Source organism: Phalacrocorax carbo, chromosome 1 (assembly GCF_963921805.1).
Source record: "Phalacrocorax carbo chromosome 1, bPhaCar2.1, whole genome shotgun sequence".
Lineage (NCBI taxonomy): Eukaryota > Metazoa > Chordata > Aves > Suliformes > Phalacrocoracidae > Phalacrocorax > Phalacrocorax carbo.
Window position 1 is genome coordinate 28,294,892 of NC_087513.1, and position 56,856 is coordinate 28,351,747.

At 42.7% G+C, this 56,856-nt stretch overlaps 2 protein-coding genes and 1 long non-coding RNA gene across 4 annotated transcripts; 1 reads left to right on the top strand and 2 right to left on the bottom strand.

Annotated features, from left to right (window-relative positions):
- Positions 1-7,466: 7,466 nt before the first annotated feature.
- CAV1 (caveolin 1) lies at positions 7,467-26,454 on the bottom strand. Its single transcript, XM_064446987.1, has 3 exons — positions 26,410-26,454; positions 25,373-25,537; positions 7,467-9,841 (listed from the first exon to the last, which is right to left on the bottom strand). The coding sequence occupies exons 1-3, from the start codon at positions 26,437-26,439 to the stop codon at positions 9,500-9,502; spliced, it is 537 nt and encodes a 178-aa protein (XP_064303057.1). The 5' UTR covers positions 26,440-26,454; the 3' UTR covers positions 7,467-9,499.
- On the top strand, positions 25,530-43,050 carry LOC135312565 (uncharacterized). Its single transcript, XR_010372173.1, has 3 exons — positions 25,530-26,338; positions 40,373-40,502; positions 41,425-43,050. It is a non-coding gene; the product is annotated as an uncharacterized LOC135312565 (long non-coding RNA).
- On the bottom strand, positions 35,074-44,387 carry CAV2 (caveolin 2). Of its 2 annotated transcripts, XM_064447008.1 has the most exons (4): positions 44,147-44,387; positions 43,801-43,988; positions 41,365-41,435; positions 36,501-36,622 (listed from the first exon to the last, which is right to left on the bottom strand). In XM_064447008.1, exons 1-3 carry the CDS (start codon positions 44,294-44,296, stop codon positions 41,372-41,374), a joined length of 402 nt encoding a protein of 133 aa, XP_064303078.1. In that variant the 5' UTR covers positions 44,297-44,387; the 3' UTR covers positions 36,501-36,622; positions 41,365-41,371. The 2 variants fall into 2 exon arrangements, with proteins under 2 accessions (XP_064303069.1, XP_064303078.1); XM_064446999.1 differs by lacking the exon at positions 41,365-41,435 and having other exon boundaries at positions 35,074-36,622; positions 44,147-44,374.
- Positions 44,388-56,856: the final 12,469 nt, after the last annotated feature.

Consider the following 56,856-nt stretch of genomic DNA (forward strand, 5'->3'; position numbering starts at 1 on the left):
TGAGGGTGTTCAGCCCCTGCATGGGACCGGTCAACACGTGTGGCTGTGGAAAAGCAGTTGTCAACACAAATTACTGGGGTCTGCCAGCTGTGCACCTCTCTGACACAGCAGCCCAGCTCTCAGCGAGGCGCTGGCTCTCTTCCCATCAGGTCTCCCGGGGAGCCCTCGTTCCCTCCTCAGGCACCTTACAGAGCTGTGTGGGAGTAGCAGGGGGCCTGATCTCATACTCTGGGCTCAGCTTTGACTTTCTCAAGAGGTCTGTGATCTCCATTCGTCACAAAGCTATTCGGTGCCGCCTGGAGACACGAACCTCAAGGCATCCACCAGTGGAGAGGGGTCATTTGCTCTGGTCCCGGTTTCCACCTTCATCCTCCACGCAGAATTCATTACAGAATGGTAATGGCACCATGACCAAAGATTTCTACAAATCAGGCCCATTTTCAGCCAGGCTTTTACATAGTGTCAAAAGCATCAGTTTTCCCAGCAAATTATATGAGACCATACTTGATTAAGACAGACTTATGTCCAGGCTGGATTACCATTTTGGTTGGGAGATAAATTGTTAGCTGATTATTTATTCTTGCATTGTACAATCTCCATGTGACTTTATGGCTTGCTGAAATATTTCTGTTAGAAACCAAACCCAAGTCTTTTATACAATAGCTATACAATATATGTGGATTAGCAGCCTTGAACGAAAAGTATCTTAATTAGCAGCCTTGAACTAGAAATATCTTATACAAATTTTTCAATCAAGCTGTTTAGATGACACTTATTCTTTCCTGCAATTTTTGTGTTTAACTGCAAATAAGTTGCCAGTAAGAGATATGCAAAATAAATCAATCTAACTTTAATTACTAGATAAAGAGAGCTTATTACTGTGAGAAGTGCCACACACTAGAGAACCACAGAGTACAGAGTTCAAATTCACATCGGATTCACTGTGATTGTATCACTGCTGTCTGGCTGTGGAAGGGCTTGCATGGCAGAAGTGGTTGCAGTTTCAGTCCTAGGTCCACACAACACAGAAATTAACAGAACGATGGTATTGGTGTTGGAAGAGGTAAGAACTAAAAAATCCTGCAGCTTATTTCTTTACTACGAGAACTAGACTTTTGCAGAGACATGGGATAGACATTTTTACAGGGCAATATGAAAGTCTTTTTACTTCTGTTGTGTGTACCAATAGTCATTCTGGAAACAGACAACTTTTTTTGTGAGAACTATTCCATTTCATGCCCTTTTCCAAGATTATTGAACTGTCTTTAGAAATAGTCAGACACCCCTTTTGCCAACTATTTGCACCTGTTACATTCTTCATGCAGAATTAAGTCACTGACTGTAAAGCTCCTAAGGGACTTATGCTTTGCCTCAGAAAATCGTTTGGTGTTTATACATGCTGAAATTTGATAGTTCGTGCCATGAAAAGGGATCAACGTGGCTGCCCATCTGGACTGCAACTACCCACGTATCCTTGGTTGACAGGTAAACTGTTACTTCTTAAGATAAAAGCATCATTTCTTAATGGACTTTCATCAGTAGCGGTGTTTGGTAACCCAGCAGGACAGCTTAGCTGTGGGGAGCAATTTAAAATTTGCGTTTGACATACTGAGTGTTCATGGCAAGTAGCATCAGATACTGAAAGAACTGGATCTAAGGCATCAGTGTTATCTGATGACATTGGTCATTATCTGATGGGCATTTGGAAATATAGTTCTAGGACTCAACAGAGAGCAATAAAATGGTTAGCTAGTAGTTTTTAGCCACTTTCAGTGTGGTTTCCTTAAAGGAATAAAGCCTTTTTGCTTCTAGCTGGTGTTTGTAAACAGAAACAAAAAAAAGAATGTAAGCTCCACAGAGGAGAGGTTCTGAAATGCTACTGAACAGGAAGAAGGGCAGCTAAAGAGTGATTTTATTTGCATAAGCTTTCTGTCCAGAATCATCTACCTAACTGCTGGAAGTTCATGCTGAAATGGAGGCAGAATAGAACAGAGATCAGAACAGAAACGGCAAGGACTTTGAGACTCCTGCAAGTTGTAGACCTTCTGCAGACACTGTGATGAGCTAATATGGAGGTGGCTTTGGAGGGAAAGAAATACCTTGAGCTGAAGCTGCTGGGAGCAGTGGGACCCTGAATTCCCTGTAAGTCTCTTGAAACAAGTGAGGTAGGTCTGAGCATCTCTGTGAGCTAGCGACATGTCTGTGTGAATGAAGGAATTCCTGGATATTACGGTGATGTAACCACTGATGGTGAAACAGGGAGAAGGGCTAGCTGAAACGATAGTAGTGACCACAAAAGGGCAATAGCTGAGGCAAATATCATCATTGTGGCTGTGAAACTGAGTAAAAAGTTTAGTGCAAAGAAGTATAGCATGCGCCCTGAATTGTTGCTAATACAAATATAAGATTAAGTCAGCATTGTTAGCTCTTCCCAAGTTTATTTTACTTTCCCTGTCTCTGTACAGGCTTCATCTTTTAAATGAGAAATATTGCTTATCAAGAGAGTCAAGGTTCAATATCCCCAGGACTCAAGGTGAGGGTTCAAACTGGAGGCTTTTGCTAGTGCTAAGAGGAATCCCTCTGCATTTAAGCCCAGTTCTTGTTGCTTTGAGTTTCAGTCCTAATTAATCCATGATTCAACAGGTCATAGACAGTTAAGACTTTTTGTTCTTATTTTGGATGACTATTCACCAACAGGATAGTTTCAACTGCAAAATTTTTAGTCTCTCGGCCAGGAAGGAGGAGAGGTCCAAGTTTTTTTTTGAGAACACTGCAACAGAAAGGCTTTCCCCACTCCACTGAAGAGCTGGGTAGTGCTGGCTTTAACCTCTCTGTGCTGAATACTGGTATTTGGGCATACAATTCTGCAGCCTAGAGGAGTAAATCTGTGTGTTCAGTGGCCTTCCTCAAAGGGTGCTTGTTAGAGATACAGAAAGGAATTTTTTTAACTATAGAAATGATGCTTGAAGGACGCTCCAATTCAGACCAAAAGATCAAGTCCTGCTAAAATCTGACAAAACCAGCTCCACCTTTTTGCCCCCAAGCATCTTTGTTTCACAGGATTCTTTGGACCATTTCAGAAACTCAGCGCAGATGAAACGGGCAGAATTTTAGCTGCTTCCAAATGTAGCTGAATCATTGTCTAATAGGGACACCTGCTCTTGTTAAGAGAAGATAGCTGAATTGACAGATGTCTGTGACTGTTGAATTGGAATCTACACATCATGAAATAAAGAGATAAAATGCTGTACAAGCCAGAAGATTAAAAGTTAGGAGATGACAAAGTATGAAAAAATGTCAGGGGCACTTGTCTAAACCTACAGGAACTCATATGCTCTATTCAGTTCTCAGTTCCTATTATTGGGGTATTTACTGTCCTACAAGGAATCTAGACTACAACGGAGGATTCCTGTCAGTGAGATAGATCGTATCTATAAAATGAGTAGTCTGGCAAGGTGTCATATGCTTATCTCAGGGAACACAGACTGTTGCATTGCCCACCTACAGATTTGGGCTGGGCTTCGGGATTGCATGCAGAGAGATGCCCTCTGGGAGTCTGACTGCTGCTTGCAGCACAGGGTGATTCCCCAGCCTGTTTCTCAGTGTGCTTCTCCAGGACGGGAAGCAGCTTCCAGGGCCAGTTTTCTGCCCAGCCAGGCTTCTGTTGTGTGAATCTGATCATACATACCATGTCCAAGGTAAGTTCTGAGCTGGCTTGTCAGTGCATTTAAACCTAGCTCTATTTGACCAAACCTATGGTCATTCCCCTTGAAGGCAAGCCATGCTTAAGTAGGAATTTGCATATAGCGATGATACTTTAATGCCTTGCTTGTTGCTGCCTCTATTGGTGCCTATCACTGCACTTTTCATATTTGCTCTCCTGTAGGATTCCCTTTTGGTTAAGAATTTACCTGCAAAATGCTACAGGTAAGAACTGAAGAAAGGTATGAAGAGTCATCCCTCTCCTTTTTTTCCTTCCAAAAGTCTCCATCTATCACTGCTAGACGGAAATGCGCCAGCTGTGCACAGCTTCTCCTCATTCCTTGAGTATGCAAAGCAGACCCCTGAGAGTCTGTCATCCCATCATTCTACCTATAGAATGTAGCCGTTCTTCTTGATGTACTTTTTTTTTTCTCTTAGCACTAACTATTTAGTTTCCATGTCACTTTTTTCACCTTGGATTTTCTGCCAGTACGATTTCTGGCAGCGTGCACCTCTGGCAAGCTACATCTGGAGCTCTGGTTGCTGGAGATGAGCAGGCTGAATGTTTTGATGAGTAATGTCACAGATGAACGCCTGTATTCTCATAGTTGCCAAAAAGTTACACAACTACACATCCCTTGGTCCTTTAAGGTTCCTCTGAGCTGATCCTCTGGTGTAAAGCATTTTGTAGCTCAGAATAACTAGACAGGAAAAGATTGTCAGTACCTAGATGCCCTGTAGGGGTATTCCATATCATGGATAAAGGTTCAGATATGTGATCAACTGAGAAGGTCACAGCTACTACTGCCTTAGGTTTAGGTTAATTCCTGTGTGCCAAAACAACCTGAGAGCTTCTGTCAGTCTGCAGAAAACAGAACAGCCTTCAGCCTAGGTCCCTAGTCTTTCAAGATAGAAAATAGAATTATCTCTACACGTGCTAGAACAGGAGACCATAATGCCTTTATTCCACTCTGCACTGAGGACCGCTTGATGGAAAAGAAATCTGAGTTCTGAAGCTTTTAGGCCAATAAAGGTGTCACAAAGCTCAGGTAGTGTCTTTAAGGCAACCTGGCACCTCCTGGAAGTCATCATGCCACATCAGGGGTCTATGGTTAGTTCCTGCACAGCACGTAAGGACAATTGGCCTTATAAAAATTGTGTCCCTAGTAGTCAGCACACTGAGCAGTGAGCAGCTTAAGTTAACACCTGGGAGTGCAGTGAGATGAGTTTAAGTCTCCTCTATCTCAAGGAGTGAGATGCTAGACTACAAGACTCAGAGGAGCATCATTTCCTAGCTCTTGTTAGCAATCCCTCAGTGATCACCTCCAGCTCCTGCAGGAGAAGGTGGCTGACAGAGGAACATCTCAGTTGTGGAGCCCAGCAGTGCGTAGGTGTGACCTGGGCACCCTTACGGTGAGTTTTACTGACAATTATGTGCCAAGGAAATTCAGGTACCTTCAGGGTTATGTAAATTCACAGTTTTGAGAACAAAACAAAAGCAAATTACCTACTGGCATCGAGCCTAGGGTGTTTTGTGGATTGTCTTGAATCAACACTAAAATGTGCCTTGACTATGAGGGAGGGCACAGGCTTGTATTGGGTCTAATCACTCTTCCCACTTTCGCATCCTTAGTAAAAGCAGTTACAAATCTAGTGAGAATACTGTGCATTTGTATGTTGTCATAGTTATCAAATGTACATTTTTACCACTGTGCCTCTGGAAGGCCATAACAGAGAGAAGTGTCTCGAAGACAGGATGTGCTAGTTGTACTATACAATTGAAATTTTAATTAAAAACTCCACAGAAGAAAGTAAGACAGGAATAACCCTGTATCACATAGAGTCCCAGTGTCAGATAACAGACAGTGAAAGATCTAAGGTGTGTAAGACATAAACGAAGATAGCAAAGGTATCTAGCCCAGCAGACTTTTATTCTGTGCCTCTTTCCCCCTACTCGGGACATGAGGAAGAAAAGGAGGACGATGCAGCAGATGTACAAGGCAATGATAGCAAAAAAATGAACAGAGAACAGTTCTAGTTTAACCTAAGAGAGGGTCAACAGGTAGCTTGGGTGCAGCTATGGGAATTCTTCATCATTAATAAAAGCCTACGGTTTGTCATTATATCTTGTTGCAACTTTATTCCAATAAATATATTTTTAAAAAAACATTTAGTTTGTTCTTAAACAAATTCAGAGGGATCACCCACACAGCCAAGCAGTTCACACTCTCTCGTTCCTCAAAACTCGTGTGCTCCAGCTGGTTTTAACTGGAGTGTCCAGCTACCCCATACATTGTCTCAGGATATGCAAAGGAAAACAGGCCAAGCTACATGGCACAGTTTAAGAACTGGTGACTCAAGAGGATGAGAAGAGTGACTAGTGTCAGCCAAGAAAGTTTCCTGGTAGGAGGAAAAGGTGGTTTTGAGCCCATCTGAACCCATAGGTCCTGGGGCAGCTTATGACATTGACTTTCGTATCTAGTAGCGTAAGACTGTCTACACAACATTGACAGCCACGACAGGAGATTGCCTGATGCCTTTATCTAACAGCTAGTATTTAGTCCCCTAGTAGATGATCCTGGATCTTGCTATGGGGTGTATCGTGACTGGGGTATTGATGATGAGTGTTATTGCATTGAGAGCCTGGCAGGAGCACGGGTGTGAGATTCACCCACAGCACAGCCCTGCAACCGCTGCCCAGTGAAGCATAAGGGACAGTGCAATCATAGGGGAGATCTGCACACCTCTCCAATGAAGAGTCTTGGAGATGTGACATTATGAATGGTTAAGATGAATAGATGTGTCTGTCCTGAATCTATCAGGCTCTTTGCAAAAGCAATATGTTTTTGAAAACTGGAAGGCTTGTTTGCTTTACTTTCACATTACAAGCTCCCTTTTACCTTTTAAAATATTTTAAATTTTCTCACATAGTCCAATTCAACGTACTACTTGCTACTATTGGATTATTAACTACTATTAAATACACTATTCTGCTATTTCAAAACATAAGACAGACTGCCTTAGATGGTATCTGCCATTTGAACATTAAAATATGGGTAACAGATTTGTAGGCCAAAATGTCTGTTTTGTTGGACTTTTGTGTATTAGTTTAACGGTGTGACAGGTATTGTGTGATAAGCCCATAGAAAAGAACTGTCCTGTCACAAGTTAGGTCTATACACTGCTAGATGAAAGCTGTCATTCCCCTATTACCATACATTAAATGCTTAGGCTAATGAGCTTTTATTAGGAACAAACCTGTTTCCACTGGACTGATAAAGAAAGCTTTAAACAAATTTAACTGAAGAGCTATCATTAGGACAATCCAGGACTGAATTTTGGATGGTCAAAGTTTTTCACGTAAAAAGAACCATAATCAACTCATTATACCATATCATTATTTTATTGATATTAAAATTGTCTAAAAGTAAACATCATTATCCTCATTTGAGATGTAGGGAAACTGAGGAACACCAAGCATTTAAACAAGCTTAGGCTCCTAGTCAATGCTGTATTCGCTAGTCCTACTGCCTACTTATTTAGCTGCATAAAATATTTACTTGGGGAAAAATGTCATTTTTTTGTTGGGAAGAACCTTTCTGAGTCACATCCTGAACCACAAATGGAGATGGTTTTCCATGTTCTTTCTTGAGAAACAAATGATGCCACTTTCTGTTTCTTTATCAAGAAATACCAGGCTTTTCTCCCTAATCACATGAGATTTCTTCACATGACTTTCAAGGAAAAAGAAGTCAGACAGGAGCTACCATTAAACATCTTTTTATTGTAGTCTTTAATGTATGTGCAGAATTTAAAAAAAAAGTGTCAGTTATATCTATAAGCATATAACAACAATGTAAATGTCTTAGATCAGCACAGTATTTGGATTAGGGACTAATAACTCTAAGTGAACAGACATCTTTCAGGATATACAGTTTATATGGTAAATTAAGAAGGTTTTCTTCAGAGTGATTTTCCTCATAAAAAGATAAAATATTTCTTGGTTACAATCTTGCTTGTTTTTAATACTGAAAAAAAATCTATAATAGTACACTCTTCATTATGTACATAGAAGAACATAAAACTATCTATATCCATACCAGTGTCTGTTTTAAATGCAAACAATAGTAGTTAATAGCTTTGTAATTTTTTTTGTGCACCCTCTCCCCTCTTCCCTCGTCCCCCACCCCCATTAAAAAATGCAGCATTTCCTAAAGTTTTCAATGCTTTGGCAGAAATTGAACCGAAGGCACTCCCGTGTTAGGTAAAGCTATATGTGAAATATCAGCGCTAAATAAAAAAAAGCTGTAGGTGTACCAGACAGCTCCGTGCTCATCTCAAGGGTCAAATCTTGCACTCTCCGAGGTCAAGAACTGGTTTGCTGGAGAATCCAACTGGAGCAGGCTCAGGCCCCAGGCTGGTTTACAGTAAAGCCGATTAGCCTCACAACTATTTTTACAAATGCTTCACGCAAACTGTACAAGGATGCAGAGGGCGTCTCTGAACACAGTACAATCACAAGGGCAAAAAGCTCCTGCAGGTCACAGCATCAGAACACGTTGCAGAGGCCTTTGCTCTCTAAGCCTTGCAACATGGTAGTTTCACACAACACCCTCCGTTTAAGACTTCTTGATGTTGCAGCTCAGCTAGAACTGAACAAACCAACCCACAAGTGTGAAGTTTCTAAACCATCTCTTGTGATGGATTAGTTTAGACTCAGCAAAACGTCAGTTCTCCTGAAAATAACCTGCGTGCTAGTGGCATGCCGACTTCAGCTGAGAGGGAAGCTTTGAAAGCTGATAGAAAAGTTTATCTCAGGGGCAGCTCTTCCTTGGCCTCGTGTGGCTTGTGTTTGGCACACCTTCATTTTCCTTGTAACTCAGGGTTATCTCTGGCATACCTGCGATATGTATTTATATGAATACTTTGCAAAAAAAAAAAAAAAAGCAGCCTATGACATAAGCGCCTAAACGCTTGCTGAGGGACGTAGCGTAAGTCACAGTCAGGAAAACATTTCCATAATGACCGGTTTTAGTTCTCAACTGCAGTTTGCTTCTGCAAGCCTAGCAAAGGTTGAGAAACGACTGGATGCAAACTTCCAAGAGAGAATGAGACAGAAAGCCACCGACCGAAGCTTTTTATACACATGAAAAGCTTTCACGTGTCAATGTCTCCAACCTGATAAAGCGTTAGATTTTCAGGACGTATATTAGTTCAGTAAATTGTTTACTTAACTAATTTATTCATAGTGCACCATATCTGACCATGACTGTAAATAGCTGCAGTCAACTGACAATCCAATTGAAAAAGAACATTCTGCTAAAACCTGCCAACTGGACACGTTCATTCTGCTGCAACAGCTCTGCGCTCTTTGGCCACAATAAAATGAATGGCTTTATAGTGTTGGAAAGCATTTTTGTCATTCTTCAGTATCACTGTGGATTTATCTCACAAGGAATGAAGGGTGAGATTAAAAGGCATCCAACAACACTTCAATCTCTGAATTGAACAGCCAGCGAAATGATATGCAGCTGGCGTGGAAGAATAGCCATTTAAGGTTAGTTTGAAATGCAGACTGAAGGGAAAAAAAAAAAAAAAGAGAGAGAGAAGCAAGTAGTCCAGTAAGAATAAACAGTAGAAAAAGAAATGAAGCAAGTGATTCTTAGTTTTGGGCCAGTATATCCACCACCAGTTGCTGTATGTTGCTTTGGGAAACACAAAACTGGCACCAAAACACTCCAAACAACACAAAACCCTCACCCCCTTCCTAGGCTGATGGCTCTCCTTGAAACGTCCCTCAAATCTCTTTCTGTACTGTGGCTCGGATGCTGCTGAACATTTTGCCTATGGCCTCAAACAGTGGGTCGCAGAACGTGTGGATGCAGATCGAATAGACGCGGCTAATACACTGGATCTCAATCAGGTAGCTCCTTATGCACGGCACCACCGCCCAGATGTGCAGGAATGACAAAATGGCAAAGTAGATGCCCCAGATGAGAGCCATAGGAATGCCAAAGAGAGCTGAGAGTAAACGATAAAACCAGTATTTTGTTACAGTGAAGGTGGTAAAACTGGCCTTCCAAATCCCATCAAAGCTGTGCGTTCCCTCTGGCTCAGCAATCACATCTTCAAAATCAATCTGCAGCAAAGAACACAAAGTCAGGTCAGTCAGACATTTGCATCAAGGGTGGTTTCCAGAAACTGCTTTCATGGAGAACAATGGTCCCCTCCAACAAAATTCTGAAGCACGTACTTCCTACATCCCAACATGATTCAACCTGTTTTAACACATCATTTAAGCCTTGAATCTTTTCAGGGACTATCTTTTTACAGTAACTACTGGGGGGCCTTGATGATTAGTTCAAAATTAGGCATCTAACTTCTAGATGGAGATGAACTGTCCACAATGTATTTTCCTCATCTCCTGCAGCCCTAAGGGTATGGAGTACCCTTGAAGTCTATTTAAGGGATGAACCAGGTGAACAGAATCATCATGCTTTCATTGCCTAACTTAACTGTTTCACATTTGCAGATGGTATAAATGCAGTCACTACTTTGAATTTTTACACACCACAAGCATGCATCAATAAAATGTCTTTTATTAATCTGAATTATCCCATCTTTCCTTGCACAGCATTGCTAAATTTTGACAGTGAATAAGTAGTGAGGCTAGCTATTTAAAGACATATTTTGAAACAGACATAGATAGTTGTTAGTAGACCGAAAAATAAAACGCTGGATTCAGATCTGCATCAGGTGGAGTTCCTCCTTTGTCTGAAAGGGTTAGGGAGCTCCTCCATCCTATTAAACATAAGGAGGCTGTTTTGTTCTAGCCTATCCTGTTTATGTGATGACACTCTGTTCATGAATGACATGGACAGGCTAACATATTAATACTTAGAAGGAATACACTCTTCCACATATTTCATAGTTTGACTATTCAGAAATCGTTCAAAAAGTCACCTAAGGAAGCAGTACATTCCAACAGGCATATTTTACTGCTGTCTGTTGAAATACTGAGCTATTCAGGAAGCGTAATTGTCATAACATTTCTATTAGAAAATTAACAGAATTGGTATGATGGTTCAGCTCCATGTCACCCAAATATGTGTTTGATACAACCCACAATACAGGATATTTAATTTAGTTAGCACAACCAATTTTATAGGTACTGCATTCAACAGGAAAGAGAACAACACAACACTATTCCTCTGCAAGAAACTAAACGACAGCTTAAATCAGATTAAAGAAAAACCAGAAATTGCATTCCTGGGACTGGATCCCAAAGTGAGATGATGATGCTGCCATAAGTGAAGATTTACAAGGGCAGGGTAAGTATGCTATGGGCCAGCAGCCTCAGAAATTCATGCAAAGTACCTTAGCATGCTGGAAGGAGGTGAATATAGATAAACTCAATAGAAGTATTGCTTACATATTGTAGGAAAATGCTCACAATCACTTCTTTTAATCTAAAATATATATAAAAATTGGAAAAAACTCCTCCCTCTCTCCTGTTGAGTCTTCAGTCACCTCCAAACAGAAATTACCAACTCTCCACAAAGGGAAAAATACTACAAAACCACTAGACTTTCCAGTTCCTTCAACAACAACAACAAAAGATAATTCTGAAATTTCTGAATCAGCTGTGACATCAAATATCTTGAAAGCCTAACATCTAGCTGGCTTAACTGAACATAGTGCTGGGCCTTAACACCACTCTCTGACTGCTCCGTGCCATGTCACTATCACTCTTTGCCAGTGCTTCTCTCTAGATATCATAAAATGCAAACTGTAAACCTACTCCTCTTTATCTGCTACTCTAAACTAGGCTCTAGTGATCTGAAAGTGATCTGTGCTTTGGGTTGGGAATTCATCATCATCACCACCATCACATCTAAAGGTAGCATTTGAGTTGAAATTCTGTCTCCACAGAAACCAATGGGAGAATCTGCACTGGCTACACACCCAGCGAACACACCTCAGCGCTCTGCACTTGTCCGTAAAGACGTGCGAAGCCAAAAGTCTGTCTGGACTTTCTGAACCTGAAGAGCATGATTTTAAATAATGGCTAAAAAGAGAAAATTAAAGAGTTTGAGTCACAGCTCTCTTCGGCAATAGCTCTATGGGTATAAAATAACCTCTGCTTCTGTAGGTCGTGCACATGAATTTTTGGTACAAACCTTAGAAAACAGTTTCCTTGCAATCAGTGTCTAAAGACAGCATAGAAAGCACATGACATTCACTGCTGAGTTCACAGGAAACTGGAAATTATTTGGGCTCTATAATTTCAGCAGGTGCAACACTGAAGCTCTGGTGGACTAATTCTAGGAAAGGCACCACAGGCAACAATATGCTGCCTATGTTCATTATGGAGCTATAAGATAGAAAAGTTCATGTTTGGGGACTAAACAACTGACAAAAAATTAGCTTTATGAAGTAGATTGGCCACAAAATAATTACATCAATCAGTCATTAAAGGTTAGCTTCAGTCTAGTAAGACAGAGTAAGAAACTCTCCTGGTTGTACTGTGATCTTTTTACCAAATGAAGCAATCAGATGTCCTTGTATCAGTCATTGGATTTTAGGACTGCGTGATGAGAAAAAGAAGAAAAGGTTGTAGATATATACATTGGGAAGTCAGTATCTCCTGATGATGGCATCTAATCAACTTATAACCATTCACACACACAAAAATATTAAGATGAGTTCAAGATCTGCTTATTGTTCACTGAAATCAATCTTATTCAACTGACTACACAGGTTGGAAAAGGGCATGCCTGAGTTTATGGGGCGAGTATAATTTTTTATTTTTTGAATACACAAGCAAGCGTGCTTATCTGTTTCTGCAGCTTCTCAAAAGCAAGCTTCTCCTCGTAGCCCACATCCCATGATAGCTCATTTTCAAAGCGAATAGGTATTCTTGGCTTATTATCAACATTTGCCTCAAAATCAGATAATAAAGATAAGCAGATGATGGCATATCCCAAAATGATTACAGCAAAAAAAAAAAAAGGGTTGCTTCTCAAAAAATGATCCTACACGAAGAGTACATGGTTGAGCACAGCCTTCTTATCCTAAAACTTCTGGCAATTTATTGCAGTTGGTGTTGTGATCCTTGGCAGAGCCAGTTTGTGCACACAGCAGTTCTGTACGCTGAGGACTATTCAGGGTCATCCCTGAAGTATTTTTATTCAGTTCAGCTGTGGCAGAGTCTATCTTGTATTTTTTTCAACTGGCTGATAAGGGAAATATTAAATCTCAGCAGGAAAGCAAGTTTGCACTGAGGTCCATCAGCCTTTTCATGGTTACCTCTTTAATTTAGCTAATAGTATGACTGGCCTATAATTTTATTCCTTTCAAAATAATTCATTATAAGGAATGCTTTACTGAAAACTGGAAGCCAGTAAACTCATTGGTTTTCAAATCAAATAGTGAACTTTCTGTAATCGCGATTCTCAGTAACTAATGTGTTTAGCCTGTCGTGTGCTCCAAGATGTCCACGGAGTTCCATCAGCTCCATGGGGAGCTGACAGAAGAATCGTGCCATATAACATTTCCAGATGGACAGCCCTGTCCTCATTCCAGGAGATTATGCTAATATTAGAACATTTATCATATATCTTTGTCCAGGATTTCCCAGCTCAAGTCATACACAGTTGCCCTAAAAGTACTCAGAAATCAATCTGTCTGTGAGATGATCATAGTGGTGTATTCATGTCATCAACAGTTGTTGAGAGGTTACTTTCTTGGAATAATTTAACAGCTCTTGGAATGTTTCTACCAATGCACAGAAGCTGAATAGATGGTGCTATACGAACCACAGCGGATGTCTCACTACCGTATCTTTCCCACTTCATTAGTCCTCAACTCCCACGTTCCACATTACTCTACGTTGAGTAAGGGAGATACCAAACTGAGTTTGAGAGTGAAAAGACAGAAAACCATCCTGGCAACTCTAAAAGCTCTCAGATGAATACAGAGTTAAAATGAAGATGTTATCTCCCTAAAAGTCATAAGAACATTATGAAATTATGTACATGCCAAAGAGAGTCCAGCTACAACTGGAATATGACATCTGCTGTGCTGTCCAAAACTAGAGTTACCCACAGCGGTGCATAGTTTAAATATAGACAGGCAAAGCGTTGAGGTAATCTGGATTCTTCTACTTCTCGGCTGCTAACAGATCACGTACAGATCCACTGGCTGGGAAATGCTCTATTTATTTCACTGTTCAGGCAGTAGAGATAAGTCCTTATGCTGCAGGAACTGAGATATCACCCAGATTCTTCCTGCACTGAACCACTCCCATGAAAGATCCTGTTTTTCACTCACAGGGATCAGTCCTCCACAGGCAGCAGGAGGAATAGGTGACTGGATGTATTTTGCCTTGCACTGGGTTACATTTACATCACTTGGATTACTCGCTCCTCAGTCTCTCCTATTACTCTGCTCTGGCTTTTAGTTCAGTAGCACTCAGTGACGGTGAATGTCATCAGACTGATAATGGGTGTCCAATTGAACTAAGTAAAGTAAAAATAGGACTGATGGGAGAAAGGGAAGCGGCAAGAAATATGACCCTAAGGAATTAAAACACTCTTAATTGCTGGAAAAGAACCGAACTGGCTTGCAAGGATAAGATACCTTTTTTTTAGGGTATTGTTCTCAAGGCCACTTTTGCCAGAGCATCATGTGAATGTACATCTGTGAAGAACTCTCTTCTATCTACATAAAGGCATGCTTAGGTTAGGCACAGGTCTTGTTCAGTAGATTGCATGTTCAGCGTGCAGTTTGTTCCTCTAGAGCTGTCAGGGTGTCCTCTGAAATCCCGGCAAGTTATTTGCCAGGCTCATGAAAATACACGCACATTCACTTGTGACAAGGAGAGAAGTAAAGGAAATTTGTGTTGACCCTCTAAAGGATGCTAATAACTCGCTACAGCCTTCTGTTTCAGCCAAAGCTATTAAACACTATCAACTCCTGTTCCATGCCTACAATACACTTCCTGGCTTCAGCTATTCTTTATTTCCTACTATTCAGTTTGGTAAAGCCAGTTTTTACATTGCTCAAAGCTTTTGTCTGATTCTGCTGAGAATTACCGCACCTTCTTTTGCTCTGCATATGTTTATTAAACTTTTATCAGGAAATCAAGGAACCTGCTTTGATTCTAAAAGAGATTTATTTACAAGAACAGGAAATGGCATGGGAAATTTGTCTTCTTTTTTCAAAAATCTGTTTAAATAAAAAAAAACCCTATGAATTAAAAAAGCTTAACAGTGTGAAGTTAGTTTTTCTTAAAAAACCCCAGCTGACTCCAGAATGTAAGCTTTATATATGGAAATAGTTGACCTGTTGACCTTACAACTTTAGTCCCTATGTATTAAAACATGGCAGGCTGGAAAGGTGTGTTAAATGCCAACTTCAAATTGCCTACTTGGCAGTTGTGCTTCTCCCCAAAAGTTTGTTCTTTGAGGTACATAATATCGATTACATAGAAAAATTTACTGTACTGGGTCTACCAGAAAAAAAATTATTAAGGCCATCAGCATTTTTGGGGGGCTTTGACCTAATCTACATTTCTGTGATAGTAACTATAATTATTAAAATCTTCATGTGGGGTAGCTGTGTGCTGCTACTGTGCTCACAGCATGCCATTTGCATAGACAGGCACCACTACTCCACTGAGGAGGAACCCAAACAAGCGTTGAAGGTGCCTACATTTTTGAGTGCCATCAATACCTTTTGGAGTGAGTGAAAAGATGCCCAGATCCGTACTGGATCTCTCTTGACCGATCACTAATATCTCCAATCAAGCAAACAACTTAAATATGCACACTACCTGAAAAACGTGAACTGTCCCACTGATGTCAATATGCTTACATGCTCTGCCAGACCAGGCTATAGTCAAGTCTGAATGTCTATTTATTCGAGAAGGAGTCACAAGGCAGTTTTCTTCGCATTTTTAGCACAGATTATGGGAATTGTCTTTACTGCTTACCCAGTGCTGTTTTTAAACAGGTTTTTCCCTGATATCGTGACTAAGTAGAATATTGTTTCACCAGATTGTATTGCGTCCCTATAAGACTTGAAACAGACATATAGAAAAAAGAAATTATCTTTTTTTCTGTTGTGATAAATGAACTTGTAAAATTTCCCAATGCATTCAATCTCCTTTAAAGAAACATTCATCAAAAGAAAATGTATAAAAGATCACAGGAGTCACATTTGGCAGGTGATGTTCAGGAGGGGTGCAGCACTACCAACTTTGCAGAAGGCTGTGGCATATGTTATTAAAAATTAGAAAATGTATGAGCATATGAGAGGATTAGTAGTTTTTTTACTTCCACATACTATTTGAAACTTAAAAATTGTCAGTTACAGTGCTTGGAAAACAAAGGCATCATAGCAGAAGCAAAAAAACTTAAGCAATAAGCTTACAACCATTCTGTTAAATCAGTGATATCAGCTAAACATCTAATGTTTCCTTGACCCTTTGAAATATCATGTTTCCATATCTGCTGGTGCTTGTCTTCCTGACCACTACCAGAGTTGATGAGAAAATAATGAAAAAGTGTATTAGGATGTTTCTACTGAATCCAAGGGAAAGAGCATGGGAGGTGCTGGGTCTCATAGGGGTAAAGCTGCTCTTCTCCTTTCCCTCACCTCCCAGTCACCAGGAGACTTCACTATTTTGCAAGCGTAGAGTGCAGCACATGTAACGCTTCATGGCTGCAAGGCTACACAAAAGAGGAACAGGAGGATTCTTGGCTGCCAGCTTTGCAAAGGGGTCCAACGCTCTCTCTGAGGATGCACATCCACGCCTTAGTTGCATGGGATTACAGGAACTTGAGCAGTGTCTTCGCTTGTTTGTACTCTAAAAAATTGTTCTCCACCTGGCAAACATTCACCTGCAGTTATGTAAAGAAGCTGGTACTTTGTTACCGAAATATACAGCTTCGCGATGCCTAGATGTCCTACTTCCTCGCTAATCATTGTTTTCAACAAACAAACATAAGGTGCTGTCAGGTGTGTTATAAAGGCAAAACTCATTTTGTTCCAGAGTATTTATATGAGCCTCAGGCTATAGCATGGGTGACTGCAGAACATGAACATCCAGCAGTGTCCAGAGATAAGTTCCATCACAAGACGAGAAAACACCTTTAACTCTTGGTACGGTGGCAAGCACCTAACAAGGGAACCCCAAGAGCCTCTCCACACAGGGTGGGTTCCTCTGGCTGCCCCGCAGCAAGATTAGGCTCTGCCTGTCAACCTTGAACTCTGTCTTCAGAGCACAATGCTGTTGTGGGGACTGGCCAGAGCAGCAGGCACAACACTCATTCCTCTGCACAAAAACAGATGCCATGAGCGCATATGGCTGGGACTAGAGTTTTTGTGTAAAGCTGCTGAAATGCAGAAAAATGACAAACAAATAATTCCAAAGTGAATGAAATCCTGAACAAACAAGCAGAACTGTTCCACCCCAGTTACTGAGTCAAACCGATCAATGAATTTGCCTTACACTCCCCATCTCCCTGTGCCTGGTTTCCATAATATGGCAAGAAAAGAGTGTTTTGCAGGCAGATATCATGATGGAAAGAGTGACTCTTTCCTGAATACTAAGGAGTATGACAGAAAACCAAACAATGCTTTAACAAACAAGGATATTAATTAATGTTGGAAAACTGAGTTGAAGGGCTACACTCTTCTAGTCAGAGAAGAAAACCAGTCAAGTCAGGAGTGACCCCTACCGCACGAATAACAAATATTCAAAAGGATTGTGAACAATTGAAATATTGTCATGAATTAGAAAAAAAGGCCATGCTTGCAGAGCACCACAAACTGAAAATCAATGAAAATAGCAAAAAACTAATTTGCTACTAATTACTGAGAGAACAACCTCCTGCTCCCTGCCCATGCTGAATTACCGATTACATACCAGAAGAGCCTTGGTGATGGGCTTTGTTTTATCAGATGGGCAGGCTCATCAAAATCTGCGGAAGTACTCGTGAGAAAAATGCGACTTGTGCCAATGGGTCAGCACTGTAGCAATCAGGCACTCTCCAGAGATCTCTTCCTGAAGCACTTGCTTGTCCTGTCTCAATGAAGTCCAGCAGAAGGAAAGACTAGCAGCTTCAAGGAGACATCTGCCCTCCTCTGAAACACAGCTAAACTTCCTGTGCAGGTGGGGATATCATGTCAGCCAGCTCCTTCGAAAATACGTTGATGTTGTTCGAGAAAGCAGTCAGAAAACGAAGTGGCTGTTTTCCTCCTTGGAAGCTGGGCTGCTGGGACGTTATTGCAGTTTTCCCAGAGAGAAACTCTGAAGAAGCTTTCTTAATTTTATTATTTGTTTCATGTTCCACAGTTCCTTGTTTGATACAGCTATTTTAGCAAAGAACTTTGATATGTCTGCGTGTATGTGCATCCACATACGTCTGTATGTATGTATGTTTAAAGAGGCAGGTCCATCAACATGAACACTGCGGCGAAGTTTTGACTACACTAGCGATAATGGGAATTCTTTTATTGATTCCAGTTGGGTCTGGAGTTAACCAGAATCCAGAAACATTAATAAAAGTAAAGATACTAGGTAAATGGATTTCATATTATATTTTATATTATACCTATATAAATATATGATATATTATATTATTACACTGCATTCAATGCAAGTTTACAGACCTGTCATTAAGGTAATAAACTTCTACTAAGTATAACTTTTTCGAACTTGCTGTAGCTTCATCCCTCCTAAATTTAGGCACTAATGGGAAATGGAAATACAGAGACCTTGGACTCTTTAGTAGTAGGTGGAGAGAGACAGGCACCTTTGGAGAGTGGTCTGGATCTTGAATTCTGGTTTTCTCCATCATTTGTAACGGGAGTCTAAGGAGAGGAGACTCCTAACTAGGTATACTACCCACAAACACATTTCTGTTAACTGCTGCAATACTTTTTAGCAAATTTGTGTAACTTGTTCAGACCTTTTCCCTCATTTCTACCTGAACATGTTTATTGCTGACAGTGAGTGTTCAGCGATGCCCAGCTGCCTCTCTGTTCCTTTAAAAAAAATTTGCCTCTGCATGTCTTCTGTGGGAAGGTTGTCTTTCTTATGGAAGATCTTAAGTTACTGACCATTAAATAGGTGGTAACTATTTCTTTAGTATGTCATAAAAATTAAGATAACATTAGTCTACACTTCTCGTCATAAACTCTGCTAGAGCAGATATATATGAACTTGGACTTCATAAAACGATAGAAGACTTTATGGCTGAGGTCTACAGGAGATATTAACCTGATCTTGGAGAACTGAATGTGTTTTTGTAGTATTTGTTTGAATTCTGAGAAGGGATTTCAAAGCTGACAGAGGAAGTGTTGCAATCCATCTTTGAGACTTGCTTAAGCTTTTTTTAAACTCTGAGTATAAATTCAGCACAGTGAGATTCTGGACCAGGAATGTGATGCTTTCACCTTCAGCTGTGAGAGTATCTTCTCACTTCTTATCCATGAAGCTGAATTTATCAGTTCCCATTTATATGAAAATAAAGTACATGCACAGGATAAATAGAAGACCATGGACAAATCCCATCCTTGTATAGCCTCACAAACATCTGTAGCACAGCTCCTTGACTATCCTGAATAAAACTGGGTACAAGTTTTATCAATTAATATGTTCATTAGAACAGGGACAGTGATACTATTTGTCCTTTTGAATGCTAACCTGATGATATAATTCCTGAGAAGAATTATATTGTTCAAATTCAAAGTTTGTTTTGAAACTACCAAAAGACATTTTCAAAATATATCTGGCAGAAAAATATAAGGGGATTAACAGTTAAACCTGCTTCCTCAATAAATCAAATGAAATTAAATGGCATAACTTCTCTTTCATCTTCAAAATAACAAATCCTTTTTAGTCCAAGCTGGTTTTTATTACTGTTGTTTGTCTGGAAAAGAAAAGAGAGATGGTAGTTCTGGATCAAAAAGCTCAAAAAAATAAATTGCTGATGTAGATTTCACCCTGCTGTCTGTTTATTACAAGGGTATTTGAGAGCAGTGGGAAATACAACCTTATCTTAGTTAGAACTACATCTCTCTTCAGCTTTCCAGAGATCACAAGTTTTACAGAATCACGCAAGTTCATTTGTGTTTTCTTCTGTTGCCTAAAATACAACAAAGATCAAATTCTCACTGGGGACCTCACGGGCAGACCACTCTATTAAACACATTTTCCCTCTTCCCTCTGGAAAGTTTTGGATTTCAATGTTTTTTTGTTTTGTTTTAGACATCCATACTTTCCACAACAGAAGATGGTATTTTGATCCATATAGTGGGCTAAAAATTCTAAAATGAATTTCAGTTCAATTTTCTAACATATAATGTGAATTCTGTTGTATTTATCAGAAAGGAAAAGTATTTGTATCATCTGAATCAGAGATAGCGTCCAAATCATTCTAACAAAAGGAACATCCACGCTGAATCGTTGGCTCTGTCCCCACAGCCATCAAATGAATATTTTCCTATGGAGTTTTAAGTCATAAGCAAGTTACAAGCAAGAAGGCAGCGCATAAGGCTTTAATAATACTAAGAGCTTAAGCGCAAACACATTTTTTTGAGAAAGAAGCTTTCATTAGAACAAATGCCATTATTATCTGTAATGTTACGGACATTCACAAATTCCATGTCTGGGAACTCCTAATTAATGTGCAAGAAAACTGTTTTTCAGAACTCTAAGACCTCGCTCAGTCCTCATATAAACGCACATTCATAACTGAGTTTTTTATCTCTCACTCCTAGCCCAGCTTTGGAAGAAATATTCGAAACAGAATTGTATCATGTGGACAGCTGACATCAAACATTTGGATATTCTTGCATTTTAAACCTAAACCCCACAGCTGGACATTAATATGACGTGAAGTTTAAGAATCACTTCCCTTAAATGCAGATGTGTAAAAGTAAGGTGCCATGTCTAAGCTATGTGTAGAGAAAAGAAATACGCACTTTGAGGGCACTGCTCGTCCCGTCCTACCATTAAGGCCTAAACTCTGTTGTGTGAATCTGCCTCCAGAGGCATCTAACTTCCATCAGTGCCAATAGCAAGCATCCAGATGACGAGCCTGGATTAGAACATATACACACAAGCATTTATATTTATATAAATATATATTTATACTGATGTATTTAAATGTGTATATCTTCATGGGACTTTTAACAACATCTGAAAACAAAGAAAGGGGATATGCATTAAATTGAATTTAACTCCTTGTTTCAGAAAAAGCACCTGACTGAGCTCTGCTTTTCTCTCGTTTTACCATGCCGAAGAACTCTGTTCCTCCCAGGTTGACACCTGCTGTCACATCAGAGTGACAGCCCTCACCACCTTAGCCCTCCCATCCGAAAAGAGCAGGGGATGACACCTGCTTTGCTTCCAGGAGGTTCTCAGGTGTGGAGGTGGGAGGTGCTCTGCCTAGCCATCCCTCTGTGCATCTTACACCATGCTCAGCACAACAGGGAGGGACCATAATTGTGAAGGATTAAATACAATTGTAAACTGCTTTTTAAAAAACTTCTCTTATTAGAAAGTGGCAGAAATTGTAAATGGCTTTAAAATGGCTGAGTAATATTTTCCTTCCTAATGCCTACATAAGGGTGTTATGGTATTTGTCAGCATCTGCCTAAAAATTCCAGACTTTTCCTTGCAGTGAGCTGAATTGCCCTTAACTGCATTAGCTTTAAGTGGAAGGCATGAATACGTAACTGTTTAAAACTTGGTACAAAAGCTCTGCAACCTTACGTCTGTGGCCAAGTACTGGAATTTTTTTCCAGAGAGAAAAGGCCTCTTACGCAACAAATGGCAGATAGATACCACTTGTTTAAAACAAAATAATAATTATGTTCTGGATGGTGGACCAGGCACAGGCCTTTCCTCCTGGCACAACATTGCTGGAAAAAACCGTAATCTGGCTGCAGATGTGACTGCATGTTTGGTTCTCACTGATCCCAAAGGAGTAGACATTGCAGGGATGGCTGCAAGGTCCACCTCCATCCTGAACAAGGAGCAAGGAAGTACCAAGAACTGCAGCAACACTCTTCCCCTCCTCTGCTTCTTCCAAATTCAGTAAACTTTGTGCAGGCTTGACCACAGATACTTTGAGAAACTTTGAACTGCAAAGAGTTGGAAGGCTGTAATTTAGCGGTACTCTGGAAAACACAAATACTGTGTTGGGAAACAGGAGGAGCAAAGGCTGAACTTCAGGCACCTTCATGTGAATTCTGCGTCATTGGAGAATGAATGAGAGAAAAGAAACAATCAGCTTTCTATCCTGTTTGTTGCATCGCATCACACAAAAATAAAAACTTTGGGACACAATTCAAGAGCAGAATTGTCCAGTGAAGGACATATGAAATAGCTGTATGATCACCAGACTGGCTCCCAGAGAGCTCCCAGTTGCACAGAGGCTGTTTCTCCCTCACTAGAGTCCCTCCTTGCCTCCTGCATGACTAGCCAACTTCACAAGCCAACGCCTCAAGGCATACGACCACCATGGCGTGTTCTCCCCCTACCGTGGTGACGCATGAGGGCAGTCGTATGAGGCAGAAACTCCTTCCTTTCCGCCCCCTGCTGAAGGAATTGGAACAGGAAGGAAATTCTGGTGGTTTTACTAGATCACGCTTCCTCCAGCACAGAGCTCCCAACTCTGTTGTCTGCGGACCTCAGATTTGGTAAGACCTCATTTTCATCCCTCTCTGAACAGAAATCCAGTCATTCGCCCTATTTTTCTGGAAACTTCACAGCACTTAGCTTCCACTTAGTAGCTAATGTGAAGATAAACTTTAAGCAAAGTCAAGGGCACCAAAAACTTTGGTATAAAGCTGCTCCATGTGTCTAGATTTTATAAAAGGATCTCGACCAGGTCTCTCCCTCTTGGCTGGATCCCTATGCTCTCACTGCTTGCACCATGTATCTGCTGCAGAGGAAGCTGTGCAGATGCTTTGTGTTGCACATCAAGGGAACACGTCTCCTGCTTCTCACAAGCAAGGGTTATTTTTAAAGTGTGCTATGGGAAGTATTTGAATGCAGGCAACACTGAGGCCTTTTAGAGAGCTGCTTACAGAGCAGATTCCTCGTTCTCTGTCTAATCACTTCTGTTTCATGGCTGACTGATTTGTCCCCGGTTTCCATGCTATTGTGCCTCATAGTCAAGTGGCAAGAAATGCATTAAATGCTGGGTAAAAAGCAGAAGGTTCTGAATCTAGAAAAATGCAATGGCTCTAAACAAAATTGAGCTAAGCCTGAACCATGCTTCTGGCTTACAGTACCACTGATCACTTTTTTTTTCTCTTTCAGTACCTGACTGGGGACTCCTTCTGCTATACAAGCATTTTCTTTACACTCTGCCTGGATGATTTACAACTGAGGTAAAGGCAGATACATGACAGAAGGGGACCACAGGCTGATAGCTAAGGCACTAACTGAACCTGTGTATCTCCACCCTAATCTGAGCCTGTCCCTTAGGTACTGGGTCTCAACTTTATGGCTACTTCTAACAAGCTGAACCAGAAAGCAGTGTCCAAAGAAACTCAAATTGTGGCAAAATTCCTCTCTATGTTTTTCAAGTTGGACCTTTCCACGGAATACTTCTAAAAATCAAAGCAATTCTTACTTATCCTCATAACAAGAGAGAAAAAATGTTGCTTTACGATGCCCAGATTTTTTACAAATGCTGCTGGTTTTATGATGCAAAATGGATCCTGTCTGGTTAACAACAAATTCATTTTGATACCTTCCTCTGCCTTGATGTGACTACGTGCACTACCAGGAGCTCACTTGCTGACACAGAGGTGGTACTGGTATTCTGGCTGCTTGCTGGTTTTCAACGAACGTGTTGGTCCACCACTATTTCGAAAGGACAAACTGAAAAGCTTGGTTTTTCCATTCCTATAATTCTTATTTTTCAACTTTCTTTTGGATGACTGGACATAACAAACTTTCTTAATCATTGCCCCTGTGGGAGGCAGAGAGGGCAGGATGGGCTTTGTACACTTCGGTTAGTCCGTTAGGAGTTTTTTCCGTCAGTGGTCTCCCTCTTTTCCCAGCAGGATATTGCTTTCCCCAGCTAAGTTTGTGGACACCCAGATTCCAACTTGCTTGGGGGCTATGACTCATCCTCAGAAGGTTTGGTTGCTTTGGGGACTTCTTCTGTTGATGTACGCAACAAGCCATGATGCCGTCTCATTCTTCAGCTCTTGCATTCCCTGTCTACTCAGCTGCTCCTCCGTGGGTAGAAGAAGAAAGTAATTGCTCTCTCCTTTTTAAAATCAACCATTTTAATGGAAGTTTTGTACCATTGGGTACACAGATGATTTTTTTCTAAACAAATAAAAACTTTATGCCTTTCCTTTCTAGATCACAAAGCTGACAACGGCTCCTGAAAGATATAGCCTGCCCCAAGGGAAAATTCTTAGCTTTTGATCCAGCATGATAGCTGATCATATTCATCACCTCAAACTGTGTTGAAGTCAGTGGAATTTGAGGCTACTCGAGACCTTACTATATTGTCTGCACATAGCATGAATCATTTTACTGACATACATTCAGAAACCAGAGTTCAACCTTTTCATTCTCTGGAAACAATGCAATATTTCTCTTTTTCAATAATGGGTCTTCCTGACCAACAAACAAGGCGAACTGCACATACTCGGACTCTACTGGACACTAAATAATCCAGATAGAGGCTTAGTCACCCGCTACAGCTGGGAAACTCTCACTTTTCCTAGGTTCTGACAAGCCCAGATGACAGCATCCTCAATTTTCAGATGCATAGTATAAAATTCGTCTGCTGAGAGAAGAACAATCTGTGATTTTTCTGTCCAAAGTGACTTCAAGCAAAAATCTCCATCGACCCTGATTTGTCAAAACAGTCAAACTCTGCTTCAAAAATCCAAACAAACAAAAAAAAAATCTAGACAAGGGCATAGTTAGATTTTGCTTTGCTTATTTCATCATTTCTCGAGGGAAGGAAAATCACCAAGGAAAACAAAACAAGGAAACAAATCCGAACGACCACCAGGACGTCTGCTTTTGCACCCACTTGGCTACGGGAGGGTGATCCGTCCGGCAGGCAGAGCCCAGCTAGCTCAGCCTGCGCTGGTTTGGTGCCACCTCCCTTCCCGGCCTCCCTACGTGCCCGAGGGAAGGAAAATCCCTCTGCCGGTGTTACACAAGGTCACGCAACTTTTCCCCCCGCCCCGCTCCCCCGATCCCGGGCGGGACGTCCCGGCTGCAGGGCTGACCTGCGGGCACACGGCTGCAAGAGCCCCCCGCCTCCGCCCCGGAGGGCTGCCGCAAGCCCCCGCCCCGGCGGGACGCAGCCCCGCGAGCCCCCGGCCCCGGCGGGGAGAGGACGGGGAGGGGATGCAGCCCGGCCGCGCTGCGGCGCGACCCGGCTCGGCGCGGAGCCCCAGCCCCGGCCCGCCTCTGCCCTGCACCCTCTCCCTCTTCTTTAACAATAAAAAAAGATAAATAAACTACGATGCCCGCCTCTCCCCCCTCCCCCCCCCCCGCCCTCTCCCTCCTGCAGCAGGTGGAGGGAAGGGGTTCGCGGGCTGCTGTCGCAGGACGGACAGCCGCCCGGACCGACATCGCCTCTCGCGCCGTCCCGCCTCGCCCCCTCACCTTCACCACGTCGTCGTTGAGGTGTTTGGGGTCTCTGTTGACCAGGTCGATCTCTTTGGTGTGCACGTCGTGCACCGCCTTTTCGCTCAGCTCATCTGCCATCATCTTGTTGTTGGGCTTGTAGATGTTGCCCTGCTCCCTGATGGGCGCCTTGTACAGAAAGCCCTGCGCAGAGGGAGAGCGGGCGGGAGGGGAGAGCCGAGCCAAGCCTAGCGGAGCCGAGCCTAGGGCGGCCGGAGAGGGGAGGGGAGGAGAGGGGAGGGCCGGGCCGGGCAGGGCAGGGCAGGGCAGGGCAGGGCAGGGCAGGGCAGGGCAGGAGGGCAGGGCAGGAGGGCGGGCTGGGGGGGGCGGCCCCGGGTCCCGCGGGGAGCGCGGAGCGGCGGGATCCTCGCTGCGGGGCGGCTCTCGCCCCGGCTATTTAAGAGCGGCGGCGGGGCGCACACCACACCCCCGCGGTGCCAGGCGCTGGCCCCGGCTGCCGCCTCCGCTGCCAGGCGGCCCCGCTCCGCTCCCCGCGGCGCTGCCCCAGGGCGGAGCGCAGCCGCCCCTCCGCGGGGAGGGCGCAGCCGCGACCCCCACGGGCGGCGTGGGGAGCGGCCGGGGCTCCCCGCGCAGCGCCCTCCCCCTCCATACCGCCCTCCCCACGCTACCCTCGCTACACCGCCTTTCGCCGTGTCCCCTCCGTGCCGTCCTCACTTACACCCCCCTCACTACACCGCCCTCCCCGCACGGCCACCACCGCGCCCGCCCCACCCCGCCGCAGCGCCCTCCATATACCCCCGTCCCCGTAGGGCCGCCGCCCCGGCGCCCTCGCCGCGCCCGCAGGGGACGAGTCCCCCCCCGCGCCCCCCTGTCCCGCTGTTCCCGCCCGCAGGTGCCCGGTCGCCCGCCGGCCCCGGCGTCCGCCGCCGAGCCGCCCCCGCTCCTGGCCGGCCCGCGGAGCCCGGGCGGGCCGAGCCGCAGCAGGTACGCGGCGGCGGGGGGCTGGCAGCGTCCCGGCTCCGTGTGCGTGGTGTCGCCCCCCTCGGCGGTCCTACCTCCGAGTCTACGTGTTTGGTACCGGACATGGTGCCCCGGGCTGGCGGGCGCCTCTCTGCGACGCGGCGGGTGTCGCCGCGCTGTAACTTGTAGGACGGGAGGCAGGAGGATCCCGCTGCGCGGAGCGGGCGGCCAGGGGGAGGTAGCTGCAAGCAGGCGGCTGGCGGCCGGCCAGGGGCTGCTCCCTGCCCTCGGCTCGGCGGGGATGACAAGCCGCCCTAGAGCTCGGCATATCGCAGCGAGGCGGGGAGAGGAAAGCAGCCCTGCCCCGGCAACCTGGGAGCCGGCGGAGGCGCTCCCGGATGCTTGGGACGGGGAGACGGCAGGGACGGGGTCCCCTCCTGCCCCGGCTGCAGGTCCCCGCCGCTGGGCTGCGGGGGGCGACGGTGCCTGCGTGCGGCAGAGCCGAGCGGGGGGAGGCTGGTGGGGGAGGAGGAGAAGGGCAAGGGGGGACAAGGAAGCAATGAGAAGATGGAAAACTTTAGCTGTTTCACGTCCACAGCGAGCGAGGCGTTTGTAGGGCTCCCTCCTCCCCCCCCGCGGCGTTGACAATAGTTTATACATAGTCATCGCTGCCCCAGGAACAATTGTGGAAACTTGGACATCTTTAAGATGGAGAAAAGAGACTTTTCTCAACTGGTTCATTTCAAAACTATGCAAATATTTAACAGTCCTGCACTTTAACCGTGCTATACTTTTCCCGGGAGGATATTGACCCATGCATGTCCGTCATGCATATTATCCATTGGGATTTACTTTTAAAGAGGCACGGTGGGACACTGACGTTTTGCCATGCTCTGTTCTCAAGGTCCTTTGTAAGCTCAGGGCTATATGTTGGTGTAAAAGCTGTAAGGATTCATCACTGTATTGAAGATGGTTCAGGTTAGGGTTGCAATGGCACTATACATCTATGTTTATAAACACGAGCTTTCACAAGCTGTATTTTGCCTTTGGTTTGGTGGTTTTGCTTGTTTGTTTGTTTGTTTTTGTGTTTTGCAGCCATCAGTTTTCTGTTAGGAAGTCAGACCACGGTGAAAGATTTGTAACATCAACAGAAAAATAGTGACCTTAGTGTTATATTATTTAGCACGGAATTGCAGCAACAGAAGTAGAAAATTCTTAACTGCGGTGTATTTGGCTTTGGCAATTCAAAAGAGAAATGACCTCGAAAAAACCAGTGGCTAAGATGGATGTAGGCGCCACAGATGTAAATGACTGCACCTGTTGAAAATGCGGTCCACACGGACTCGTATTACTGATATGGTCATCAGTTAGCAGTGAACTTTCTTTAAGAGTTTATATTGCTCATAAACTTTAGAACAAATGCTTTGGATGGATGTTTTCCAATTTTCCAGGTTAGTTGTGATTTTTAAAAGTAACTTTTTTATTGATGCAATAATTCACTTAGGCCATCATTAAAATACCTTCAGCTGTCCAAGCATTTCAGTATGTGCATAGGGTCAAATGGGTGAAGGACATAGTCTCTTTTTTCAACCCATCTGTAAAAAATCCACAAGACAGTTCTTTGCTTTCATGCTTAGTAAAGTTTTTCAGTTAGTCAGCGTCCTGCACATAAATCAGAATATTTTGACCCATCATTCGGTATTACTGCATATCTCAACGCTGGCTACAAAAAAAGGCTTATATTTGTTAATCTGAAATGCTGAATTGATCCTGGAGTAATTTCTGCAGAACCACAGCCCCTTTTAAAAGAAATTCCTGAATCACGCAACACTACTGCAGCTAGAAGAATATTAGAAGCTGGCAGAATTTATTAACTTCATGAGATGAATCCCATAATAGGCTGCTCATATAGCTGAAATGAACCATCACATCTGATGAACCTTAGAAGTGCTCACTTAAACTTAAATACCAAGAAGACAGCCTACAGAGAAAATGGCATGGGCACAACCAAGTTGTAAGAGTGAGGAAGTGACATCTGCAGAGACGGATAGGAGTAGGGCCGTGGCCCATTGCCACTGGCACTGCTGTCTGAGAAATGCTCACAAAACTTAACACCCGGATACTTGGCATAGACGGGAGCAGGAGTTCTGCAAAGAGCTCCCATTACGTACATAGAAGAGTATAGATCTGCTGGAAGAGCCCTGGTAAAGGCTTGCAGGAATCTTCTGAAAGTGCAGAGGTTATGGTCCCCTCTCATTTATTATGAATGAGTTACCCAGAAGTGGCCTAAAATTGCCAGGGGTTGTAGGCACTCAAGCTGGCTTTTGAAACGCCACCCAAACTGTCTTCTCACTGAGCTTTGCTGCATCTTTGGTAGCCCAGGTCAGCTGCTGAACAGTAATATATGTTACTTTGGCTGGAGACCTCACTACTTCTTCATAATACCAGCCTTAGGTATTTCATACATAATTTTACAAAGGTTTCTGTGCTCCAGAGTCTTGATTTAACTGAACTTCGAAACCTCAGGATTACCTTAACTGAGAACTTTCTCTAAACATGGAGCAAAGTCTGTGCAAGGTATGAGCTGTTGTTCCTGTTTTGAGAAGAGGAAAGGTTTTGGTATGGGTAAGAAACATTTTTCCCAGAAGCCAGTGCAAAAAAAAAAAAAAAAAAAACGGATTGGACAAAATTCCTCAAAAAAGTGTCAGAAAATGAGTCATGAAACTGAACTGAATGTGCAAGACTGCTCACTGAGTGTCTTTGTCTGGTACCAAACACTCCCCCTCCCGCCACTCCTCCTTCCCCCCCCCCTCATTTTTTTTAAACTTGTGTAATTATTCCAGTTATGGTATTAGCAATACTGATATATTCCAATGTCAGCAAGATCAGAATCAGCCCTGGGAAACTGTGTTCTTTAGGTATAGTTTGAACAGCAGCGAGGCTTTCAGAGAACAGAGGCTGCCAGCAAGCAGCCTGCCTTACGCAGAGGACTTAAAAACCTGAGGCTTAGGAGAGAAAAATCATTGCTTTTTTAGTGTCTTCTGTTCAACTGCTTAAATGCATCCTTTTATGTGCATTTTTGGATGTTTTGCTGGATGAAAGCCTGAGTTCCCAGACCTGCTGGTAGTGAGCTTTTATCAACCACGCTACTGTCCTCACCCTGCTGCATGATAACAAGCATTGGGATGGGTTTAACATGCAGGGCAATGTTTTGCTCATTCCCTGATTTACAGGCTTATAGTTCTGGAGGATTCATAGCAGTCATCCTGTCCCCAGTCTCTGGAGAATTTCTGTATTTTAAATTATAATTCACTGGATCAGAACTTTTCCACTGAGATGGGTGCCCTTCGCCACCAGTGTATAGGACCACACTTTCCTGTATGTGTTTGTTATTTGGCCTGTTCCTTGCATCAAAGCAGTAATTATACCAGGAGAGGTGGTGAGATCCCCTCACATTCCTTCTTTCTCACAACCTCTAGCTAGGAGTGATTTTCTTTTATATGGAAGCACTGCTGCCATAACACATTTCACAATAGCCTGAGGGCTAGAAGAAATAATCTAACACTTGAGAGACCCCAAATCAATTTTTGCCTGTCTGAGGTGTGCTAATGCATTTGGACTCACCCCTAGGAAAGTGTATTTTGGGAAATGCCCTATTCTGCTGATGTGCAGTGAATTTTGAGGGGTCCAAGGCAATCTCTTTCCTTCTTTTCCAATTTTGACTGGGCTTAGATGCGAGTGAGATGCCAAGTTGCTCAAACAAGGGCAGTTCTGGGCATGACCAAAGTAAAACTGTAGGTACTGAGGGGAGGTTTAGCGAAAGGGAGGTGCCTTATGAGTTTAGACATGTTCCTGGTTGGGTGGCAGCTGGGCAGGGATAACAATTTTGGATTTAAATGCCTGACTGTCATCTCAGTCCTGCGGTAGGTGTGTACTTCTTTTATTATAGCTAGTCCCTGTAGGTCTTGATCAAGATCAGAGTCCTGAGGGAATTGGCTGAGGTAGTTGCCAAGCCACTCTCCATGATATTTGAAAAGTCATGGCAGCCAGGTGAAGTCCCTGGGGACTGGAAGAAGGGAAACATTGTGACCATCTTTAAAAAGGGTAGAAAAGAGGACCTAGGGAACTATGGTCCTGTCAGCCTCACCTCTGTGCCTGGGAAGATCATGGAAGAGATCCTCCTAGAAGCTATGCTAAGGCACATGGAGGAAAGGGAGCTGATCTGAAGCAGCCATCATGGCTTCACCAAGGGCAAGTCCTGCCTGACCTTCTATGATGGAGCGACTACATCAGTTGACAAGCGAAGAGCTACAGATGTCATCTGGACTTCTGTAAGGCCTTTGACACAGTCCCCCACAGCATCCTCCTCTCTAAACTGAAGCGATATGGATATGATGGGTGGACTGTTTGGTGGATAAGGAATTGGTTGGATGGTCACATCCAGAGGGTAGTGGTCAGTGGATCAATGTCCAGATGGAGGCCAGTGACTGATGAGTGGTGTCCCTCAAGGCTCCGTACTTGGACAAGTACTGTTTAATATCTTCATCAATGACATAGATAGTGGGATCAAGTGCACCCTCAGCAAGTTTGCAGGTGACACCAAGCCACCAAGCTGAGCAGTGCAGCTGACATGCCAGAAGGACGGGATGTCATCCAGAGAGACCTCGACAAGCTGGAGAGGTGGACCTGTGAGAACATCATGAAGTTCAACAAGGCCAAGTCCAAGGTCCTGCACCTGGGTCGGGGCAACCCCCAATATCAGTACAGGCTGGGGGATGAAGGGATTGAGAGCAGCCCTAATGAGAAGGACTTGGGGGTACTGGTGGACAAAAAGCTGGACCATATCCTGGGCTGCATCAAAAGAAGCGTGACCAGCAGGTTGAGGGAGGTGATTCTGCCCCTCTGCTCTGCTCTGGTGAGAACCCACCTGGGGTGCTGCATCCAGCTCTGGAGCCCTCAGCACAGGAAGGACATGGAACTGTTAGAGCAGGTCCAGAGGAGGCCCACAAAAATGATCTGAGGGCTGGAGCACCTCTGCTATGAGGACAGGCTGAGAGAGTTGGGGTGGTTCAGCCTGGAGAAGAGAAGGCTGCAGGGAGACCTTATTGCAGCCTTTCAGTACTTAAAAGCGGACTATAGGAAAGATGGGGGCAATCTCATTAGCAAGGGCTGTTGTGACAGGACAAGGGTTAATGGTTTTATACTGACGGAGGGTAGATTTAGACTGGATATAAGAAAAAAATTTTTACTATGAGAGTGGTGAAGCACTGGCACAGGTTGCCCAGAGAGGTTGTGGAGTCCCCATCCCTAGAAACATTCAAGGTGAGGTTGGACGGGGCTCAGAGCAACCTGATGTAGTTGAAGATGTCCCTGCTCACTGCAGGGAGGTTGGAGTAGACGGCCTCTATAGGTGCCTTCCAACCTAAGCCATTCTATGACTCTATGATTCTGTGAAGATAGCTTGTAACCATCTTGGCTGGAGACGCAAATAGGTTGAAAGCTTTAATTCTGCCAGACCTTGTGCAAATCAAGTCACTCTTTTCTCAAACCTTTTCAATATCAAATTCCTTGACAAATACTGAACTGGACCATGAATGCTGATCAATGTCAACACTGTTCTGTACCAGTCTGCCAGCTGTAGCACATTATTAACTGTTCAGGTGTCTTACAGAAATATCAGATTGTGAGAACTAGGCTCAATGGGACATACACCCACTCCTTGAGGCTTACACAGGATGGGACTTTTTGCCACTGAGCTTTGCTACCTAAGTGTTTCATGGCCAGTCCTAGCTTATAGTTGTAGCATTGTGATAGCTGCCATAGTGTGAAGTAAAAAGCAAGGTGAGGTGGGTACATGGGGTGGAAAAGCAGCTCATATTAAACTGAGGCAGTTGGAAAAATAGAAAATCTTTCTCAAAGTTTGAAATAAAAGTGTGATTCTCTACATTTTATTCCATTTAGGTGTCTAAAGTAGGATTTGATTCAGTGAAGGGGTCCTTCTTTCTCCTGCTTGCATTTGGAGGGGGAAGCCAAACAGAACCTAACACCTAACACAGGTGACACTCACTCCTGGCCTCAAGTTATGAGAGAAGCGTGAAGAGAAGAACCTACCCCACTACTTTCATGAAGCTCTAGATGCTTCCATAGGCCTGACCAATTTCTGCAGCAAACATAACTTTTTATGAAGCAGAGGAAAGGAGCCAAGCCAAACATTTTGCATTAATCAGTGCAGAGTCTTCTCTGGAGGATGATTCAGAACAGGAACCTATCTTAGCTCCTCTGAATTGCCTCTACAGAAGACATTTTCTTTTTGGAAGATTAGTGTCACTAGGCTAAAATTAGCCTTTATTAATTCTCCTCTCAGTTGTAAATCGCTGCATGAAGAAAGCACCTCAGTTTTTAATGCATAACTGCTGGTTCAGTATACTCACTGGAGGTCTTCGGCTCTAATTTTCATGAGCGCAGTGTACTAACAGACAATGCTGGTAGTGTGTCTGGTGTTTGACCTTGTTCCGTTTGCATTTTCTTTAAAAAAACCCATGTATTTCTGCATGTATTTTTAAAATAGAGTTAATACAGACTAACAGCAATAGTTTTATCTCTGCAGGTGGGGGAACAATCACACCCTGTAAAAATAATGGACTTACCATTCTTTGGCTTCCACTAAATATGAGTGTGTGGCCTGAGGTCCCGGAGCTGCAGGGTTGTTCTGAACTTTTCAGTCAGTGTATGCCTAAGTGAGCTTTTTGGATAGGTGGGAAAAGGCTCCTCATTTACTAATACGTCAAAGTTTCTGTTAAGAATTTATTCCTGTTTTTATGGTGAGCAAGAAGGGTGGGGAAAGATAAGATACGAAAGTTCTAGAGTCAGATTAGAAGGATTTTATCAAATAGCTCTCATAAGGAAGCAGGTTAAATTTCTTTGTGAATTAAAAGAAGAAACTCCATAAACACAAATCTGCAGTTAGTTCTGTAGGTTAGTTGTGATCTTAATGAAAAACAAGATGCTGAAATATTTTGCGTGACAGAACGGAATCTGATTATATATCATGATTATAAATTTAAGGTCTGCGGTAATAGAATTGGAACATCTCACACTTTTATTTATCCTCATAACTCTACCATGATGATATAAAGTCTACTCTTGCTAAAAGCAGCAACATTTTCCCCATTCGATAGGTCAGAAGAAGATGCATCAAAGTAGATGACCTGAATCAGGTGTAAATTTTCCTACCTCTCTTGCAGACAGTGAGACTAAGTTTCTGGACTCCCTTCTTGTCTCAGTTCTCATTTGTAAGTTGCTGTTAAGGGGTCGGCTGGGATGCTTTGTCCACATTTCAAACAAATTGGACACAAACTTAAGGAACCTACCCCTGCATTGAAGATCATGGTTCAGTGCCCGTGTCCATTCAGTCCCTGTTGTCCAACAGTGCGGTCAGCTACTGACAGTATCAGCTGTGGCAGAGCTTCGGGATATCTGTCAGAACTGTCAAATTCATAAAACCCAGAGAATACTTGCCAGCCAGAGCTGCCTGGGGCAGATTCACACCTAAGTATCGAAGAAGCTGTATATACTCATGCTTCCTTCCACTACTTTCATGGATGAAGTAAGCGCATTTGTATCTAAAACTAATATTTTACCCTAAGCCTAACAGTCCATTTGGTATTTTCTTATAGTAAAAGGACATCTGTTCCAGAGGAAGATACTGCTGTAAAATATGTAAGAAACTAACAGCTTTAATTACTTAATTATAAGCTCACTTGAGTCTTGTAACAGTTAGAGAAATGGTCAAAAGAATTAATTAATGACAAGTCTAATTCAAAATAAAAACAAACCAAACGATTCTACTTGATTGTCTGTGGTAGCTAGAGCCGGATGACTTCATTAAGCTATCTAAGAATGCATATATCCAGGAGTGCATGACCTAAAATGATACCTTTTTCTCTAGGGAATGGCCTCATTCTCAATGTTTGGATCCAGACCTGAGCTCTCTCAAAGCTTAGGCTTTTATAGGGCTCCTTTTAGACACAAGGACTAGTACCGATTGATTTCTTTCTTTTTTTTTTTTTTTAAATTAATTCATTAAGGGCATACGTTTCTGTGGAAAATATCTTCGTAAAAATCCTTGGATGTTGTAAAAGAAAATAACTCTCAAAAGAATTCAAGCCTAGCCTGACCAATTTTTATTTTCAAAAGAGGTATTTCCATTTTTAACATAAGAAAGGTATCTTGAAGGGCACATCTGAACAGCAAGCTGACATCTTGCAGAAGAACAGAACTCCAGAGAAGTTTCTATGGGCACTAATCATTAAGGTCCAGTTTTGAAAAGCTATATGAATCCCTCTCTAAATGGCACAAATGGTAAAAATATTTTTAACGTACAAAGATGTTCTCGATGTACAAAGAATACACAGTGCCAGCTAGCTTCTGTAGGCCAATAAGCAAGAAAAGGAAAATTTGGCAGCTCATCTGTAAATAAAGCATGCGCCCGTAGAAAGAATTAAGCATTCTTTTGAATGTAGCCAAAATTCCGCACCGAGAAACCTGCTTCAGAGAAAGCAATCATTCTGTATGGGCTTAATTACACAGAGATACATCATTTTCTAATATAACTTAAATGCAGTTGGTAATAGTGGAACTGTATTGATGCTCATCCATTTCTTTTTCCTCTCCCATATTTTGGAAGAACTGCATAGTATTCTATGCTGTTTGGTATTTTAAGAGCTTTTTAAAGAATCAAAAAACGTGAAGAAATGAAGTTGAAAATAGGAAAAAGCTGACGTTTTATTATTTTATTATATATCTCGTTTGCTAAGGAATCTGTGATATCATTTTAGAAAATAACATTCTAAGTCATACAAACATTTTACAATTGCAACTTATCGTCTATATTTAAAGAAAACAGCAGCATAAGCCCATCAGAAGGCTAATGTAATTTTAATGTACCTCTGCATCCGTTCTGTTGTTCTGGTTTACAAAGCCGTATTAGGTGCAGAAGGAAGAAGGGCTTTTTTATGGGTTAGGCTTTAAAGTAGCAAATAAGCAACATGGAGAGTCAAGTCAATAGGTGAGGAGAATTAGACAAGGCTACCAATTTCACTCACTTGCCTTCTCTAAGAGCTTGCTACCTCGTTAAAGTGCCAGCATAGTGTCTATCATTTTAAATATCACAATGTTCACACAGATAATACACAGAAATAGAGAGGGCTGCATTTACTACACCCCATTTTTAATAAAAAACATTTCTCATAAACAGATATTTCTCTCTTGCATAGTCTTGTATGAAAACACTTATAATCTTTGCTTTCACACGCAACCATATATAATGAATATACTAGAATTGCACAGCAACACTTAGAAATCTGCATAATTTAGAAACTGAACTTTGAGTTATCGTAAGTAATTTTTTGCAGTGTTTCACTCATGCTGCCTAGTAAGTTGGTTAGAATTCAAATACTATAGAAATAATGCTTCAAAGAAAACTGATCAAGTGCCATTTACAAAGGTACAAAATATACAGCAAAGTTAACCTCTCATTAAATAAAATATACAGATTAGCTGATGTTGCAAATCATTAGCTAACACCTTATTTTAAGGGATAAACTTCCAGGGAGCTTTTCCTCCCCAGTATCGGAGAATTACACAACAGTTCCTTTCTCTGTATGCTTATGCAATGAGTCACATTCATTTCAACTGCTGATAAAAAAGGACTGAATTGATCATTCTGTATATAGAGGGCTAAAACTGATCCCTGGCGGCCTTGCAGTAAAGTCAATGGAAAACCCTAGAGATCAGTTTCACCTAAGGTATCACAGCCTATTTAAATATTTATAGTAATAATGCCAATCATTATCACTGTGGTGGCTGTTAAATCTCGACAAGAATTCTCCTGGAATCTAGCAATCGACGTACCATTAAAATAAAGTGTTGCCAACATACTCTGCGTTTGCTGTTAAAATAGTAAGCTACGAAAACTGCCTACTTATTCTTAAACTGATCTCCCTGCCAATAAATGAGTTTTAGAAAAAATAGCATGTTCCCACTTAAACCAGCCATTGTAATTTAACAGTTTGGAATGAATGCTGAGTGCCTGTATGTTCGGTTAGCAAAGAGGTAAAACACCAGCTACAATTACAGCAGTGTTGCATCCCTGACGTTTACTCTTGGTCCAGGCGTATATTAACCATGGCAAAGCATCGGCCTACGCTGTGAAAGAACGGTACGACGAAAACATCTGTCAGGCTCTTCCATATAGTTTGCACTGAAGGCAAGACCATGAGACAGGTTTTCACGAATGGCACCACAATCCTGTAAAAGAGAAAATGGAAGATATGAAGATTGCTGCTGCTACAGCATGGGGAAATCAGGATAACCAAACACAAGTGTGAGATCTTACGGAATAGGAAGTGATTTTATAACTCTAGATCTCTAAATAAGTTGATTTTACACTCTCGCACTCATTCTCCAAGAATTTTGTTCACTCCCAGCCTCACACCTGCATATACAGAAGCACCGTGATGCATGTAGTCCTCTGGGCAGGATCACTGGTGTGCAAGACGGCACCAGAGACACCACTTTTCTTTTCCTCGTGTCTTTCCTTCCTAATTGGTAAAGCTGAGCTAATTTTTGGACAAGCCTTTTACAGGGGTGAACTTCTGCTGTTCTCTCCCTGCTGCTGGAAGGGCTGGAGTACGTGATATGCTGCAACCCTGCTGCCACCCCGCTGTGGCTGATGAGCAGGGTCGCCCCCTAAGGATTCATTTACGCTGTGGTCATATCTGAATGTGTGCCTTGACAGAAACACCACATTCCCCGGTTTGATTGACTGGGAACAGTGCTCTTTGCGATCTGTTCTTGCTCTGCTGCCTCTTCGGGCATTCCTTTTATCCGTCTCCCTCTCTCACACACACACGTGCACAGGCACACATGCACATCGCCATTGGCGTCTCATTGCTACCAATCTAACGCCGCTGTTACATGCTGCTACAATAAAACAGGAACAGTAAAGCAGTATCTGGTTATGGTGGGTTACTACAGTACAGAGACAAGCTAAACCTCAGAAAAATGGGATCTTGCTCTTCCTGTAAAGTTTTTCATTTGTGGGTGAGAAACTAACATAGAATGAAGTCAAAACTCCTGGTCAGGGGAAAGATCTTTTTATTCATTCAGGGTGTGCACTTGAAAGTACTGTGCTTTCATCTCCCGAGCACTGGCAAGCATCTGGGGATGTTCTCCATATGTCCCAATTCCAAAGCAATGTCATTGGTGGTGGCTTAAGCCAAGCATACTAACGACGGAGGCGAGCCAGAAGTGCGTATATGGGCAGCTCCTGAGGGCCAGTGGATACGTGATAACTGATCACACTATTTTAAGTTATTCTCCGTTCTTAATCATTCACTGCCCAAAACCCCTGGTCATTTCACTAAGCTGGATGTTCTTACTTGGGTGCAGACAAATTAAATGTATAAATAATTTATTTAATACTGAAGTGGTACTACAGCAAGGTTTTAAAAAACCTCTGTGCCATATATAACACATTTATTTCCTAAATTAGGTAGAAGAAGATATAGATTCTCTTGATAAAGATAATAAACTCTGTTCTGCTTTGCTGTTGCATCAAAATTTAAGTTGATTATGATGGAGGACATCCCAGTCTTGCATCCACATAACTCCACTGCAGAACTCTCATTGACTTTGGTTGGAACGATAGGAAATATTTAATCTACTATTTCATCATAGGTCTGGAAAAAATATGTAAGTATTGTGTATTTCCAATCAGCACCTCTCAGAATAACAAAGTAGAAAAAAACCCTGGCACATTTTAAAAAAGTTGAAGCTTAGAAATGTAAGAGTCAAAATGAATTATTTTCAGTGTTTATCTAACTGGATTCTCAGCTTTATCATACAATGCAAGCCATACACTAGCATGTCTATGCTGCACTTTAAGCTAACTCAGATGGATTTAAACAAGAATAGTTTTTCTGAAACCTTCTCTTCTTTTGTCTCTGCAGAAACAGCTAGCAATATACACACCATATAGAACTGTGAGCGTTACTGGAATAATGTGTCTCTAGTTTTAAAGTGAACCCTCTAAACTATGCGTTTTAAAACCACTTATAGTATCACTGCATATAGAATAGGCAGTTTCTAGAGAATAAAATTAGGGCTTCACCTGTTAGAATACAGCTGATAAACATCAGTAACGCAAAGGAAAAAAAAAATTGGTATTTCTCCAAGCAACACAGGGAAAACACCAGAAATGGCTACTCAGATTGTGTTGACTTCACCTCATTTCCATTTCAGTTAGTTTATAAAGGCTCTGTCACTGCTCCTGCCATCTAAAATTAATTTGCCCTGCATTTTTTTTTTAATCTAATTGAATTGCAGAGAAGCAGAAAAGCCTACGTTTCTACAGGTCGCTCTGTCAATTGGATCACACAACATACAAACTAAACAAATATCACACTAGGCAAAAGTTTCACGGAAAGATGTAGTCAATCACCAGGATGTCATTAGGAAAGGCTGGAAAAGCAGTGATTATACTACTTGCAACTGCTGTAGAAGTCATTCACGCAGTACCAGAACTCATCATCTTTTGATAATGTTGAATACAATAAATAAAAAAAATGTTTTGGCAATGCTTTATAATATTTTAACAGTTGCTGTCCAATTTTATGGTAAATATATGTGAAAAACAACATGTATATATATCCATAGGAGGATATGTGAAACATGCTGGCAACCAAAGCTAATTAATATAAGTAACTTTCAATTTAAAAATAAAAGTCAGTCTACTTAGACAACAATTACTCACTACTTAGACAACCTTTCCTCAGAGAAGAAAATCCTTTACACCCAAACCCTTTACACTAAAAAGTATTTTCTAACTTTTAAAATAGATGACTGTGTCTACATATGCATCTACATGTATATAAGTATGCATCCTGTTCTGTATAGGATATGTTATCCTACTGTGCGGCATTTCCAAATCATCAGTGGGTGTGACGTGCCTTCTGCAGAGTGACCAGGCACACTTAAAAAATAAATAACCAAGTGCCATTAGAAGCTATGTATTTGTTTTTGTGACCTGCCAAATAAACATTAGCATATACATCCTTGACTCACAATGCTGTGGGTTTACCCCAGCCTGCACTTCTGTTCACAGAGTCAGTAACTGCTTGCTTGAGTAATGTCTAACAGTAGAAGTAAAGTCGGCATATCAACATCTAGTGCAATATTGGTACTACTAGTGTTACCACTTGGTACAGCACTGGGAAGAAAATCAAAGCTATGCTGAATTTGGTATCTAAGCTGAAGCATAGGCTAGGTATTTCAACTACCTTTATGACCTCTTATTGAATCTCACTATGCATATATATCATAAAACACCCATCCTTTCCCTAAATAGGAGGAATGACCTCATTTGGGAACTGTTGAACTGAAAAGAGCAAATTACCCTGTTTGTTCCATCCTATCCTGTATTCTTTTCTGTCTGTTCAAGGCATGACATACCCATCAACCTTTTGCTCACATTACTTTTTTTCTGCTAATCCCTGAGGGAACATTGTCAAGAAACAAATGCCTCTTGGAAATGGCATTGGAAATGTAATTCTCACTCGTAACGGCATTTTCAGTTTCTTAGGAAGCAGCTCAACTTTTCACAGACTTGAGCAATGTGTTTGGAGGAATGATTCACTACTAATTCAGATACCTGCTTCAAAGAGAAGAATCGCATCTTATGAAGTTACTCAGAATGGAACCTCAGACATGTCTTAATGCTATTTTTCAAATACTGTACCACCCAGTGGATAAATTACCTAATGCCAAGTTTGCACATGCACTACATTATGACTTTAATTAGAGGTCTTGTGTGGCTCTACAATACAAGCAAGCATTGTGAATGGATGGCTAAATATGAGCTAGCACTTGCAGAGGTTCACGTAGACTCTCATTAACCCTTGGGATATTTATAAGTGAGCCAAGAGACAACCACCCAAGTCCTCCAGGATCCATACATAGTATACGAAGTGCATTAACACCAAACATTATATATGCCAGGTCCTGGACAGACTGGAAAAGATAAAACCAAAAAGGAAGCAAGACAATATCTACCTACTTCCTCTTCAGAAGTCAAGGGATATATACTGGACATGAATGAAGAGGCATGAAGGCAACAGCAGATCATAAGGTGGGTCTTCATGGCATAGCTGTACTGTAATTTCTTTTTATTTCAGACATCCAGTCGGGAGATGGTTTGGGTCTTGAGTATGATAGCAATAAGTTGTACAAATGGAATTGTGGAGAAAGTGGTAAGAGATGATGCGTGTCTCCATCTACTTCTCTGCCTGTAAGTCCCTGGCTACATCTTGCGCTGTGAATGGAAGTTCAAGCCAAGAGGAGCCCTGAGTACCTACTGCTCCGGCTGATGACAAAAGCATAAAGCTGGCCGAGTCCTTTTGCTTTAGAGCCCGTCTCAGACCCAAGACCCAAGTTCTGGATCCTCAAATGAAGCACTGATTCTCAACATAAAGACACAACATACCAGAACACTATTCAGACAAGACTATAACAAAGCATACATGAGATTCAAGTGTTAATTTCCAAAAGGTGGCATACATGTGGCTTGGAACAAGGATCAGTCCCCGTTCTATAATAAAGATCACGATTTTGCATGTGCTGCCTGGAAAATCAGTAGTGCTCTGTTCACGTTCAAAAATCAGTAACATTAACAGCCTCAGCCTAAGGATGTGTTTAAAAGCTTGCTCAGATATTCACTGAAAGATGTTAAAACTCAGTCTTGACAACTTCTGCAATCTGTGGTGAGAATGACAGCCATCAGTAAGGGAGAAGAAATGTGAAGAAGTAGCCTTCCTTGAACTAGCTTATATGTAGGTCACCAACCTGCTAGCTGGCACAGTTTCAGCCCAAAAGTACCTTTTACCAGGTGGTATAAATCTGGACTCCAGCTCAAGCAGCTAGTTTGAGAACAGAACCAGAAACTGTTCCTTCTTTGTTGGCTAAAATGAAAATTAAAGTGTATTGTTACATACTTCTTATTCAGCTTTCTTTTTCCTTTCCATGAAGTCTCACATGTTTGCTTCCTCCTTTAGCAATCTTTCTGCTGGTGGAAGACAACATCTACAATCAGGTATGAGGGGTGCAACTCACGAGATGCCCTTGATTCATGAGGAATGCCGCGTCAGACTTTTGTGGATTTTTAGCATGCTGACAAAGCTGCAACAACATGTGTGATAATCAACAGAGCTTTGTGCCTGAGCACTTCCAAAAGTTGTTGAAACACCTTAAAATTTAGCCTTGGGAAAGGCTCCCCTATGACAGACCAACACCATAATCTCACTAGTTTGGGCAATGAAAGTGAGGCACAGAGACTCTGATAAGCCCTCCTGCAGGCAGCTCTGTGGGAGAGCGTGCCCAGGGTTTTCCCATGACATTTCAACAGATGAAGACAGAGTTATAATGGAATTCCCTTCCTCTCACCCACAAAACAAGGAGTTACTATTTTTTTCAGACCCAATGGGAGCCAGTACCATGTGTTCAGGGTCCCTATGCCTCCACTGACTAATGCCTCTGATATCTGTGGCTCCTATGCTACCCTCTCAAATGCAGAAACACTGAACTTACTCCCAAGAAATCTGGAACATGGAAAGCTGCAGAGAAGTTAACTTAGCATGTTCCACCTTTGTGTTGAAACAAATCCAGCTTGTGGCTGTTGGAAGAAGAGACAGTGCTGGCTTTGCATTGTAGCACTGGATGGGGTCCAAGGGGTTGCAGAGAGCACTACCGAGTTACGTGATTCTTTCACACCCATCCCAGATGCAAGGAAGATCAAAATGAATGATCACTTCTGTATTGACAATGAACACAGGGAAGGAAAATTAGTTGTTGGGGAAGTATGTGTGTTCACAGAAAGTCAAGGGAAACTTTTCAAATTCAAGTGTCACATTCAGACAATCCTATTTCAGATGTACTGAGAACCCTAAGTTCCTGAGAGAGTCACTAGGGACTACTTCAATAAATAGAAACTGACCTCTGAGTCCTGGTTTAGCGAAACCCATGCCTAGATATCCATGCTGTGAAACCCAGGCACAAGATCATTCTGAGGTACAAAAACTTGTTAGAATCTTAATAAATTGGGCATCAATGAATTCTTCCATAGATATTCCACTACTGGAAATCTATATGCCACCAAACCCTTTTGCAGTAACATGGTACAGTACAGCACACTGACGGCTGACAGACCTAAAAGTCGGGGCGCACCCTACAATGATCATCGTAATTTGGGGAATAGCAGGTAGGGAGCTCTAAACTACACTGCGACTCCTTTAGATATTATGCAAACTTTATGCTCCAAAATTCAAGTAAACCAGTTTTTGAAGCATCTCATGACAATGTTGTCAACCCAAACTTCCATTCTACTTTTGAAAACTGAAATCTGTGCCCAAAATATTGCAGCCACAGGTTCAGTCAACCAATGTATTCTTATTGCTTTGAACTTGTTTCCCAGTTTCTGGATTATATTTTGTTTTCCTTAACAACTTCATCATGTTTCCAGTGTTACTCGAGTCAAATGAGACTGCCCAAAACCCACGTATGCAGAAAATCCTAGTTTCCAGGAATGATGATGATAATCTGCATTTATGCCTTCCGCTGCAGCCTGCTGGATTCCCAGTTCTTTCCTCATCCTTATTCTTTTCCCTGCCTGTCTTCCTTCTCCACAGTCATCTGCCTTGCTGCTCTCAAGGTACTCTTCCCTGATATTTTCCCAGTACATACTGTTTGAAGTACACCAGGTTTGCTGCGACTTGGAGGGCTACTGTATTTGCCTGTGAACCTGGACCATGGCCAGATGCATCTTTCCTGAGCTCAGCAGGGGCTCTTTGCTTAGGTGGAAGCACTCTGGGGCACGGTACCTAGAGATGGCCATGTACCAGATGCAAGGCAACAACAGTAGTAGATTTTGTGGCAAGTAGCAAAAAAAGAGTGAGCTGGGCCCTCAAAAGCTTTCTTCAGTCTGTGAGGAAAAAAATGAGAGAGGTAACTGTACTGAGAAGGCGTCAGGTGTAAGTAAGACTTCTGCCCAGGTCTTTCATTTCAAATACACACATTTTAACAACTTAACAACCAGTTTAAAAAAAAACAAACCACAAGCAATCATTATTATTACTAGAGAAGCCAGCCGAGGCCGGAATGCATTGCGGTAGGTGCCATGCAAATGGCAAAACAGACTCTCTGCCCCAAAGAGCTTACACAGACACAACCGACCCGCTGGTAAAAGCAAGGTGGGGAACTGAATCACAGAGAAAACATTGTTTTCCTTTCTCTCCTTTTAAAAATAAAGTAGCAAGTTGATCTGACTACCGGTTGCAGAGGCGGTGACCAACACTTAGGCACTAGCGCTGCGAGGGGAGCGTCCCGCCGGGCAGCCTGCAGAGCCCACGCACCGACCAGCAGCGAAACGCACGTACCAGATGTGCAGACAGCTAAGGACCGCGAAGACGATCCCCACGACCAGGGCCAGCGGGATGGCGAGCACCAGGGTCAGGAGCTTGTAGATCAGGTACTTGCTGAGCTCAAAGAGAGCGTGGCTGCAGATCCAGACTTTGTCGAAGGAGTGGGTGAGCTCGGGCTCCGCGATCACATCCTCGAAGCCCAGCTGGAACGAGAAGCGGCTCCGCCGTTACGCGGGGCTGGGGCCAGGCGGCCGGGCACCCCCTCCCGCCGCCCCCCCCGCCCCGAGGGCCCCGGCCCCGCCCGCCCCGCGGCTCCCGCCGGGCCTGGGCCCGGGCCCCACCGCCACCGGCCGCCGGGCACCTGGAGGTGGGCGTTCAGCCCCCGGGGGTCGCGGTCCGGCCCGTCCTCCGCGCACTTCTCCGCCTCCGACAGCGCCGGGCCGCCGCTCCGCGGGAAGTTGTCGTCGTCCATGAAGATGCGGGTGTCCGCCTTCTCCGTCTCCAGCCCCATGGCGCTGCCCGCCGCTCCCCGGCTCCCGGCCCGGCCCTGCCCCGGCCGCTGCCGCGGGGCTGGGGCGGAGCGGGGCCGCCCGGGACACGCCCCGCGGGCGGCCGCGGGGGCCCCGGCAGCCGCCGGGAGCTGCCCGCAGCGGGGGTCGGGGAGAGCCCCGCCGGCAGCTCCCCGGTGAGGGACCCGCCGCCCCCCCCGCCGCACTCTCCCCTCGGCTGGGGTCGGGGCTTCCAGCCGGCCTCCCCCCGCCAGCCGCCCCGGGGGCGTGTTTTTGGTCTCGGCGTTCATCTGGCGGCAGCCCCCGCGGCTCCGCTGCGGCCCCCCGCGGGGCTGGCGTGTGGAGGAGCGAGCGTTTGTGGCGTTGCGACAACGGGCGGCGGGGGAAGGGCTGCGGCCGTCGGGCATGAGGCCGCGTTGGGTCGTGTCTGCTGCCCCTTTTCCCGCCGTAGGGAGAGAGTGGAAAAGAAGCGGGGAGGAAGGGTGCGTGGCCGCTGCCCGCCGAGGCTCCCGCGCCCGACCCCGCCAGCCAGCAGGACTTACTTGGCTCATACTCGCTAACGTGCCTAATCGTTGCCACAATAAAACAACGCATCCACCATTACAAGCTATTATTGTGCCCTTCCTGGGTTTTAGCTTCAGTTCATACAAATCTGTTTTGAGACGGTGTTTGAAGCCTAACAGGGATTTTTATAAAAGTGAGCAAATTGATGTAATGACTGCAAAAATATTCGATAATATTGATAGGCAGCGTGAGCTCATGAGCGGTCAGGGGTACAGTCTTGCTGCATTCAATAACCACGACCACCCATTGCTCTCAGAAAGAAGTGATATCGCTAATCAATGATCCAGGCTTGTTAAATTAGAAGGAAGCCAGTACTGGTAATTAAATTAAATTTATTAAATTGCATTAAATTAAGAATAGCTTTAATCTCTGAGAAGCTGACAGGAAAGTGATATAAAAATAACTACGCAAGGTTTGGGTAGGAAATCACCTAACACAATGCTCTGGACCATATCGCATTGTTCTTGACCGGATAACTTGTGCAGAAAAGCTTCGCATCGATGGGTAACTCATGTTGATGCTTTTTTCTCCCACGCTGATGAGTTTAGTGATACTGGTGTCACGTAAATGGTTTTGGATCCAGCAACATATCTGTGGCTCATTGAGTATAAAAGCCCGCAAATCCAAGTTTACAACAGGTTCAAAAGCAAGAAAAGAACCAGCATGATGACTCAAGACATACTTACGAGCTGCATTTCCACCCTCCCCAGTTCCTTTTCGTTCCGTGGGTGGGAGGAATAAAAAGGCCAATTGACAGACGTGAGGTTCAGACCCACCCTTCAGGGTGCTTCTGTCCAGCAACTATTATTTTTAACCTATAGCTATGGGAAGGTGAGTGCAGCCCAAAGGCATTCAGCAGGTTTCCGATGGCTGCTTGGGCCAGGCACAGAAATTTGAGTTTGGTGCTCCTGAAAAGCAAGGTAGGAGCAACCTACCCAAATTAACCCCTTGGCCACTGAAGTCAGAGCGTGCTGGTTTACATCAGCTACTTTTGACCTTCCCCCTCACTAGAAGCATGCATGGGGTGCATGTGCGCAACCAGGGAGGTGCTTTTGAAAAGCTCTACCCATTTCCCAACCTCTCTTGCCACATCTCACTCTGCCAACCAGCTGGAGCAGCGAGTCCACAGCTCCACGTGCTCGTCTCCAGCTTTGCTAAAAGCTAGGTTCTTCTTGCAAGGTCGCCCAAATCACAGTGTGCCACTGGAGAGTGGTCTTGCAGTATCAGCCCCCTTTATAAAAAAACAAGTAGCATGTTTTGTTCATGTCCATCTGTTTTTTGAAATCTGCTAATGTAATAGCTGGTAAATGTTGATGTCTGTCAAGACAGCACTGTGGAAAATGAAGTTTTCCTTTGTAATCTCTGAGGATTTGAGGATTTGAAATAAAGCGGTGATGCAATTGCTCCTGAAAGAATAATACTTTTCATGAAAAGCCCGTTTAAAAGCAATAAAGGCTCAAGGCTGCAGATGACTTGGGATGTTGTTTATTAAGAAACCCTTTAAACACACTGTTTTCAGTAACTCTGGTAGTTATTTTGGAAATGATTTGTATATGAATTATTAAGTGAGGTTGAAGGCAAAGCCTGACCAGTGTCAGGCCCTGATCCCTGACTTTTCTGGCAAATGTACAGAAAACAAGGAGGCATATACAAGTGTTCAGCAGGGGTGGGGTGGGGGGGATTTTTCCAGGGCTGCCAGGTTCAGCTGTCTGCCAGCATGGCTCGACGGAACAGTCTGAAAGACAAAAGTAAGAGTAGAGAGCAATGACCACAAACAGGGCGGAAATCTTCTCCACTTTTATATACCGTTCTGTAACATCCTTTAGAGAGATTTTTTTTTTAAAAATCTCTGTGTAGGTAACAGCCAAAGAATTATATCATGTGACATGAAATGCGTGTGTATTTGTGTGCATTTCCACACGTCTGCCCAGGCGTAGTTCTTTATGGTGCTAAACTTATGCTTGAAGGTCCCATCAGTATTGAGGAACTATAATGTGCCTCCATTTTCTAAGCATTATGCATTTTGCTGCTGTATTTTTAACAAGCAGAAGGGTGAAATAATTCATTATTACAACTTATTTGTATTAAAATAGTCTCTCAGAACTTATTGCAGTATAGAGTGCACAAATATTGAACAAGTAGTCTCTCAATGAGCTTGTGATCAAAATTATAGGCCCTGGGAAAACCAATGGATGCAGACATACGGATGGGACATCCCAGGAAACAAGCAAGGCTGTGGTAAGCTCAGTAGTTTTATTACTGTGTTTTCATGCACATTATTGGAAGGGGAGTTTGCTTGTCTGGATGAGTTAGATTCGCAGGGTGTTTTTTTCCTCTTTCACCTCTCCCTTTTATAAATTATTTCTAACCTGATTTAAAGTTATCATATAATGATTATCATATACATAGCAATTTACATCTTCAGAGGGATAAAGGACAAGGAATCCTATTAATTTCTCTTGTAATTTCACTGGAGTTTTAAGAGAAGTGTACTTCAAATATGTTATTTTCTTGTCAAAATCAGTATTGAAAATTGTAGTGGTTCCAGAGGAGCTGTGAGAAGTCTTTCATTTTATCCTCATATCTCTATGATGGATCTGGGGACTTTTTGTTACTACCATTTCACAGAGGGACTACTGGGCTACAGAACGTCAGATGGGCTCTAAATATCTGTGTACATTAGGAGCGAGGTGTAAAAACGGTGGCTGCAGCCCTCACCTGGCCGTGGGGTGAAGGTGGAAGGGAGAGGCAGCTGCACAGCTGAGAATTCAAGAAGCGAACCAGGCAGTGCTAGTGGAGAGGTTACAACCCCTTTTCCCAATTTTCCTTCTGGTAAACGTGTGCCTGGGTGTAAAGCCGTGTGAAGGAAGCAGGTGTAGTGAGCTGAGAAATTCGGGTGCCGTTCAGGGATATGCAAGATGTGTTAAGATGAGGCAAAACCTGAAGGATCTTCAAGATTAAAGATAGGGATTAGAATCTAGCTTTTCTTGTTTTCACAGTGGGCAGATTTGACACATATAGAGATGTTTAAGCTGCAAACTCCAACACCTTGTCTTGATGTAGCCATATCTGTATAAGCAAAAAAAAAGAAAAAAATTGCTTGTTTGGAGAGTCTACACAAGAAAAGCTGATGGGAGACTTCTGGAAAAAGTGGGTGCATCGTATTTGTGCTGATTTGTCACTACTGAAGCAGTGACTCTTGACTTGTTCCATGAGAAAGGATAATTAGGTCCTGTCTCTGTGTATGGAAACTGCCTTGCTCTCGGTTGCTTTCCTTGTAGTTTTCTGCCCTGTGGAGTGTAAAATTCACTGTTTTTGGTGATCAGTCAATGTAAACAAATGTAAGGCACAGCTAAACATTTACATTTATTTTGCCAAATTGTATCCAATGCTGCCAAATTTAAGCCAAAATCTTCTACGAAGACTGGATTTATATGTGTCAGCGTGAAAGCTGCTTAGAGAGTTGGAGTAGGCAGGACACAGTAGAGGTGTTCAGGTCAAAAACTGTTTGCAAAAATGATTTTAGGATTTTCTGGATCTCTTTTAACCAAGCTAAGTTAGTGGTAATAGAGATGTTTATAGTAGCTTTCAGCATAGGCTCTGATTTCTAATATGAATAAGGAAGAAAGAAAGTACTCCCATGAGGTCTCCTCAGTTACTGTTTGATGATTTACCAGTTTAGTGCTCAAATGGTCTCCAGTGACAGGGTGAGAGATTTTGCTGTTTAATACTGACAATACAGCGCCTCATGAGCAGATGGAGAGCGTGGGGAACAGCATAGGGGCTGGGCTCAGACATTTTTAGATATTCCTTTTTTCTTCAATCAGTAGAAGTCTGGAAATGTTTTCAGTGTGTTTTCATAATTAATTTTCATCTGCTTTCGTTTTTTCCCTCCCGATTTTTGCTTCTTACTGCAATTTATGGCATGTATCAGCAGAGCTGTTATTAATGTGTCAGCATATGTTACAGGGTAAAACTCACAATGAGTCAGTGGGACCCGGATTCAAGTGCTGAAATAAGTGATGACCTAGTGAAAAAAGTCCCAGGTTGGGATTTGGAGGCTGACTGCAGCTGTGATTCGTACTTCAATGTTTACAGCAGTAGAAGTTATAATCAATGTTTCCTGTGTGCTTAAGCGTGTTAAAGATTATAAGAAACCCTGATGGAGTTTGAGAAAATATTTAAGACAGGTTCCTGCTAAGTGGGCCAGCTGCATGTTGTTAAAGGTTGGGAAAGAGATGTTGGGTACGGAGAGCTGCTCGGCTCTGGATGGCAACTCATGAGCTTGTTCATCCTCTGGGCCTCCCAGAGCTGGGGAAAAAACCCATCTGCTTTAACCTTGCAACACGGTGGTCAAACAGCCAGCTGATACTGTTCAGCTGACGGGTGGTAGCTCATTAAAATGTGGTGACCCAAGTGTTTACGGCTGTTTATTCATATACGCAGAGCAAAGAAAGGCATTACGTTTTGGTGTAGCGTGAAACCAGAACCTGAATGCTGATCAGAACTTTGGAAATTGTGACATTTTCCTACTGAAATGAAAAAGGAGAAGGGATATTGTGGAGGACATATGCAAACAGCTCTGCTGGTGGTGGGATCTGCAGGAAGGACCAGGTGATTTCTCCATGAGCATCCAACAGTTAAACCAAGAACGACGGAAAATCATTGTAAAAGCAGTAACTGTGCTTGGCTGCTCTGTGTTGCAAACATTCTGAGATTAGCTGTTAGTGATGGAGGGTCCTGCTCTTTAGCTTGGATCACGCCATGTTTTCTGGAGATTGCTAAATGCTCTGGTTTAATTAGGACTCTGCTAATGGTTGTTTTATACTTCTGTTGATGGAGTGTCTCTTTGCAGGATGCTCGTGTCCAGTGGAAAGCAGGTGATGACTGGGGGTGTGAAATAGGGGTCTGTCACTGCTGGATGACTTCTAAAAAAATGAAAATCAAACCCTTCAACTCTTCAATAGCTGCCACAAGCTTAGGTGCTTTGGACATTTAGGAAAAAACCCTGATAGTTTTCTCCTGAAGATGCAGATTCCTGTCCATTCAGCAGCTAGATCAAATACATCTCAGATCTGTTTATGAAAGCCATCCATCTAGAATCTGACTTCTTTAAATGTGACAATCACCTGATTTAGACTAGCAAGGTTTGGTTTGCATTTCTGAACCACAATTCAGGGGGTTACTACCACTAAGTTTTCCAGATGATTTCTGCAACTTGCTATTTAACAACTTTCTCTGTTGAAATCTGTTTGATCGTCTCAGAGGTTTCTGCTCTTTTCATGCCTTGGATATAGAAGGGGAATACTGAGCATGTTATGCTTGAATTTGTCAGTCTCTTGTGCAGTTCCTTTACAAAAATGCTTACAATCTGATAAACTACTTATCCTAAGAATGCATTTTTGGTCTGTTTGCAGTATGTTGATGAGCCAGAAAGTCTCCAAGGAATTTAGGACGTTCTCAGCAACAAATTAATCCAACCTTGGAGGAAAAAAACAAAACCTTTTTTTTTTGCTAAAATATAGAAAAAATGTTTTCCAGTCTTATTCATCATATACTTTTAGAATGGCTTATTGGAAAGCCAGAAGTATATATAGGTCAGCTGTGTACAGAGGGATGAGTTTTCCTTTCCAAGGTGTTGGCCATTCATACACTTAGGGTTCATAAGGGTCTGCCTTTCACCTGCAAAAGGAGTGCTTCACAAACACTATTGTTGTTTTTCTTAAGGTATACTTTATTTATCTTTTTATAGCCGAATATCTTGGTTGAATCTTGACTTCTTTAGGTAAATTAAGTAATTTTTGAGATAAAAACCTTCCTTTACGAAAATGGATGCTGCTTTGAGAAAAGCAGAATTTGCAGAATACTTTTTCAAAGGTCATACAATTAAAAAATATCTACTTTGAAAAATCCGCTGAGAAGAGAGATGAGGAGACAAATGCCTATGTGAGCAACTGATATTTTTGCTAACTATTTTGAGTCAAGTAAGTGTAGTTCCCATTCCTGCAGGTGCTCTTGGATTACATTCCTTCTCTCTGTAAGACTTCTCTGGTATGACTTGGCCTGCCCTTGTGGTGTCCATGCAACTAGTCCATGTATTATGACACACGTATATATATAACATATACATATGTTATATCTACAAATGTATAACTGCTAGTGTTTTGCTCTGTCCAGCTTATCCAAAGAAAGGAAGTAGAAGCAGATAGAATACAAAGTTACTTTCCAGACAGGATGTACATGATCGATAGTCAAAATTTAGCAAACTGCGATTAACCTTTAACGGGCTACTTGTGGGGTTTCTCCCTCCAGGCTGCTCTCTCCCAAAGCTACATCTGTCACATAGCCTTCTATTAAATCCAGATGGAATAAGGAAACTCTTGCCTAAATGAGTCAGCAACACCCAGTGAGTTCAATAAATTCTGAAAGAAATTATATCTATGCGGTGATTGCATCTTAAAATTTCCTTCAATGTTTGTGCTTGTGACAGCAGTGGTAGGAGACATAGCAGAGAACAGTGACCAGGTTAGGGATCGGTTTGTTCTCCAAAACTGTTTTGACCAGAGCTAAATGATCCTTGAATAAAATGGCAGCTACACCGTCTTAGTAACGAGGAACATTGAATTGTGGAGATGAACTAATAAGAACAGGAATAAGAAACTTTTAAGAGACACATTCCATGCTTGGGAGACTGCTCAGTCTATTTTGGAAATCCAGCATGCATTTTTCTTTTCTTATTCAGTTGCCCTGCCTCTTTTGCCATAAAAGTCCTCCTCTTTTTTTATTCATGCATTTCAAACTGTGAATTGCGCTCTCTCTTTAATTGTCATGGAGCCAAGGTCTTAAAAATCCAGTTCTATTTTAGTCACTCACTATGTATCAGTCTCTCCAGCTCTCTGATCATTTTTGCTGTTTTCTGGACTCTTTCCATTTTCTCCCTCAGTCTTTCTGATAGCTAGATGGCTATAACTGCATGTAAAATTCCTGGCAGGCACACAGAGAGTAAGGTCATCTACAGATAGATTTTCACCTCGCTTCTTTTTGTCATGTTGTGTTTGTGAAAACAGCTCAAAAGAGTTCTGTTTGTATTGCAAACAATTAATTTAGGTTTTAGTGTGGGCTCTCTCAGGCATTATATCTTTAAGATTAATCAGAATAAACGCTGGGCTTCCACTGCTTCTGTTTATGCCAGTTGAAGGTCTACCCCTTTTATTTTCTGTAGGCTGCGTCAATTTATAGCTGAGTTTTTTGTCTTTTTTTTTTGTTTGTTTGTTTATGTGTGTGTGTTCATGTTCCTTCATTGATGCTATTTATCAATTTTCCATGGCTTTCTTCTCCTCTTTGCCAAAAAATTCTATATAAAGACCCCCATCCTCCAGTGAGAAACCAGTTAGTCCTACAGCTGAAATAAGTCAGAGCTCCAGCTTTTCCAGCTGAACCTTTGGGAATAGGGGCAGAATGAGAGACTTGCATGTCAAAGTGCTTGATGACTGTATCCAGGCCATATATGGTAAAACAACCCAGGCAATACTCTGAATTCTAGGCCACTCCTGAGACTTAGCCCCATCTTGCCCTTTGAGGCAGTTTTCCCTCGACTTGAGCTATGGTCCCTTAAAAATCCTGCTCACTCTGGGCCAGGGGATGCTCTGATAAGGTACCTGGGACCCTTCTAAGGAAGCACCCGGGAAGCATCTCATTCATCCCCAAAGTACAAGGGCGATGAAGGTGCATATATATCTACACTTTGTTTTGGTGACTGTCTACAACATATGCTGGGCACTCTGAACCTTTGAATGTCAAGTTTGTTAGATAATATTGTGTGGCAAGCCTGAGGCATTTCTTGGATTATGACTCATTCTGTTTTCCATTTTAGAAGCTCCAGGTTTATTTTTGTGCCTTACCCAAGTATTTTAGATTTGTTTAACTCTTCTCATTGTAGGCTTTCTATTTGACTTCAAATTTGTTAGTAAAAGAGAAGCAAAAGACAGGAGAGCACAGCTTTTCAGGACCTTCTGGCAAGAATACAAAAGTACCAGTATTGTCATCTGAACACTGAGAGCTGGTGTATTAAGGCTTTGTTTTTCTCTACATATAACTTTTGGCAAGACATCTGGGCTTTTTGTGCTATATTTTCTTTATTTGTGTGACTCATTCCTATTTCATTGTGTGGGAATGAAATGATGCGGTTTTGTCAGGCTCGTGTTTATTAATCCTGTGAAGCATATCAGGGAATCCATTTACCTTTATACGTGCCCTGTGTGCCATTTTAAAACCTGTTAGTGTGTGCTGCACAATACCATATACATAGCTTCCAGCTGTATCCTGAAAATTCAAAACATTCTGGCAAAGTCTCTTGGATTAATTTTATAGTCTGCATCCTGGTGACATTGTGTGAGTACACAAATCTCAGAAACAATGTATTCAATCTTTTTAGTCACCTAGTTTGCCTCATTGGCATAACTTTTGTATGATTTGTAATAAGGGAAAGTACTGTTCAGCTTGCTTGGTGGGGAAAGCTGTGAGGAATGTGAAAAATGTTTTAAATAGACTCTGCCTGTTGCATGTGATAAGACGGATCCAACCTGCATCTTCACAGTGAGTTTGAAAATACAGTAAGGACTTTTTTTACTCAAAATGCTCAGATTGCTTGGGAAGACCTCCTGTGAGAGGCTGGCCAGAAAGGATCTTTAAAAAACAAATGAGAATGCAGTTGTAACACAAGGGCTGTGCAGTCCAACTGTCCCTCTAATAGGTTTCAGAAGGAAAAAAGTTTCACCTTTGCCTGTCATACATAAAGTACAGATTATTCTGATATTTTTAAAGATACCATTTTAAAACAGGCCTGTAAGAAAATGTCTTTTCTTTCTGTTTTGTTCCATTCAGAAACATTTCTTTGAGATCGCTGTGGCATGCAAGAGCATGTATTTACAAAGCGCCTCTGACAGAACATAGCTGAAGGCAATATAACCTGGAGAAAGATGCCTCATAAATTCCACCTTATCTCATGACCCATCCGGCAAAGGTGGTTTTGTTCCGACATTGTTCAAAAACCAACTATCATTATGTAGGCAAGAAGTATTAACAGTAGTCAATGTGAGCATTTACCCAGAGCTCACGAAGGAGTGGGCGGAGAGCAGAAATCTAAAGAAAATTCAGGAACGGAGCTGAAGCCTGACATGATTAACAGAACCATGTTTTTGTAATTAGTATGTTCTCAACAGCCCAAATCTTTTGCTGCTTGCTAAGTGCTCCGTACAAGCCAGCTGGGCAGTGGGGAAAGCTGGCCAAACATTCCCAGGTTTGCGGAGAAGTGCCACATGCCTCCCCTGTGTGCAATGTTTGAAGATGCTGCAATGTTATTTTTTCTGTAACATCTGCAAGCTATGACTAACAAATAAAGAATCAGAAGAATACAGTACTGGCTGTGGCATCCTTCCCACCGATAAACTTGCTCTGTCTTATCTGTCTTGGCAGCATGTGCGCTCTGGGCATCCACGTCCTGATGGCTGGTAAATGCCACTGCAAGAACACAGACACTGTGGCAAAAGCAGGTAAGCAGCACAAGGCAAGCTGAAGTGGTAGAGACGAGGTAAAAATGAAAGGCAGGGGAGGCTGATATCAAAGCAGTATTGTCTTTTCCCTTTGGACATGGTACAAGCCTCCACTAACAACCCGTATAGCAGGAATTTATAGAACACAACCTGGATGGAGAGGAATTTTGCCTCTTGTGTGCTCTTGGTCTAGTGGCTTTTACACACTGTGTCCAAAAGAAGCCGAGTGCTGCCCAGGTTTTATGTTTCCCAGGTACAGAAGTCACAGGGACAACAAATCTTATCTGAGTTTTTATCTCAGCATGCCTGGCAGAGAGAAGGGAGCTTGGCCTTTGGAGTCCACGCACAGCTCAGCCAAATACTTCATGTCAACTCAAGTCCAGGGAAAGCAAAGAGAGATTCAGCACAAAGAAATTGTTTACATTGTGGGGCTGCCCTTTCACAGGTGGAAATCAGGGTGGCTCTGTCTTTTGAAAGCCTGAGGAATGGAGAGTTTGAAAGGATGAGAGCACCTACCCCTATTCTTTGCTATGTGAGACCGACTTATTTGGTCTGATTGTGAGAATGATTTGAAAGATTCTGAAGTAGAAATCTATATGGTAAAGACTCCCTGTGAAAGAAGAGATTTGTGGTTTATTAGTTGTATAATGCAGTCATTGAGGTTAACTACTGAAACCATATTTGTTGCTCTATTAATGGTCAAAGAGTTTGATAGTGAAAATAAGCTGTTAAAATAATTGTTTAAAGTTTCCTGTATACACACCAACTTTCAAAGCAGGGTGTTAGCTCTGCCAGCACATCAGTTAGGATCATTGAACACCTGCTCCTGCACAGCACCTCTCTGCAGCCTGAACCGAGGAGAACCGGGGAAACACGTTAGTTACCTAAAGCAGAAACTGGAGATGAGTTGCTTGCTGGGCACAAAGCAGCAGTGAGGTCTTGTGTTACAGGGGAAACACCGGTCCCTCAATTCTGGTTTTGGACAGTAAGAGGAAGGAGAAATGTCATTAGGCATTTTTTCATTAAAATGGGCGTTAAGTGCGCCCATCTATGTTAACAGTCTAGCAGATGAACTTTGGAATTAGTGATCTATCAAAGCCCAGTTCCCTTGCTACTAACTGTTCTCACCGCTAAGGGATACTGGTGGTTTGTGAAGAGCTCTGGGAGCGGGTCAGGTTTGATAACAGCTATGCTGACATCTGTCCGGGTGGCTGGTTAAGCATTTTAATTCCATTCACCAGGTCAGAATTAAAGATTGAGGACTCAGTCCATTCATTCAGGAAAGGTGGCCTCTCCGTCTACAAACTCCATCTACCAGCACAAGTTTGAAAATGTAACAGAAGCTCTTTTATGCCTCTAGCAATGCACCGCACGCTTTTATGACAGGCAGGTGATTGTTTTGGGTATGCCAAAAGATCAAGTTTAACAATTTATGACCAGATAAGAGAGATGTAAATATTAGTTGATGGGAGCTGGCCAAGTGCCAACCTGCAGCATGATTATTAATCGCAGTGAACTCCAGGGACTTACCTGAAAGGTTCAGCCACTGCCAGGAGAACAGAGAGTGGCAGCCTCAGGGGTGGCTGTTGTGGTTCTTGGTTTCTCTGCACTCATTTAAAGGGAATCCTTATTGTTAACTGTGAGGTTACAGTTTCATTTTGTGGAATGTAAAAATGTTTGTAATTTTTTTCATGTGGTTGTGTGACACCATCCACATCTAAAGTTTGTTTTATGTGAGGTTTGATAGGTTGCTGTGTTCATAGGCTTCTTGGGTGTTGGTTTGGTCTTAACTCTGGCTGTTTTATTTGGCTGAGCCATTTGTCCTGAAAAATAGACATCTTATATACTTTTGTTAAAACTAGGTCTTTTTTAAATTTTCAGTGAGGTTGGAGGAGTTAGATTATTTGTATCGTGTGCCAGTAAAAACCACAATATCCTACTTCTTCCCCCATGTTGGCTGGTTAGGGCACTTCCCTGTGATTTGCAGGCTTTAATTTCCAGCCTCCTGGGGCTGAAAAAGTTGAGAACACAGAATCCAAAACTTATTTATAGAGCGGTTCTGCTAACCACAATGATATTGTGCTAAGGTAGACAGCACCACAGACTGTTCTGGTCCCAAAGCTATTAATATATGCTGACTTTGCAAGGGTATCTACTTTGCAAATTGAAGATATTTTAGCAGGAGATATATCCGCTCAACTCAACCAGAAGAGAATTCTTCTGGGTGAGAATAAATGAATAGGAGAAGCTAGATGCCAAAAGTAGTCTAATAATGTAATGCATTATTTCCACCTACAGGGACAGCTTACTGTACTTCTAGCTTAAAAATTTAACGGGGATTTGTTGAGGCTGTGAATTTTCCTTGCTGCTAAACAGCAAGGGAGACAAACTGTGCTCAGCTCCTTTTGGAACCACCTTCAGAAAAAAAAATATTTCAAAAAATGAAG

What these genes read in the sequence shown, in the direction of transcription:
- CAV1 (XM_064446987.1), bottom strand. Translation starts at nt 26,439, where the DNA reads ATGTCCGGTACCAAACACGTAGACTCGGAG. An exon ending in CCAAACACGTAGACTCGGAG is followed by an intron (nt 25,538 to 26,409) that starts GTAGGACCGCCG and finishes CCCTCTGCGCAG; the next exon opens with GGCTTTCTGTACAAGGCGCC. An exon ending in TCAACGACGACGTGGTGAAG is followed by an intron (nt 9,842 to 25,372) that starts GTGAGGGGGCGA and finishes TCTTTGCTGCAG; the next exon opens with ATTGATTTTGAAGATGTGAT.
- CAV2 (XM_064446999.1), bottom strand. Translation starts at nt 44,296, where the DNA reads ATGGGGCTGGAGACGGAGAAGGCGGACACCCGCATCTTCATGGACGAC. An exon ending in GGCTGAACGCCCACCTCCAG is followed by an intron (nt 43,989 to 44,146) that starts GTGCCCGGCGGC and finishes TTCTCGTTCCAG; the next exon opens with CTGGGCTTCGAGGATGTGAT. An exon ending in CTTAGCTGTCTGCACATCTG is followed by an intron (nt 36,623 to 43,800) that starts GTACGTGCGTTT and finishes TCTCTTTTACAG; the next exon opens with GATTGTGGTGCCATTCGTGA.